The following is a 72,089-nucleotide window of genomic DNA, read 5'->3' as shown; positions in this document are numbered from 1 at the left end:
GGAGTTGGGCCTGACACTGGGGACCCAGTATAATGTCCTGCTCCTTCAAGTCCTCTACACCCTTGTGTACTTTCCTCTCAGTGGAAATCCAAAGGAGACTGGGGTGCCCCAGGAGCACATAGCTGGAAAGGCCTGTTCCGCTTAGGGACCCCTCCAGCACCCAGGCAAGGTGAGCGATTGAGCGTGGTACAAACCACAGCAGGACTGCAGAGGAGCAGGTTTGCCTGGCTGCAGCCTTTGCATGAAGGCTGTGGAGTTACTGGGGAGCAATGGAGCAGCTGTGCCCGGTGCCATGAGGCTGGTTTGTTCTGGCCAATGAGTCTCTCCAGTATGCCTGCTTCTCTGCTGTCTCCTGCACTGTTTCCATGCTCACAAACCTCCTTCAAAACAGAACTGACATTATCTTGGTTTTGAATATATAGTATTTATAGACTAGCAGGGAACCACATCGGTGCAGAAGATGCCCATGCAAACTTGCTCTGGAATCACAGGGCATGCTGCAAGAACGCCAGGCTTTCATACTTTGACCTCTGTCACTACAGCCACACTCAAGATACCATATGTTGTCTCATTAATAATAATCACCAGAGTTATCACATGGAAAGCACCTGTCACTTACACAGCATGTGAGGATTATAGCAGCTGCTCACTTTCTACTCTGTCACATTACAAGTCATACGAAGGTGTGTCACTCAGAGGCTACTGTTCTACTCATTTAGGTGATGAAATCTACCCTGCCTCCTGAAACAGCCACCATCACTGCTGCAACTGGCCTCCTTAGGCACCTTACTTCCACGAACCAATGGGCAGTGCACATCATTGGACGCTGCTGCTGAGAACAGATTCCACCACCCATATTTAGGCCAAACATTCAGAAAAACATAGGGCCCACTTCTTGACTCTGGTCTCTGCAGGGAAACATTTCATTAGACGTTCAGAAGATAAATAAAAATACATGCTTTCCCCTACACACATCCCAACCACAAAAGCCACCCTACAATACCTGATAAGCAACTTAAGACTCACTGCAAGAGACCAAACCCTTCAAAACTGCAATGTACTCTTGGAAGAGAACAAGAGATCTAAGTAACCACTGATGTCATCCATTGCCAGGGAATTTGTCAGGTGAAAGTTTCCCAGGTGATGCTAGAAAGTGAAATGAGAACTGGTGGAACATCCTAAACAAAACATAGGATGGGAGATGTTATCTTACCAAAGGGCAAGGAAGTATGTGTGCAATTCAGATATGGAAGAACCCAAAATGTTCCTGATAATTGGACATATGCCTTAGAATGGTGTGGGGAAGCAGGTGTCTGTTTTTGTCTTTGGAGGTATGAGGGAGAAAAACAAATGATTCCTTTAAGAATTTAACATATTATAATACAACAAGCAATCAAATTGCTTGACCCATGATCCACAATGATGCAGTGTTAAACCCAACAGATATGTTATACAACAAGTTGATATGATTAGTTTAAGCAATTGTGAGATGTATGGGAATAGAAAATGGCAATGTCCATAAACAGTATTAAAAGTGGGGCCCAATATTGACGTGCATTGGGATTTGGTTTTGGTTTAAATGTTGGTGGCTGAAATTATGGCAGGAGTGATACTTGTGCAGGAGTAAATCAGAATTTGTATTACAGACAGATGGGGGCAGTATTAAAGGTATAGGGTGTAGGAATAATGTAAGATGATGGGTGAAACTGGAACAAATAGAAATGGGATTGATGGACCTCTGACCCCTCCACTGAAAGAAGTAATATTCGGCATAGAAACAGGTCTGTTGGTTGAACTGGACTTAGGGTATTTCCAATGCAGTGATTCATTCTTACAGAGCACTGTTAAGGCAGGTGCCAAAAGAGCTGTCCAGACAAACGCAGCTTTTAACCAGACTGCCAGGGACAGGGCATGCTTGAATGGGACATAAGATCTCTTAATTGCATTTTAACCAGTGAAAGGGATCGCATTTGGATTTAGCAGGGTTTTTGCAAGTGCTTTTGAACCCAAAGGTATGAATTGTAGCAGAAGTTGGATGGTGCGTAATATTGATAAACATGATCCTGTGCTGAATCAGGAAGGTATAGCAGCAAACTGGACTTGCATATACAAAATTAGCACAAATTCATTGTGAAGATGCTGAAATCAGGTTATAATCTGGCTAATGGCCCAGGGATGGAAGATGGGGGAGTCTGCATGAACCCTCTTGGTAGCATGCCTGGAAAACAACAGCTGATAAGAGAGGGAGGTGAGTTTACACAGTGTGCGTGAACAAAATACCCAAAACTGTGCCTTCAGAGACAGTGGTTGCCCAAAATGGAAATGCTACAAGCAAAGTAGCAAGTTTACTTAAGATTACTTAAATTTACTTAAGATGACCATCAGCATGGGGTACAGGGACCTCACCTCGAGGTGCGCACATAGCTCTCAGGGTGTACTCTCAATGGTGTGTGGACTGCAGGAAGCGATGCAGGCACACGTAGAGCACCCACATCTGCCCCCAGAGGGGTGTGCAAGTGTGGGAACTCCTGCTCCTGGGGAGGGGATATGCATGTCACCCACATTACAACCACAGCTCCATGAACATGTGTGTGTGTGAGAGAGAGAGAGACAGACAGACAGACAGACAGATTAGAAGTTTTGGGGATTAGTCATAAAAGGTGTTCAGAAATTTGTTGGTGTTTATTCACACTTGGCGGAGTGGCTGGTATTGTGGTTTATCTGCTGTAATGCTGATACTGATTGCAACGTGTCCCCCACTCCAGCCCTTCCCCATGCTTTTCTGCACCATCGCATTCTCACATGCTGTCTTTGGCAAGAGCCAAAAGCCTTTTGTGGTCTCCAGAGCAAAAGTGGTGTTCCCTGCTGGGCTGCGAGCGAAAGAGCAGCCCCGGCAGCCCGCCCCATGGTGCCCCGAGGGCCCTGGCATCCTACGGCCTTGGCCAGTGCCCGCTGGTTTCATATGTGAAACCTGCGGCTCAGCTGCCGGCATCAGTGTATATCAGTGTATATCATGCCTCCAAACACTGCTCAGAAATGAGATTATTCAAGGCAGCAGCAGCAGCTCTACCAGCAGCAAGTTCCCATACACTTCCAGCCGTCAGCTGCCAGGTAGGTCCAGCCAGGCTGACTGGGCGCTTTTGCATGTCCCAAGCTATTTCCATAGCTTTCCAGGCGCACGGACTGTCACAGTGCGTTGACAGAGTCCAGCATTGCTCACACAGCACAGCTTGCCTTTCGTGACTTGCTGTGTGCACACAGATTGACACTGATTGGCAGAACACCCTGGCTGGGGGTGCATGGGCTGAGACATAGCACTGTGCTCGTCACGGCTCTGCTGCTCGCGCACGCTCTCGCTGGCCTAATGCTTTCCCTCGTCTTGTCCCTAAAATTAGTATTTGTCACAATGACACTGGCAGGGCCCTTTCACATCTCAGATGAGACCACACATCAGGATGCTATGTGCAGAATCCCATTACAAATAGGTTGTTGTTTTACAGGTCTCCCTGTTTTATCATTCAAGCAAAAATTAATGCACTCACAGCGTACATGACAGGAACATGTTAGAAGAATATTTTTCACTGCTTGTCTTTTGTACTTCCAGCATTGCTTCTCAGTGACATTTGATACAGCTGAAGGAAAAATGCAAGTGGGTGTAAATTCTGAAGCTGCCATCACATAAATACTGGTGGTGCTTGCATTTACTATTAAAAAGAAGTTAACTACTTCCTTTTTGTAAAATCTCATTTGCAAAGAAACAATAGGATGCCAACATATGAGGGGGTAAAAGAGCAGCTATGCAATTCTTTGACATGTTACTTGCCGTGATTTGAAGCATTGCTGAAGTCTGCTTTCCCGATTCACAGTGTCTGCAGCTGGACTGAGATCAGCAAACTTGGGAAGGCAGTGGGGAAGAAGTGAAGTATTTCCACTTCTCATTACTGTCGCCCCTCAGGCATTTTGATGGCAGGAGACAATGGGTGTCTTATGTTAGCAAAACTGACTTCTGGTTTCAAAAACTACATTTCTCCAGATGGAATACATGCCAGGGTGAAATACGCCTGATCCCATTCCTGGGATGTTTTCTGCTGTGCTTATGTATGTCAGCCTCATGAAACAAATAAAACAGTTGCCATCAACAAGCTAGAGAGACCTAATAATGCAGGCACAATATACCCGGCGGGATACCTAACTTCTGGGAACTTAGGCAAGTAATTTCATGTGTTAGCATTTTAATTTTCCTTCCTGACTTCTGCATGTCTTTTGCATTGCAAATTCTTCAAGCAGGGAGTTCCTTTCCCCTCTGTGTAGTCTCAGGCAAAATTTTTCTCAGGCACATTCTTGTTGCTGTAGTATAAATAGTAACAAAAGCAATACAATGAGAGAGTGGTTTCAGTAAAGTATGTTTTTCCAGCACACCACATAGAAGATGGAGCAGAGAGGCTTCTATGAAAGGCTCATCAACCGCCTGCTTTACTTCTCCAAAGAAACAGTGGACATTTCTGTCTAGCGGTGGTGGTGCTATCAAAACACCAGGAGGGATATTTGGGCTAGCCAAAATATGCCAAAATGAAGTACCTGTCTTTGAAGGTATGCCACTCTGTCAATGACACTAGATGCCATTATTTCTCTGAATAACCAGTGGTCACACTGGCTCTACAACCAGGAGCAGTCGGACCAATACAATGTTGTGCCTTTGTAACACTCTTTAGAGCAGCAGGGATAACCATTCAGGTGCGATGAACTAAAATCGCCATACAGCTCTTTAGGGACTTGAGCTGCTACCTTTGGATGGCCCCGCATGTCAAGCACCTGCCAGCACAGGCAGGTACCAGTTGAGGACTCTGCACTGTGCTCCATTATGTGATATAGGCATACCCTGGGTGTGAAAACTGAAGAAGAGCACTTTTTTTGGTGCAAGTCCATACATTTCTGTGGAGGTTTCATTAAATACCCCATACTGAGACTACCCACAGTTGAGAGGCTCAGCAAATACTACATTGGCCTTACCAGGGAGACTTATTGCAAAAATGGAGCAGGAGGTTACTGGCAACTTCTGTCACATCTGCTCTAGCTATGTTTATATAAATAATAAACCCTTTAGCTCTTTGAATCAATAGGCTTTTTTTTTCTTTTTGAATGGATGAGGCCTAGAGTCTCTTCAGGTCCCTGTCAGAAAGAGTTTGATGTCTGCATCATTTGAGATTATTTCTGAGAAGTGTCTTTGCTGTGGATCTGGTGGGGTTTGTGTAGTTCAGAGGTGATGGGAGAGGTGGAAAGAGAGTGAAAGGATGGGACACATGAAGGCAAAATGGCTATTTTGTCTGCTCATAATTTAATTTTCACCTTGTTCAAATTTTGGAAAACATTCCACTTTGTATAGTTTCATGAAGCAAAAATAGTGCATTTTCTCTTTTCAGTAACCATGGAGATGTAGAAACAACAATTATTGGAAATCACCCACACTTGCAAGAACAGGTTTGTGCTATCGCTGGATGACACTGAAAGTAAACCACACGTGCCTTCTAAGCAGCATTACCTGGCAAAGCTGTCATAGCCAACGAGGAATGAACTTCATCAAGGTCCTCTAACATCTGGAACAGCTGGAGCCTCTGCAGTTCTAGAAAGTGGATACTCTAGCCACTGTTGGTTCAAGCTATACTTGTGTTCAGCAGTGATTTTTTTTTTATTTTTATGAGTGATTAAACAGTGAAACCGTGACCATGTTTGAATAAGTGTTTTGTTGTCCAGAAGACTTAGCAGCCACCAGCAAATTGACTCATTTTGTGTCTCCTTGAAACTTCCCACCAAAAAAACAGCAAGGAATTCAGTGTCTCAAAAGCAGTCATCATCAACATTTATCTCTGTATAAAAGGCAGGGGAAGAGATCATCAATATTTTTTTTAAAGCTCTTTTTTAGTACATCTCTCATTAACAAGTTCCCCTGACTTTGTCTTTGTATGCTTTACAATTATCCAGACTTTTCAGATAAGTTACTGGTTTAAGACACAAATGTTGATTAAATCGTATTGATTTGTTTGATCTTTGTACATCCATTCTCTTCTTTACTTCTTAAACCTTCTGCATTTCTGCAAAGCTCTCTGTCAGCCTTTCACATTTCTTTAAGTAATCTGCCACCTTCCTGGCCAAGAATTTGGACTGGACCAGCTTTCTTCTGATTGCATCAGGCTAGGAGGGAAGGGCTCCTCAGTCTCATGAAGTAGACCTTAATTAAAAAAAAATAAAACCCTGACCAGCCTGGGCTTCATCCACATTATATATAGGCATTGGTTTCTATTCTGTTTTTCCTTCCCCTCCTTTTTCCCTTTCCTATTCTTTTTTTCCGTTTGGAGACAAACACGTCTGTGTGTGCAGACATGCATGAGGCTCATGATGGAAAGTCAATATGAATCAAAATGTAAGAAGAAAGCAGTCTTTCCTTCAGTTAATGTAAATGATTTTTCCAGTTAATAAAGATCATAGTAGGGTTATATAGATTAGTGACTCCTCAGGCGATGCATAAGTTCAACTGTTCAGTATGTTTCCTACTGACCCCTCCAAACAGGTTTTCCAAAAATGTAATAACCCATTCTATTAATGGATGTTACTAGTTCTTCCAGATGAATTATAGTAAAGTATGACTCTTTCATGAATAATTTTAAATATTGACTCAAGGTAATTGATTACATGAGCCAAGGGTTGCAAATTGAAGAGATAATTGACTTCTTCAATATGCAAATACAATACCAGGCAATAAACAGATACCAGTTATATCAGTATGAAATATAATTACAATTAATTTCAGCATCACAAATAAACTTTCCCGATTTTTTTCAATTCTTACATGCCTTTTTCTGCCATCAGTTATGCCTGTGTAACATAGAGTATGATATATCTCACACCAGTGAGAGCTGGTGTGGATTCATTCTCACAGGGCAGGGCAGATGGTACCTCAACACAAAGTTCACATCTTGATAGTTTTGTCTTCACACTCTGTCACTTTTCACGGTTTACACAGTTTGTTCATTCTCCTTTACCAATTCTTATTGGTAATCTCTTCTTATTCAGTGGCAGCATTTATCCAGCAATATTGAAAAAGTTTTGGAAAAGGCTGCCCAGGGAGGTTGTGCAGTCTCCACCCTTGGAGTTTTTCAGGACTTGACAGGATAAAGCCCTGAGCAACTTGGTTAGAACTGAGTGCTGACCCTACTTTGTGCAAGAGGTTGGACTAGAGACTCTTGGAGGTCCCATCCCATCTGAATTATCCTATGATCTTATGAAAGTGAAGGAGATGTAAGTAGAGAGGAAAGGAAGGCCCAGAACAGAAACTAAAGATAATTTTGAGGATGTTGAGAATCAGAGAGATTTAAATGGTAGAAAATGGGGAAAAGGTTTCTCTGGGAAAAAGAAAAGATTAAAAAAATGAGAAGTTGACAATTGAGCAAATAAGAATATACAGTTCCAACTAAAACTGCCCCTGCTAAAAGGAGGGAGCAAAATGTGGTCAGTACTGACTTTTTAGAAATAAATATTGCATTTATTGCAATATATATTGCATCTAGGGAGGAATAACCCCATGCACCAGTACTGGCTGGGGATTGACCCGCTGGGAAGCAGCTCTGTGGAGAAGGACCTGGGAGTGCTGGTGGACACCAGGTTAACCATGAGGCAGCAATGTGCCCTTGTGGCCAAGAAGGCCAATGGTCTCCTGGGGTGCATCAGGAAGAGTGTTGCCAGCAGGTCGAGGGAGGTGATCCTCCCCCTCTACTCAGCYSTGGTGAGGCCACATYTGGAGTACTGCGTCCAGTTCTGGGCTCCCCAGTACAAGAGGGATGTGGCACTACTGGAGCAAGTCCAGCGAAGGGCTACAAAGATGATTAGGGGACTGGAGCATCTCTCTTATGAGGAAAGGCTGAGAGAGCTTGGCCTGTTTAGCCTGGAGAAGAGAAGGCTGAGAGGGGATCTTATCAGTGTATACAAATATCTGAAGGGAGGGTGTCAAGAGGATGGAGCCAGACTCTTTTCAGTGGTGCCCAGCGACAGGACGCGAGGCAACGGGCACAAACTGAAACACAGACAATTCCATCTGAACATGAGGAAAAACTTCTTTCCTGTGAGGGTGACAGAGCCCTGGAACAGGCTGCCCAGAGAGGTTGTGGAGTCTCCTTCTCTGGAGATATTCAAAACCTGCCTGGACACGATCCTGTACAATGTGCTCTAGGTGACCCTGCTTGAGCAGGGGGGGTTGGACTTAGGCGATCTTTAGAGGTCCCTTCCAACCTCAACCATTCTGTGTCTCTGTGGTTTTTATTTTGAATATTATGGCTCTTCTCTGCTCATCTTTCTCATTTCCTTGGCAGTAGGTAGGAGTCCCAATATGGGCAGCCACAGCAGCAATGCTTGTCTGTCTGAAGAGAAGAAAGGAGCCTGATATTTTTTAAAATCCCCAACCCTGAAGCTATATTGGGCAGGACACACTGGGACTTTGTGCATGAGCAGACTAAGGTCCCTTTTACCCTAGGAACTGAACAGCTAGAGTTAAGGCAAAGTTGAGAAAAATATCTATTATGTTCATTTGGCCTATGTCTCCTTTGAATGTAGCAGAGAGCAGGGCAAGTTACTTGTAAGAGCAGAGACGTTGCTATGGTTGTTTGGAAGCTGCACAGTTATGCATCTTCTTGAACAAATATAACAATGAATCATAACAATAATCCTGCCTGCAAATATTTCTTTGTAAAACTCTATGGATGGACCCGGTTGGAAGGAAAAAAACCTTTTGCATCTAACACATAGTATTGCAATCAACCATTTTACACTAACTCTGTCCCTGGATTGTTAATGCCTTAGGAAAGGTACCTGTTGCTTCTTTGGCACAATCTCCTTGGCTGGGCAGAGCCTGTGTACAGATGGTACTTTATCAGTAACAGCAATTATGGGCCTTTGATGGATGATTTGTGTTTTAGACCACTAAAAGTAAAAATTGCTTGGAAAACAATAAAAATGGAGGAACCAAACAGACTTCAGGAAAAAAAAAAAAAGAGAAAAGAAAGAGAAGGAGAAATTCCATATGTAGAGAAGTGTTCCAGATGTCACAAAGCAGCGTAAGACCCAGATCTGTAACGTGCCTGCAGGAATCAGATAAGATGCTCTTCTGCAGATCCCAAATGCCAGACATCAAAGGAAAAGCGTGAGATTACAAGTAGCTTCATGGCCACGCTGCTGCTGTAACATACATGTCTGAAAAGATTTGATGCTACTAGAATCCTCTTTGCAAACCAGCTAGATTCATACTTTTCCTCTCGCCAATAAGGAGTTTCTGTGGAGGGTACCAGCCTCATGAGGTTTCTCCTTCATGTTTCTTCTCTGCTTCCCCTTCAGAAAACAAGTCCCTTCCCCCAAACAGTGAAAAGCTGCTGACATCTCCCATGCAGAGGAAGTGTTAGGAGGAAAATAAGATGGTGTGGAAACCTAGTCACTCAGAACAGCCACTCACCCAGAAGTCATCTGGAAGCTGAGAAGGGCTTATGAGCATTTGGGAACAGGGTCTTGCTGTTTCTGCTTAAATATGTGAAGGAGATGGAAAAGATTTCTAGTAATTCCCAGTCTCTCCATTTCTCCCCCAGTCTTCCTATGAAACAGGACTTCCATTTAAATTAATTTGCCTCTGAAATGCTCACATAACGGGTTCTTCATTAGCCCCCCAAAGCCATATCAAGGCTGTGGAACTCACAGAGGAAGCTTCATTCTTCTGCCTGTCCTTGGTTGTCCTATTTGTGTATTTGGCATCACCATGACACAACACATCAAGTTCAGGAAGCCCAGGTTCCCCACAGGACATTTTTGAGTGCACAGGGAAAGGAAGATGAACATCCCCTTTGTCATTTGAGACTTGCAGTGGAGGGCCAGCAGGGGGGCAGTATGATAAACATTTGGTAAGTCTGATGTGTGCACTGGCATCTCTATCGAGAAAAGGACTGCAACTGCTTGTTAACAAACACAGTTTAAAACTTTGCATGTCACCACCCATAATCCCAAGCACAGGGTCACTCCAACATCTGATAAAATATGTGGTTTGTCTATATGCTGCACTGGACAGCTGCAAGTGAATCAACTTTATGGTCTTATTCACAGTTTGGCCTATCTAATTTTTATGGTTCTTGCAATCTGCTCAAACAGAGTTACTTTTAAATGCAACCTAAAAAGCTGCAATGCTCTGCTTGCAGGACCTTAACTATCTTCAACTTTATGGCCTGAGATAAAAAGTTCTCTCCCGCTGAGCCTCTCCTAGGAGGTTGTTAAAATTAAGGATAGTGTGTTAAAAATCTGTTACAACTTTTAATAGTAAGCCATAACCTGTGCACTTGGGGGTAAATGAACTTGCCATTCTAGTATGTATCTGAATTCCTATCTTTCCAGTCTCTGAGAGGTGTCTGTTCTTTGGTTTCAGCTGGTTGTCATGATGGAAGCTATTCACGGGAGGAAAAACAAGAATTAAACATATATTGTAATACAGTGTGGTAGCTCAGAGTATGATGTTACTAGCTGCAGAGGAAAGAAACCTTTAAAACAGACCAGGTTTACTTTTGACATAAATTAAACCAAATTAATTTGGGGAAGCAAATAATGCAATTACATGTTCCTTTTTGGTTTTGTACTTTCTAGGCAATAGAAGTGGAGGCAGAGGAAATGAAGTAACCTGGAACACATTGACAGAGCAACAAGGAATAGAGAGAACAGTAGTGAATTGTCTGCTTCAGAGAACTGGCAGTTTCCCCAAGACAATCAACCAATTCCTAGGCTCCTAATACACATACACATCATATATAGTTAGATTTTAGATGTACGTATATGTTTTCATACACATGAAGATTATGTTTAAGGCACTTTCTACAAACATACTTACCTTCTATGTTCTCTGTGTTGTTTCCATCTCAGCAGAGGTAATTGTCGAGGATGCTACAGCAATTTATAGGCACCTGTGAGCTCATAAATCTTATGTGCTTAGCCCAGAGATGTCTCCTCTTTGTATGTTATTTAGAGAGTATCTATTATCCATCACTGTATGGTATAACTATGTTAAAGAAAAAGCTACTGTACCAAGTTCAATCTCTGACAAAGCAGACACAGGCCAGCCCTAGGGTGATGGTAATTGTTAAATGGCTTATTATAGAGAGCAGAACAGAGACTTGTGCAACATGTGTCCATGCACTCCTCAACTTCCACAGAAAAAGAAGAAAAAAAAAAAAAGACTAAAAAATTTGTGTGATAGTTAAGCTTTCAGAAAGAGCTCAACCATCCATATCAAAGTTATGGTGGATACTAAATTAGAGAGGTTTTTCAGGAGTGTTTTGAGTTAAGGAAACATTTGAGAATGTTAATGATAAACAACAGTTAAAAACTACGAGTGTGCTTGGGGAAGAATATTTCCAATAACTATTTTAGGTAATCAATTTCAGGCCCCTAACTTGGAGAAAGACAAGATGCTTCAGGAGAAGACTGAGGACAAATCTACATTAGTAACCTCTGTTAGATCAGCTCAGGAGTGCAGTTTTGATTGTGTTCACTTACTGCACTCTAGTTCAAATCGTATGTTCTCTGCACCCAAACCAGATTTGACTGAATCATACTCTAACCACTAACGGGCATTCAGTTTATAGGACTAGACTAGGGCTAGTGTGAAGTCAAACCATGAAAGGCACAAAGTGTGGTCTCTGGGTCCTCAGCACCAGCAACAAATCCATCCATACTGAGTAGCACTGCTTACTACTGTAGACATAAACATCTAAGTTAGGCACTGAATCACCTTTCGGCTATTCATATTTCAAGTCTCTGCCTACATTGGAAGGGGCTCAGGGTGAGACCAGCCTTCTCACTTAAGCTTCTCAAATTTGATACCTAAAGTAGACAGTGGAAACACTCCTTTCTTCTCCCATCTGTGTTTGTGTTTACATTTGAGACTCCCACACAACTAAGGAGTCCTTCCTCCTTTGTTTAAAGTGATGAGTTGACCATGGCGAGTGGCTATATTGAGTCTTTTGGCTTATTCTGAATTCACAATATAAGCAGGCTCTCTGCTTGGCCATTAAATTAAATACTCATGCAAAATCTAGGATTCCTTTTTTTTTTTCTCTCTTTAATGCAGGCTTGTGATGACCTTGTAATGACCTCAATGTGAGGTCACAATTATTTTAGCTGCAGATCAGTTGCTTAATGACAGTTTCCTCAGTCATGTAATCATGCAGGCAGTAAGGCTCAAATTTTCTGCCTACACATTAATAGATTTTCCACTCCCATGCACCAAAAAAAAAAAAAAAAAGGGGGCTGATGTGAGGTTTTCAATATTTGGGTTTAGAGTATCTAAAATACACAGAGAAGCATATACCTGCAAAATTAATTAGCTATATCTGTAACTACTTACCAAATGCTCTTACTTTTCTAAATCATTTTCTGTTTGAAAGTCAAGCATCAGTACAATCACATCCTATACAGTACAGGCAGGATCTCACAGTGTTTTACCAAAACTAATTAATAGTTTGGCTTTGAAAATATTTTAAGTCAATAGAACAAATTTATAGGCTGCACTAGGCAAAACCTAATCACAGCTTTATTTTTAGCTGTATATTTTTAATGGCTATGCATTTAGCCTGATAAAAAAGGGAACTTTTTCATCTGATGAAATATTAAATGTTCCATGAGCAAAATGTTTGATTTTGACATTACTATGATGCTATCAATCTTTTTTAGTGTCAGAAATATTTATAATTTTAAATAGGACAATGCATTGGTAAAGTGTTAAAAAAAATCCCCGAACTAACAGGATATGTTCCTGCTTTATAATAAAAAATTGCCGAATGATGTTTATTAAAATTGGTTCTCAAGTGACAGTTAATAAATGCATAGTTCTCTTATGCATGCTAAATTCAGCATTCTGAAAACTTAAAAGCAGATAGATCAAAACAACTGAGATGATAAAAAAGTCACAAAGACGAAATACAGCAATACCAGTAAATTACAGGGAAATAATTCAGACTTAAAAATGACTTATTATTTAGTAACTTGTAAAAACAATTTATAGAACTAAATTAGAGGCAAATCAGAGTCTTTGTGATATTTTAGACATGCAATTTCTTTACTGTATATAGTTTGATCATACAGCAGAGGAACTCATATTCCAATATCTCCTTCAAAGAAGCAGAAAAAAATGTTGCACTACATTCTTGCTTCCAGGTTACACTCATTCATGGTTAATGGATGAAGGAGGGAAAAAAAAGGATACAATACAATTCATTATTAATCTACTTTAATGAAAACCCCTGCACATTTCTTCAATCTTTGGAGAAATTAGACTGTCTACCTGTGTGGTGTGTTTCACACTAGCACGTATCCCCAGACCATATCTACACGTAACTGCACAAATACTGGATGTAACAGCCTCTGTGTCTATTATTGTAATCACTCCACTGGCCCTTTGATGCTGCATAGGTTTGGTGTGATGATGGAAAAAGTTGTTTCAACTATGCATTTTCACCTCTGTTTCTAAAAGGTGAAGGGCAGAATTTTTAATTAAGGAGTAGTTTAATTATGAAAAATATAATTAGGCATTATCACCTAATTGCAATTACTGATGGAGAAAGTCATATTTTCAAAAGTAGTGACCCATGCTGTATTATCACTCTACTGTTTACCACATAATGTATCTGTATGTGTGTTTGACAGCTAGCCAGCAAAAATTAAAAGGTAATCAACATGCTTCTCTGCAGTCCAGTCATCAAAGTCACTGACTCCATAGATGAGTAAACAATAAAGTCAAGTTGTGATGTCCTAACAGAAACCCTTCTTTAGGAATAACTACATCTGTCTCCTCTGTTAAGACATCAAATGATACTTGAAATAACCATATACAAAAAACTTCACAAAATAGTTTAGAAGAACTGTGCTATACATCTGGTGTTCAGTTAAAAAACAGTTTAATGTCTCAAGGCACCACCATGGTAGAATTTTATACCTGCAAGTAATCATCTAATACACTACTGTACAGTTAAGGTAATGTATTAATAAACAGCTTGTGCAATTTTGGGAAGCAATCTATACAGGAATGTTAGATATACAGTAGGCACATGTACTATAATACAAATAGAAAACAAAATCCCTAGAAAAAGCATGCTGAGCACCTTTGTGGTATAGGTTGAGTTTCTTATTCTAACCACTATGTAAATCTTAACTTACAAAAGGTAAAACTGAATTATTCTAATAACTGCTTACTTAAACTGATTTTCTTGGGTATTAGGCTCTAGGTCACAGGATTACTCTTAGGGACAGAGGACTCTGGTACTGGTTGTAAAGGGCTATCTTGTTCATTCAGTTGTGCGTTCAAGTTTTCAGAAGTTAGGAGAGAAGAATTAAAAACAATTTCACTTAAGTCTGATTTTATGGATACTAGATGTGGTTCTTGAAAACTCAATGGTTCTTCTACTAACACCTGTGTATTTTCTCGTGTCATTCCCATATCTGATGGTGACTTTCTTTTCATTCTTGTGTAAGATTTGTCTAAATTCTCCATGCCTTGATCGGTTTTCTGAAATCGCCCAAAGAACCAGATGAAGAAACCAAACAATGCAAAAGCCAGCAAACTTGGAATAAAAGCCAGGCATTTGACATCAAGGCTAGAGCCTGTGTATCTGCTGTGCAAGAACATGTCTCCTTCGGCATAGGTCCTGTTGGTCAATGGGTTAGTGTTATTGGATCTCCATTCCCAAGATAACTTAGTTCTGTTAAGATCTTTCAAGCTTTCTGAGTCCTTCACTGTGTAGATCTTCTGTCCAGGACCGATATATTGACCATATTCATGAGGTTTGTAAAATATTTGATTCTTCCACATATTTAGATCCAAGATTAAAACCAGAAAGATAATTCCATAGTTAAACCATTTGCCTGTATTGGAAAAAGAAGGTTCTGTCATCTGACATATCTGTTTCAGAAGCACAACAGATGTGGTAATATGTAAATACTACTCAGAGAAAAAAGTCCTTTTTTTCATTAATCTGTAAAAAAAAGTTATAATAAAATTTTCATCATAGTCAGATTTATGCTGAATATCCCTTAGTGTTTCACAATTATATTTGAGCACATAATAAAATAATTTAATGCAAAATGATTTTGTAATGCATAGCACTATATCAACTGAATTTACATTGCAGTATGTAGGTGACCTGTTGGTTAGACCATTAGGTGATGTGATCAATAAACTTAAAGGGTATTAATTTCAAGGCTTTAAAAATATTCAGGTGAAAATTCTTGAAAAGGCCATGTCTGATAGAAATGTTCATATGCCAGGAATGGCTGAGGTGAGATTTTTTGGGGGGTTGGTAATTATGTAAATTTTAAGAGTAGACACTTAAATTGTTTAATATACCACCCATGGTGCCCAGGCATAGGCAGGTGGAGACTACTGGATAAACTGTGATTTACAGATATTACTCTCTCAGAGCAAAAAGATCAGCAAGGGCTGATTTTAGTCTTGGGAGGCTAGTCAGCTTAGCTTTACCTATAGTCAGTGTGGTGAGAAACTTCTCCACAGAGTGACTCAGAGTATAATATTAGGCTCCTGCAATACTGGAGGAGGAAACCTTTCTTCTTTGATTACTGAAGAGGTGTAAATTTACTCTTTTGCATGCCTCCTCCAGGTATGCAAAATATATAAAAGATAACTCAGTGTAATTGCAAAGTTGGCCCAGCTTTGAGCAGGTTGTTGGAACAGATGACCTTCACCTGTCCCTTCTAAACTAAATTACTCTATGATTTCACAAAACAAATTATACAAAAACAAAACAAAACAAATTTCATAGTTTAAGCATTTCTTACATATGAGCTGAACATGTTAAGATCTTACCTGTGCAGGGACGACTGACACCAACCAAAACCCACCAAATCTACATGTCACCAAAGATGTGTTAGGATTGAGGATTTGTGACTGCAACCTATCACAGCATTGTGCAGAAGGACATTCAGTGAGGAATGTCCCTGCTGCTGAATAATGACATTGGTCTATGCTTTAATCATAATTAATTGTGTTTCAAGTGAAAAACTAAAATAATCGTATCAGAGCATCTATAGAATGAATTATGTCACAGGTTTGGTAAAGAATAAACAGATTCCAGATCCTGAAAGCCTGGGCATTGAAGTTGTACCATGGACCAGAATGCTCTAGTGTAACTCCTTGTATTTCAGCAATTGTTCTTTAATGGTCCTCTTCAGTCTAGGTTATTTTTACACTGAAAATGAGTAAGAATGTTAATTCTGCTGTGTTATTGTCACTATCCAGAAATCAAACTGCACTCTTCACATAATTCCTTAATAACTCTTCTAGCTTTATTCTGTGTTTTCATCAATATTATAACTGACCTGTTGAAGAAGTGAGTTTAGAAAAGTATGGTTTTAGATGATTATCATCACATTTCATAGTGTTTAACTTCCTTAAATCAACACCAAGACACTGGAAATGATGATAAAATATGAAATATAATAAAAATAATACTAGCTAGTGTAATGTCATCTCCTATGGATTTCTGCCATATATTTTCTGTGTTTCTCTCCATCACAATAACCCTAGCTTCTCCATCAAGCATGACCTTTCAACAAACAGAGACAGTAAATATGTTGCATTGAGTGTGTTGATGGGCTGGCTGGGACACACACATTCATTGATCAATTGGCTACTGTCAAACAGGATACATAATGGCTGATTTCTACCTGCTTTTCCTCAGCTGGGCACCAACTTAGATGATTCTCCTCTACTTAACCACCATGTCTCAGGAAACTATCGGAATGTAACTATCTTTCAGATTTCTACCCTCTGAGAAGTGTTTTTGAAATTGGCAGTGGTTCAAAAATTAGTTGAAGCTGATCAGCTGAGAGATGGATAAAGAGTGAGACAACCCATATAGAGAACTAAATCATACAATCCTCATTTCCCTAGGAAACCAGGCTAAAAACAAATGACAAAGAAACACAAGTATTAGAACTATTACCTATCCACAACCAGTTTGAATGAGAACACGATTTACTGCATTCAAAACTTCCTTCCTGCTTTATGGTTGTACATGCAGTGCACTTGGACATTTTGTGGAACAAAAACGTGTCATCAAATATTCCTCTGCGTTTCAATGAGAACGTAACACCCCTGGCAGCACCGCCCCAAAGTTAATTTCCGAAGCCACATTCCTTTCCCAGGAAAATGTATTATCAGCCTGTCTGGAGAAACTTCCTTCCACTTCTTTTGTTATTGGCTCCATCAAAAACATGTTTGTGGGACTTTGTGTTTCTGCAGAGCCAAGACAGGTGACTCTCCAGAGAGATCTGCTAGGTACGGGAGATAGTAGGAAGTTGGAAAATTCACGTAGGACCAATATTGCTCTTTCCTTTCAGATTGACAGGGCAAGAGTGAAGATGTGTAGGGAAAAGACAGGCAATTGGAAATAGCAAAACACTAAGCATAATGTAATGGGGACATTATTGAGATGGCCTTTATAAAGGCTAAAAGGGACTGTTATGGTTATCTTGATTGCAGGCTTCAGGTATGATTGACAAAGAGAACTTAGATTCAGTACTGAGCTATGCAGCACCTTATCTTTATGTATGATGGCACTTAGTGAATTTCACAGCAATCAGCTGGGTGACCAGGTTGTCCTTAATACTACATGTGTAGAGCAACCCACCAAAGGAGACTTCAGAAGGCAGCCTGCTGCTGGTGATGGAGTTGACTAAGAAGCTAGCAAAAAACACTGAAAATGTTGAATAGAGGTATTTAGGTGCCTGATGTTAGGCTTCACGTAGTATCTGTCCTACATTGTGGTTTCATAATTGTGAATCTATTCTAAGATGGATTCTAAGAGGGCACCACCCCTCTTATATCAAGAATTAGAGTACTTGTCTGATACAAAAGAGATGTTCTGCCTGTTTTATTCAAAGCATGAACTTGAAACTCGCTCACTCAGCTCCTAGATGAGGTTAGGCAGGCAGGACAACAGCCTTAAGCTCCACTGATTGTATCAGTTGGATCAGTGGGATTATAAAGGCAGTCTAGATAAATAGCTTAGATGCAGACACCCAGGTTAATTATGATGAATCTTACCCTGTATGTCTAAGTGGCAGCTAGCTGTCTGAGACCTGTCTATGTTCAGTGGTGGACCTACTCAAAACTCCTTAAGTTTCTCATTTCTAGAAAATTTTTACACACTTTGCATCATTGTCACACTCCTCTTTGAATTCTGATTTTTCCTTTTCTTTTGAAAAGTGTTGTCACCAGAAGAAACACTGCATTTCAGTAATAGTCTCACTGTAACCATATATGAACACAATGACATCTTCCTACGCCCACTCAGTATTCTCTGTAGCTAAGGCTGTGCTAAAATCCTTAGGCATAAAACTACTTACTGGGAGCTTGTGCTGTCTTGGTTACTTAGAAAAAGTATTTGCGTCCTTCTAGAATACAGTGTCTGCTGCTGTCTATCCCTGTTCCAAGACTTTGCGCAGCTGTACTAGAATGTGTGACAGCTGAGTAAGACCGGTTTATCAAGCAACCCAGATAGCTGTGTAGAAATGATGCAACCTCACCACTTGTTGCTATTCCAAAAATGTGTATGCTTCTGGAAACACTACTGAACCAAAAGGCCTGGAAGTCTCCACTGACAAACATATATTTGATGATAATTCTCCAGGACAATTGATTTTTGAGTTGTATTGTATTGACCTATCTTTAACATTATACACATGTATAATTTCTCTATGTATATAAAATGATTTTCTATCACAACTTAAATTTAACAAAATTTTTTTTTTTTTACAGCAAACTTTGTCTGTTCATGACAGCAAATCATCTTCATAGCTAAAGAAATACAGGTTGATCAGCACAGGAAATGGATTTGGTAAATCAGAAGTCTTAAATTTTGAAAGGCTACAGCCACTCCTGACTTCTCACCTTGCACATGGACCAGCTCAAGTCTCTAGTTCTGTAAAGAGTCAGAATATATACAATATATATAACATACAGCCACAGATATTCATCTTCTAAAAATAAAATAAGTTGTTTTTCAGTACTTCAAATTTCATTACAGAAGAAAAGTGGAAAGGGAAAATTGAGTCCCACACTATGAAGTCTTCATTTCATTTGTTTCCTAACCAATACTTTTCTGTAGGATCAGTACCAGTTTTGATCTAGGGTTGGTTCAACTCCAGTGAGGTCTGCATTGCCAAGAACATTGTCATACACCTAGCACTATTTAGCCCTTCTTGAAACAGGTGGCTTTTTCACAGACACTGCTTGAGAAGAAGAGTGTAGCAGTAAGATCAGCTCTCAAGACTGGAAGGCCGGTCAACATGGTTAATATACATTTCAGGAAACAGCAAAAAAATATACTCAGACTCCTCAATGGAAGTTCCATGCCGAAAATCAAGTGCTAAAATAGGCTGTGACTCTCAGCCCTAGGCACCTCTCCCTAGGCTTTGTAGTCTACACCCACTATTTGGGCATGAAAACTGCATCCCTATTTTCTGAGAAAACAGAGCTGTTGGGGTGCATTGTATCCTAATGGCTAGGGCACTCACAGGATGGGAAACCTTGGCACTGGGACTATTTCCACCTATGGCAGTTTGGGGACACATTATAGGAATATGCTCTGGACATTAATCTATAGGGGACTGTTGCTTAGAAAGGCAAGAAAGGCCCTCTCCCTACACGGCTCGCTGAAGCTGAGCAACTGTGCACTGTATGTGAATCCAGGGGCTTTCTCACAGTCAAAGAGTTATGGATTTTTCTTTTCCTTTTTCCAGAAAGGCACCTATACCTGCCAGAGCTGAACAAGATGTTTGGACAGCACTCATTTTTAAAGAGGCCAATAAGGTCTACAAGGGGTTAAACAACCAATCAGAAATGCAGCTGATTTGCTGGGCAATTGAGGCAGATCCTGCAGGTCCAAATATTTCAAAACAGCTTCTGATTCTGGAACATTTTTATTTTTGCACGTCCACTCAGTAAAAGAGTAGTCATGTCCTCAAAACACAGGCCTCATGTAGAAGCCAGTCCTCAGCATCCATCCTGAGGTCAAGAGGAAATGTGAATATCCCATTTATTACAGCTAGACTCAAGTGGCCTCATGATGTGCAACCACAGCCAGAGGGTAGCATAGAAAATGTTGACTTTCAACTCTTATCTCAATTGCAATTTGCATATAAAAACATTCAGACACCTCTGTAAAATATTCAGGTATCTTTGAAACATTCTTCATTTCTTCTGTCGTGTCAGTGTTATTAGCTAGATACATGCATACAGACCACTCAGATGAAATAAGCAGCAAACTCTCTGAACTAAGCAGCAAACCCTCTGAGATTTTTCCAAGTCTGTGTTCATGGACAGCTTTCTTTTCACCTCTAATCTTTCTATTTTTGCCCACAGGCCCCCTCAGGCATCTCTGCGTAGGCTGTGCTTGGCCTGGATCTAGACACACTTTCGGTTCAACTCCACAAGTCAGCCTTGCTAGGCACTTGATAGCCATGAAACCATGAAGGGAACAATCTCTCCTTTAGGTGGAAAGGCACTCTGGCTAGATCAGCACTCAGAAATGCATTTATAAATGGCCAAAAAAATCTCCCATCTGTTTTGATTCCTAAACCTTAACATTTCCTATCTGAAACTTATCCACATACTTGATAGCAGATGCTCTTGGATCTCCAGTGCTGCTGTTAAAGGGTGCCAGCCAGGCCTTTGAGTGCCTTTCAACAATGAAAGAATCTGAAGTAACAAAATTTACTTTTAAGTATCACAAATTTCCCTGGGTATTATAGAAACTAGGCTTGACTGTGTATTTTCATAAACAGCAGCCCAAGAAAGAAAACACACACACTGCAGTGAACCATCTGTCAAGGGAAATCCAGATAAGTTAAGCAGATGCCGGAATTCAAGTCATTTTTGATGTTCATAGATAAAAGCAACTATGAAAACAGGATAAAAATATTTAATACTGACTAGATGCTTGCTAGAAGTTCCTAGATGCAAAGAAATTTGAGCTAGATGAGGCACTCAGTTTCTAGTAAAAATAAGATATTCTTTTGATAGTAAATTTAAAATTACACTGAAGCATATCAGCTACAGGCTGAGGACATTAATTCAACATTACTGCCTATTTACAACATTCAGAAATCAAGAGTCAGGCCTAAGAAAGCATGTTATTAGTTTAAAGTAGTGAGATGGGCTAAAAATAACATACTTAGTAGTGCTATAGTTATCTGCTTTTTAGACAGTTATGCAGAAATAACATTTAATTTTTCTTCTGCAATCATGAGGTATATTTTAAAAAATATGAAAGCCAAAATTCTCACATAGTCACTGAATCCAGGAGCTGACACTTGAAGAAAAAAGCAAAAAAAGCAACTGTCTTAAGACTTGTGATAAAATCATGAGAGCTGGCAACACAGAACATGTAACTGTGAAATCCTTCATCTGTACTGAACTTACACAAAGCCTGTAAGCACACAGCAACAGAAAGATTGTTTAAAGTACTGTACCCCTCTGAACACCCCTCTGCTTAGAGCTGCCTCTTTGTGGTATCATTGCTCATTACAGCAGCCCAGCACCAAACAGGACTGCTCAGGGCAGTCCTTGAGCTGCTCTTATTTGTATCAAACAACAGTGACCAAAACAGATTGAAAAAGAACAAAGCTTATAAAGAATAAAATTTGCTAGGAAAAAGATGGCAAATGGGTGTTTCAGCCATGCTTTCTTTGTCCTTGTTATTTGGGAGTAAAGGGTGTTCAGTTTTGGAAATCAGGGCACAGGTCATAGATTTTGCAGCTTGATTTCATCCCTATAGTAAGTACTAACATAAATGATATTCAGGCCATAGTCTTTGCTTCCTCCTTGTTATTATTAAGAAGTAATATTCTTAAATTTAACATTATTGATCCCATGTATTAAACAAGGCTTAAAAAAGCAGTGGGCTTTACCTTCATGCCATTATCAATGTCCTGTCCTCATGTCATCTGGTGCAGTTGCATTCATATGCACCACTCTCTACTCTCATTAGATTGGATTACATTCACCTTGTCATGTATATTGAACCAGTTCTTTCCTTTATAAGCTCTTTGATTTGGATAGAAAATTACAAGTATCTACAGATCCACACAATAACTAGAGCTTGAAAATGATCCAAGATGATACCCTAATCTAAGACAAGAACTGATGGCAAGAACAGATGGTTCAAGCAAAACCTACCCAAAGGGAGGTTCTTGTGCCATGTGTTAGGGCTGTTTATTAGATCTCCTAAAGGGTGATGTAGCACTGAGATAAAACAGGCACTCAGTAGACAGAGTATGTGACATGCAGTCAAATGGATTGATTTGTCTAGTAAATCTAATAAATGGATTTTGTTAATGCTGAGCAGGGAAAAATATTCCTCAGCTCCTATTCATTAGCTCATCCTCATTAAAGAATGCCTTCTCGCCAAAAAATCAGAGAGGCCTCCAGTTCTCTCTGCAGAGGACTCTACAATGCATAAATATTGTTTTTTCTTAGTTGGTCTGTTTTCAAACAGCAGCACTGCTAGTAGTTGTAATTCCAATCCCTAATTTATGTTTTTTGCTGTTGCTTATTCTTTGCTCTTCTCTGATCATCATCAATATCCCCAACTCTTCTACAGTGCAAAAGGGTTCTTCTTTGCCCTTCAGTACATCTTATACTAGCCATTGGTTTTCATCTACTTTAATTATATCTGGACTTCCTATACCTGATGGCATAGCCCACTGTAGCATACCTCAGCTGCTGTTCATGCTACTCAGTTCATCCATTCACTGCAGGGCATCTGGGATGCTTGTGGGATTGAGCCCCTCCAAATTCATGCTTTAGTCTTGAGAAGCAGCAAAACAAATATTTTTCACTAGCCCTGACTCCTGTGCCTATAGTTCATGTCAAATATTTGATGCTTATAGTCTCTTTTTCTCTCCTTTCTCTTTTTGCTCAAGATTTTGTTCACTTTCAGAAAGAAAAATCTGCATTCTTCCATCACCTGCACATCCCAGCTCTCACTTTACATTTTCTAGTCACTGGCCATGAGATCATTTGCCTATTTCACTTCATCCTGTTCCATAAACCATCAGTGGCTCAAACTGTCTCACTCACACATACCCTCAAGTCCTTCTTTCTTATCGCTGGTTGTCTATTTTATCAGTAGTCCAATAGAGTTCCTACATCCAGCTTCGAAAAACTTTCTATCTTTCCATTTTTCCAACTGTACTCGCCACTGGCCCATTTGCCTTCTCTCATCCAATAACCAGCAGGTAACTTTTGCACCTGTTTTCCAGTTTTCAAACTGACCTCTCAGATTTCTAATCTTCTCTGCTAAAAATGCTGTCTCTAAGGTTTCACTCTCAGCCTATCTTGATTGAGTCCTGGGTTCATAATTCTTTCCTCCTTGGCACATTTTCTTCCCTTAGCTTTTGCAGCCTGGTGAACTTGTGGCTCCCCTACTAGTTCCTGGTACTAACTTTTTATCTTCTTTGAATGCTCCTTTTGTCCTTGCTCTGCAGGAATTTCATAGAGTGGTGTCTTTGGATGTTCTCAAATATCTTTTTCCTTTACAGTCTCATGTCCTATGATTGTTTCTATTAGCAGTTAAAGACCACTGTCAATTCATATCTGCATTTTTTTTGCTCTATCCAGTATCATTCATCTCTCTCTTATCAATATATCCTTCTGCACAGCTTGAAGCTAAAACCAAAACATTTACCCCTATTTAATCTTCTTCTCTTTTTCATTCACCGCTGTTACTAAAATAGTGTCTTATAGTATGCAAGGATTGGGTCCTTTATATCTATATTTACCATCCATTTGAATAACTACAATCCTATTTTATTTGAGGTTATTTAACTGTCTGTTTCTGGTTAGATGACTGATAGAAGTGTGGTTATGAGTGGCCTTTGCCAGATGAGAATGACTGAAGTTATGAAAAGATATTAGCATAAATCATAGTAAAAGCATCTGAAAGCATAAGAGATTTGAAAGTGAAATAAGCTGCTAATTCCCCTGGAGAGTAGTTTTAGATAAAAGATCCCTGAAGCTACAGTAGGTATTACTTAGTGTCACAAGAAGTTGCTGAAATCCATGAAGAACAGCAGGTCTCTTTGGTTTATATGATACAGATTCCTCACTTCCCTGAGATCTTTGTACACATACATGTATATGTATATGCATATGCATGTGTATTTGTATTTGTATTTGTATCTGTATATAGCTGGACAGACAGATAGATAGTAAGTGTGTGGGTGGGGACAAAAAAGGATGTGGTTAAGGACATGTTAACATATATTTACTAAACAGAAGCAGTTAACTGTGTGACTGTGCCACAGTACCACACAGTAATTGTAAGATTACGTACCGGTTATATGTATGTGATACTCTTCTTTGAAGATCTTTTGGAAGTAAGGTACTTTGAACTGCATATGTGCAGATGGCAAACCTGGGAGATTCACTTCAACATCACCCATAAAATGTGGAAATTCCCAGTCCTGTTAAAGAAAAAAATATAAGAGCTTAAACATAAGCTTTCACAATAGATTTTGCCCTTGAAAATGATTTAACTTAATAAAAGGGAAAGGATACTGGCATGCTTCTCTTTTTAAGTCTCCCATTATTAGATTTTTTTACTTTGACTGAACCACTTGAAATAGAATATCTTGTTTATATTAGATAATGCAATATAATTTTTACTTCAACTGCATATAATTATGTGTTTAAAAATTCACTTCAGAATGGCAATAATTTTGTATTATCAGCTAGTGCAGTAGGTTCTTTATCTAAATATATGAATACCTATATGTTGCTCTGCGAAAAAATGAGAACAGGTTTACTATGTACCTATTACAGCAATCTTGCAATACTAATTACAGCTTCTGTGAATAATTTGGCAAAAAATTTACATATAAGAAATCGGCAAAGAAGGCCTGACCCTTTAAATGTTTGCATTCTGCTTGCAGGGCATGTTCAGCATTAGGCCTTAATACAGCTAAATGAACACTGCTTGCAAGTGAAGGTCCTTCAACATAATCTGCCTGAATCAGTTCAAGTACTGTTTTCTCCACTGCTACATTTCAGCTGAGAAAGTAGCACTGGAAATGTGGAAGCTCTTACCTATTATTATGTGCATCTTGGTAGCATATAGAAACCCAGCTGAGAAGGCGTGGAATTTAATGGAACTTTTCATTTGGTTACCTGCACCTACCATTGGTCACTTCAAAATGGGTATTATAGCATGGTTCATTACAGCCAAAACTGAAAGTCTAGCAATACTGCTAGAAACATTATAATTACTGCCCGAGTGGCTACTCTGTGAGCTGCAGACTGTTGGAGATCTGCTGTGAAAAACATACTGGCCCTGTTCCCATGCATACACCTGGATTTCTAACCCACAAGCTAGTGCAATTTGCAGCAAGCATCTGAATTAGATAAAGGAATCTGAAATGCAAGGAGCCCTGTAAATGGTTTATGCTTCCTTTGCGTGAAAACCACCCCAGTGTAGTCATCTCTCTAAGAGAACCAATTTCAATTTTCTTCAGTTTTCTAAGGCTGGAAACCTTCCTACCCGGCCATGGCAATGAGAAAAAAAAAAAAAAAAAGAAACTAAGAATCATCTTTGAAAGATAAACCACTATACATGACTTAACCTTCAAGAACTGCTAAACAGCTCCAACATTTTCTACAGTGGAAGGGAAATGGAAGACTGAGTTTTACTAGCAAGGAGTATAACGTGTCCATAATACTAACAGCAGCTGATATGCACTAACAGATTGTGATATTGAGTTAAATGGATTAGTAAGAGTATAAGCAATGAGAAATCCTTTGTACCTGGTTCTCAGTGTTCCCAGGTATACTGGAAATACAGAAAGTGCTGATGTACAGAGATAGAAGATAAAAGAAATAAGGGTGCTCTCCTCTTCCCTTATCACTAATGCAGCACACGCACTCCTGGTCATGAGATATGGTAATGATTGCCCAGCTGCACAATCTCTTACTTACATCGCATCTGCAACCATCCTCTTATACTTGGTACACATTGAAAACTGCTCAAAGATTAATATTTTATGGGTGTGTGTTCTCAGTTCACAACATCACTTACCCAATATACACCTCTGGACTTGTGTCTTGTGTTAACTCATACATACCCTTACCCCAGCAGGAAGAAATACATTACATATCCTTGAAGAAAAACAAATGGAGAGCTGTGGACTCTGCATACTCATACGAGAAATAAGTAAACGTGATCATAAATTTGGCCTCCTGCTCTCACTTTTCCCACTGCTCCTACTGTTTTAACTGCCTTTCGCTGGCTTACCCATAAAATTTCACTGTACAGAATTTTGTATTAGACTGTGTCTTTGCATCAGACTTTTGTAAAAATGTTCAGTTTTTTTTCTGATCTATATGCATATTGATAACGAGTAAGCAGAACGTCAACTCTGTCAGATGTACAATTTACCTTATTATTTGTCTCAACAAACAGTTACTGAGACCGGAAAACATTTCATCAAAAAGAACCCAAAACAGAAAAATCCAATCCCAGTGCAGGGTGCTACTGTTTGCATTACACAAAACAGGTGAGCGAAGAACTCACCAGAAAATACATATTTGACACTCCAAACTACAGCAACTTTTCACATGTACATTGTTCCACATTTTCTACATATTTACCACACACTGTGTGAAGTTTGCCTGAATTGTACCATGACCTCTGTTACTCGGTAGCCCTCTAATATGGTATTGCCATTGCTAGCAAGAGACCACAGGCTTTGTACTGAGTTTGCAAGACCTCAAGACTCAGGCTTGCTGGGCTTGCTCTGTCTGGACTGTTCTTGACCTGCTTGCAGCTCTTTTTACTTGGTTTAAACATAACAGCAATTTTTCTAATTGACCAGATGGCTATGGCTAATTTGTTTTATTTTTGTTTTTCTTTGTATGGTACCGCCATGGTTGTACGACTCTAACATAATGATACAGTACAGAGAAATACCAGCCTGGCAGGATAACAGAGGCCTTGAGAAGGAGAGAGCCAGGATGTGGTGCAGAGGAGCACAGGCAAGGGATGATAAGAGACAGCGTGCAGGCCTGGCACTGGGGATCCCACCGTTACAAACAACTCACCAATGGTCAGTTAAAGAAATGCAGATCTGGAGCTGGACAAAGCAGGTTTTAGGAGTAACACAGAGAACAAAGAAACGGTATCTAACACATGTAAAAGGCACCATATTTCGTAAATTTGGATGTTACATGGAGCTTCAGACCGATGATGAAAGAGCAAGGTGCAAAACTGTTTAAGCAAACATAAAAAAGACCCAAATAGATCCTAGAATGAGGAAGGAGAAAACATCAACATCATGTTCCTCCAGGTGATGATGGCCTGTGGTAACACTCTCCCCCACCAGAACGAAACCACCATCCTCAGGACCCAGGGAGCAGGGCAGGGGTGAGCATAACATTGGTACAAGGATAGAAACCAAGAAGTGTGTGCCTAACAGTTCTAACTGTATTACTATTATCATTATTACCCAAACTTCTTCTGCACAGAAGTATTATTTCTTTTTATGTAATAATTAGATCTTAACTAATAATAATTCTTGGATTAGACTGTTAAGATTTCAGCTATGCTAACACTAAGTTCTTGACTTTAGCTATAAGGTGTGTTTTCTCTTTGCCCATAAACAAGATTTTCAGTGTAACATCTCTATCGGTCTGGTTATACAATCTGTTATTTAAGAACAGTCCCACTGGAAATAGAGAAATAATATAAAACAAAACAAAACAAAATAATATAAAATAAAAGCAAACATTTTGAAGGCAATATTAAAAAACAGGAAACCAAAATAATGAGTTAAACCTGTTGACTTCCGTGAAAGCACAGTCACAGCACTTAGGAAAACGAAGCTTCAATTTAGGTAATTTAATACCCTTTGGGGCTTCCCTTTAGTCATAGCTTTGATAAATGTGCATGTGTGCTGTCCAAGTATTGACACATCACCTGAGAACACATTGCTGTATTATTACTAACGTGTAGGAGAGGAGCAGATGACTATTAACTTTTCAGGCTAATGCCAGTATCAGGATGTCAAATTTAAGCCCAACAAAGTAGCCATTTTGCTATGCAGATTTTAAAAAAGCGTTGTCCCAAATGTTTTGACTGCGTTATCAATATTTTCCTTATTGACAAACAAAAGGCAATTTAATTTTAATGACATTCAGACAACCATTTTTCTAAGAAAGTCAAGGCGCCTAGTAGGAATAATCTGCATCATTTGTTAACAGGTACACTAATAGCTCCAGTGCACAACCTCATAAATCTAAATGCTTCCCTCTTTGAAATAGATCTCAGATCTGCAACATGCTTTCATGCACAGTATTTTCCCTCCATGGTCTCTGATCATCAGTTTGGGATAACTGCTCTTCTTTGGCGTATGAGTGACATACGCAACGTCCTTTAAGTTCTCAGCTGATAATTATACAAAATTCATTTGATCAGCTTTAGTACTCATTACCGAGGTGCCTGTACTCTGCAGTACCTATGGTCTCATTAGGAACAGGGCCCAAAATACTGTATTTGGATTGCATCTGCACTTGCACAGTTTGAAAAATAAATCTATACAGGCATACTGTTAGTTCGTATTTGTATCCCTCATACTGCATGAACAGATTGTTTCTTCTTTAAATTCATCAGCACCGATTTTCTAATATTCATCTAATTCAGCATTTTTCAGCCTGGGGGGGCTGTAGAATACTTCCAGGCAGTCTATGAAGAAGAAACCAACCCAGAACAAGGAGGCTTAAATTAGCTACACAGAAGTCTGCAACTTCATTGGTAAGTTTTGGGGGATGCCCAAATCAACTGTTACTGCCTGGTTTCACTCTGTAGTCATGGGTAAAGGGCAGCCAGAGGATGAATTTAAGATCACTGAGGGGTTCATCCTAGTGTTGCAGTGGGCAAAGAGAGCACCTCTGATTTCCAGCTGCTATCTCATTAAATATAGAAGCACAGAAGAAAAACCCTGACTACTGCAGAAGAGGAGATCATATTTTGATTTTCTCTCCCCAGCTTTTAGTTCCTCAAGCCAAACAAGCTTACATTGCATACACTGTCTGCTGCAAGGCCAGGGACTGGTTTAAGACCTTATGCTAGTGCTGGAAGCATCAGTTTGGTATCTCTTTACATAAAGATATTTTTGGCAATGGTAACTGAGCATCAAAGCCACGCTTCCTGATGTGATAGGGCCCTTCTCTGCCATCATCTGGGCAAAAGCAATGGCTGTTTGGGGAGGCTGTGTCCTGATGCAGAGGCAAACACAGCTGCCCCAGAGCTCCTCACTGGCTCCGGCCAGTGTGCGCAGGGCACACTAACAGTGCCCAGTACTCTGGCACGCTGCGGGATTACTTCTTGCTGCTTGGCACTTTTTATTGCAGACTCTGGGCCATGCCTCCCAGCCCCGGGGAGCTGGGACCAGGTGCCTGCCGGATTCAGGGGGGATATTACGCTCTCTGGGAGCCCAACTGCAGTCCTCAGGAGACAGCATCCTGCACTCCATCCACACAGCCCCCCACTTTGCTCAGCTGCCAGCCCCTTTCCACCCAGGGAAAACTGCCACAGAGAAGGTGGGCCTGGGGTTAAAAGCTGATAATGATTAATTATAAACAAATGTGCCATGCTTTCCTGTCTTTTCCTGTCTCTGTGTAGCTCATGGGGTGTTTGGTACACTGTAAATATGAAATAACACTAAAAATAATACAAGCACCTTTCAGATATAATCATGAAAAGGGACAAACACACACCAAACATTTCAGCTTTAAGTAGTGATGATATATGCTGAAGTTAAGGCTAGGAATAAGTTGGTACTTAATCCCCTTAGAGCAAGTAAGTAAATAAAAATACAGGGAAAGAACTGAGAAAATTCATAAATGAATGTGTATGTGTCTGTTTGTTCCAGAAACTGCCTAGAGGAATTTTTATTTAATTTATAAAAATCCTATTAAGCTATGAAGTAGAAGGGTGTGTTTTCAGGTATCTTTGGATCTCTCAAATAGCTTTGTTCACCTCTCAGAACGTGGCAGACAAGCAGAGAGATAGACAAGATCTGATGAGAGGCAATGGCTATATAATTTTGTAAGTGTTTGAAATAAGAAATGAACTGCTGGAATTCAGAGACAAAGGCCCAAGTCTTCTGTGGTTATCTCTAATTACACTGCAGTGGTGCAGCACGCACTGATCTCTGCAGCTGCGATCTCTGCAGCTGTGAGTAGCTAAAATGCAAATATCATTTTAATATTTCATACAAATACACATAAGAAAGGAAGTCACCAGCCATGACTAGAACTCACTTTTATACCTGTGAGATCAAACCTACAGCTCAGTTTGTAGCCTCCCATTCTTTGCCAACACCTTATTTAACTAGACTGAAAGCTCTGCAGACACTGTGGTTTTAGCTCTCACTAAACCAAAAACATTTATGTACTTTTAACCTTATCCACCTATAAACTTGGATGACTTTTGTGGCACTACTATAGTCCCCAAAGTGAAAGGCGGAGCATTATTTGTCATAAGGTTTTATGTCTGTACTATTAGTGCTAATCTATTCATAGTTTTCAAGGCCAGAAAGAGTTATTTGTTCATCTGTTTTGGCTCCATGTAAAACAACCATAAAACTCCACAAGGAATTTTGGCACAAAGTCCCTAACTGCAGATACAACTACATCCTATCTTTTAGTCTTGACTTAAAGACTTCAGATATGGAAAATCCACGATAATACTACAAACTGTTTCAGTGTTGAAACATCCTCTTGGAAAATGCATTGGAAAAATGCTTTATTTACATTCTGAATTTCTCTACTTTCTTCTTCGATCCATTGCAATACCATTATGCCTTTTACAGAGAGAAGTCTTTCCTGGGTCCTCTGCATATCAAGATCAGATCAGCTCTTATCCTTCTCCTTGTCAGACAACTGTAAAGCAGGGTAGAAATAGACAAGCTGACTCTTGGTACTCAGGTTACACAAGGTGCCTGAAACACTACTGCTGTGTCACCGCTGGACTTTCCCCCAGCCACTGCCAAGCTGGTGAGTTCCTGGCAGCTGGGACAGAGGACTGAAGGAAGCTTTCAGGTCCTGATGTCAGTATAAAAAGGTTATCCCTGCAATGCAAGGCATGGACGTACCCACAACCTTGCTGTTCTCCATTCTTTTTATGCTCCTGTCCTCCTCAGTCTTTGCTTAGGGAATTTTCCTCTGTCCTCATCAAGCTCCTGGCCTTTCTCTAGAACGACCACTGCAAGTCTTGCTCAGTCATCTTCTCACTTGAGAAAATCATAATGAGACAGCAATAGCTCCCTTCTTGAGAGTTAGAGCAGCAATATGGCCTCTTTTTATTTTTTCTGTTTGGCCTTGGATGACCCCTTCCATTAAAAGAACATTTCAGAGTCCTTTTGTCTGTTATCTATTCCTGCTTATTTAAAGGAAATCATTTCGAGGTCACCCAGGTCCCCAACAAGCCACTGGTCTCTGCACTTTGGATCTACATATTAATGCATTTTGAGCCTAGACAAAGCTGTCTATGCACAAGTCCTCAAAACGTGACTCTTGTTATTAGAATGTCAGAATTGGTCTTTAGCTTCTCCACAGCAAGCTCAAAGTAATCTCAAATTTTCGTATGGCCTAAAATAAGAAATGCCTGCATTTCACTGAAAGACCTGTATCCATGCCCATATTCACAAGCAGATGACTTTTTGTGACAGACAGCACTGCTTCTCTCTCTCCTCTGTGACTGTAATTCAGTATCATCTTCTGTTCACTCCTCACAGCCTGGTAATGCCTTGATACTACAGATCTTTCCTGCGTAACATATAACAGTTATGACTATTCCTATCAAACCCCACAGCTAAAATTCTTATCTAGGCTCTCATCATTTGCTGTTCAGCTACATCAGCATCTTTTCCTCTAGCCTTCACAACTGCAACTGTTCACTGATAGAGAAATGCTGCTGCAAAGACCATTTTCCTAGTTCGTTTCTTTGACCATTTCACTCCTTTCTTTGATCATATTAAATATAGGACACTTTCTTTCATACTCAGATCCCTTCAGACCTTTCACTAGCCTAGGTGCAGACTCTCTGCATGACAGCTGCTCAGCTGATTGAAAAATCAGCATATAAATTCAGGCTATGAATCTTCTAGATATTTAAAGCTTTCTCCCGTGCAGTTCCCTATCGGCTGCAGGGTTTTCTCCTCCTCCTCATTCTCCCTCACAACTCTCCTTTGCTGTCTATGAGAAAACTTGTGGCTGTCATGCATCAGGTACCTAGGATTACCTGTCACACTGACCAGTTAAATCCAAAGAAGTAACTATTGCTTACATCTACCTGTCTGACCAGAGACAACTCTTGACTGTTTTTGTTGACAATGAAATGCTGCAGGACCAGTGTAAATTTTTGCAGTTAATTCTTGAGTTGGATAAGCTGCTAAATAAAGTAGTAATATTACAATAAGGTGTGCATGCAAGAAACAAAGAAATCGGCTCCTGAAACGCAACTGTATCTTGTTCCCTACACGAAACTTCCCTAAACTACCAGCAAGCTAGTCATAATAGTTTTTCCTAATTACCTCAGCAACACACTTTATGGAAGCCATTTCTGTAGTGAATAGGAGAAATGAACATTCACTAACAATATGCAATATTTATGGATTTTCTGAAACTACAGTTTCCTGTCACCAGCCATGACTAGAACTCACTCTTCTGTACTTAATCATTTCTCATACGCCAAAAGACCAAATATCTGACTCTGATTCTGATGTGGAGAATAAAATTAAATTTTAAATACATTGCTACGTAATCATCTTCAACAATACGAGTACCCAAGCATTCATACACATACCCTTGCCGTGTGGAACATGTACCCGCATCTCAGTTGAACAGTAACATGAAATTTGGATCATTTCAGGATTTTCAAAGACTGTTAATGCCATTGTTATCTACTTGAAAATGGTAGGCTCTGTCTTGAGTTTTAGAGTCATTTCACACTAAGGGAACTGTCTCCAGGTAATTTCAGTTGCATTAAAAAGTATATTGTCCTTTTTCTTTTCAAACACCCACATAAATGGATTTCTTTGTTGCTTGATATGCAAGTCTTAAGGGTGTTTTTTAGTGTTGCCTAAACCCAAGAAGATAGATTTTCAATAAAATACCTGCGCAGATATTTCCCTTGCTATGAGCTTTGCAACATAATAAAAATGGTGTTATAGAAATGAAGAGTATCTGGGGCAAGGGGATTAATATATGTTGTTCACTGTATATGGAAGGTAAATCAGCTGTCTCAGCATTAGAAATGGATGACTGAGGAGCTGTTCCGTTCCAGAAAAAATTCCTTAAGATCATATATGCTCTGAAATGTTTTACCATTGTCTGTTCCGAGAAAATTTGAGGCCAATTACAAACAAAATGATAAACTTGCCCTTTGGTATTAACTACAATCAGGATCAAGCCTGAAGTGGTAGGCTTGGACCAACGGTCTCAGTCTGAAACTCTTGCCCAACTTGTTTTGGTTTATCTGTAACTGTAAATTGCATGGGTGTTTGTGCAGGGTTCAACTTGCTGTGATTAAAGTTGTGAAACAGTAATATTCATTTTCCATTGAAGAAAAAAAGAACTATATGCTGCATTTGACAGATATTGAGAAAACTAACAGTGCTTAAAAAGAAGACAGAAGTAAGACTTATAGAAAGACAGGATGCATCTGGAACTCATGGCAAAATGTGTCTCATAAACTTAAATGTTGGTTTTACACCAAAAAGCAGTGCAAATTCCCTTTCCTTTATAATCACTGATAAGTCTCTTCCAAAATTATTTTTCTCCTCATAACTTTTGGTAATTCAAAGTACCAGTTTTAATATGTAAGGAAAGGAAAAGAAAATTGCACACAGCTATTAAAAGAAAGCAGGCTTGTTTTGCAAAAACTAGTCATCTGCACTTTAGGTTTTTTTGTTAGGGACAACAGTAACATGGAATTTGGTTTTCCCAGCTTCCTCTCTTGTTTTTTAGTTGAAGCTGAAATAATTTTCTATGTCCTGAGTTTTTAGACTGCTAATAGGATTAGCAACAGCATACTGTGCTTGCTAATGTATTGAGCTGTATTTCCTGAATGCAACATATTGCATTCCTGAATTCCTTTCCCATATGCCCCCCAGCTTTATCTTCAACACCTATGGAGTGGCATTAGGCACATCTGTTCCAGAAGTAACAGAAACTAGTTTGGTATCAGTTGGGGTGCAGTACAAAGTGCATACATTATGTTTGCATGGCTGTTGTGTAAACACATCTGGGTAGTAAAAGAGGGTAGAGGAAACATATAAAGGTTAGCGGCACATAAAAACAAAATCAGCATCACTTGCATATCAGTATCTTTGGAAAATGTTTTCAAACAATCATCAACAGTCTAGAATACAAGTCAAAATGCCCATATATTATATAGATGTTTATTTTGTCCATTCTTATTTGCATTATACATGCTGCCAAATCAGTCCCCAATATTTGTTGACTGTATTGATTAGATTTCCATTCACCATGATGGGAACTAGCATATAGATAGCTCCCTTGTAGACACCTATGTTTAGGGGTCCTAAACTTCAAGCTGAATCACACTATTTGATATTTCAGCTGAGTCCCTCTCCAAAAGTCTGATGAGTCACTCTAGGCTTATCAGTACATGCTACAAAGGAGATGTCCTCTCTCACACTGAAGTCCTCTTTCAGAACACGTAAGTCCTTACTGTTTGGAAATGATGGCTGGTCTAGTGACCTCAGAATACCTTTTCAGTATTTGTAGTGATCTACCTATTTTTGTACATGGATCACAATGATTTTAATAATGATATGAGACAGTCTCTCTTGACCCTCTCACCAGATCAGAAAGATAAACAGCAAAATGCTCAATTAACTCCTCTGGTGAGGTGCACCCTCATCAAATGGGAGTATCTATCTTAGCCACCTCAAATTAAATCTCAGTACAACCCACAATTTCAGGAGTTTTTATATGGGAATGGCCAAGCCTTTGGATGCAAATGGCCTGGAAAATTTCCTGGGAAGTATAAATCCATGAAAACAAAAGGAAAGAGCCTTCTTAACTGCACCGGTGTGAAATACAGGCTCAACCCAGTGCATGAAATATAGATTACCAAATTCAGTAACAATGGACCCAAGAAACTATGTTTAACCATAGAACTAAAAATGCGTTCCATGCATCCTTTTACTGCATTGAAATGCAACTTCTGTTCTCCTCACTCACTGCATGACCAGTGCACCCACGCCAATTCCCAGCCGATGACAGACATTTCTGATGACATTCCTTGGTGTGAAGGGAAGTGAAGTGAAGAGGCAATGCCCTGTGGAGGTTGGACATGTCCTGCCCCCCATGGAAAGAAGCCTCTTGCAGCCTGAAAAGCGATGACTTGCTTGCCAACCTTCTTCCAAGTGTTTGGAAGAAATATCAGTACAGCCCTCAGGTGAAATTTGGCTTGAAGGGTCATATAAGTAGAAGGGGCCATGAAATCTAAAAGGGATGGGCACTGTTTCCCCAGGGTGTTTGGCCAGGAGGTTAACTGTAGAATTAAGCTGAATGCGGACTGGAATCCATCCTTTCACATCTGACAAATTGAGAGTCAGCTCAGAGAGCTCTGCAACTTGCAGTGCCAGAGGGCACTACCCTACAGACACTGAGATGCTGAACAGCAACTGGGTCTTAATAAACCATCTAGATAAGGAAAAAGAGATATCCAACACCAAGGTATCCCCAGTCTAACACAAGAGACTGTGAACAGATAAAATGACAAGTTCCCAGACTGGTAGTGATCCCCTCTCAGATGGTTTCTGGTGAGGAACCTACCTCAGCACTGGAGCAAGGTCTCAGAATGATGGGAAATATGTTTATATTATTATATTACATTCTAACTATATTATTCTATTATATTAAATAGTTTCACATTTTCTAAGAGAAGTCATTCTTTAACTACAAAACAGTCTACTAAATCAGACCCCAAACATACTCCTCCTCATCAACATGCAGAAGAAAAATTACAGGATAATCCAGTTGCTAAGAACCATTGTAAGATCTTTGTCATAAGATATCCTTATTTCATTTTATTGTACATCATTTGACTAAAGAGGCTTTGAGAAAAATAAGAAAACAACTGTCCCTTACATTAGTACAGGCTATACTAGCTTTACTATTTTCAGTAATAATAAGAGGCTATGTAAAACTAGTGCACTGTTTGGATTATTATACTGTATCATCCATACAGACTGCAATATTACATTAGTCATTCACTGCAGTTCAGTGACATGAAATATCCTCTTATCACAGAGAGTGTACGTGACTTAATAGTTGCAGAAATTGTTTACTTAAGGTCTCCCATGCAAACTGCCCTCCCATCTCCAAAAAGCCATTCATTTTCTTATCCCTTTGGGATATGCTGCTGGGAATCTCTGTATGTTATGCATACATAAATCACATGCCTTAAAGAATGAACAAAACCATAAAACCAAAAATATAGCCTCAAATGTGAATAAAAACTAGGGAAGATAACTCTCCTCTACAGCCTCCTCTCTGACCCCAATGCAAAAGCTCACTTCCTGAGTGCAAGAGAGAAAAAATGCAATTTCAGCTTTTTATACCAGAGCAATATATCTGCCTCTGCCAACTGCGTGCAGAAAACATGAACTTCATCCTAAAAGGTTTTCAATGTTTAGAAATCTCCTGGGAGAACTTGTCAAAAACACAGTGAACCAAGTTCTAATTGCATTAACTCACTGTGGTCTTGACAAACACAACAGTTTGGTTTGAATTTAAAAATTCTCATCAAAATCCTTGTGAGGAGAGAGAATGTTGTTAAGGTTTCTTTTTGAATCTTGAAGACATATCAGAGGTTGGTGGTGTGCTTTGAATGAATTAAAGTGTTCTCAGTGAGATTTGAACCTAAATATAGCAACTATTCTGATTACAAGGAAAGGCTGAATTTTAATTCTAAAAAATGACAGACAAGACAGGATGGACAAACCTCAAAAGGTTTGGAAATGCAGTGTAGACAAGGAACCATATTTACAGTGCTTGGCAGAAGCTTATCCAAACTAACAGACCCTTCTGAAGGATGCGCTCCTGCAACCTGCCTGCTAGCTCTTTACTTTTGATCTGCAAGAAATCCCTTCTCCAACTCACTGTCAATGCTACTTTTGGAAGATCACTTGCCAACTTCCTTTCACAGAGAATTTTCTTTAGGGTCAGTCGTACAGGCCCCATGCCCACCTCTTTTTGAAGGGGAAGATGGTCTCTTCCACTGTCTGTCATTTCAAAAATTTGGCTCTGTCTTTCACCTGCCCATATGACCTTACATCTCTGTAATCTTTCCCACTGACAACAGTACTTGTGTGCATGTCCCCTTACTGTATTTTCTTCCATAACTTCCTCCTTAACATCTACAAGTGGTAAACTTAAATCAATACTTCATATTTTTTAATTTTGGGAACTTTCCTAACAAAGGTGCCACAGAATGCACAAAGCCTCAAGAAATTACATGTTGCCTGCTCTTGCAGACACTTTTATGGGGGTAGTACCAGATGCAGTAGACTGTGTATGGATAAATGTATAGCTTCCAAACTTCCAAATATGACTCCAAAACTTTAATTACTGGCATCAATGAATCAAGGGAGCTACATTACAGCAGCTGAGTGATTATTCTCTCAGTATGATTAATAGATCAGGTGGGATTTTAAAGGATGGTTTCTGCATGTGTGTTTGCACGCAGAGGAGAGGTGGATCCATGTCTTTGTTGGGGAGTTTCAGTTTAAATAGCCAAATCCATATAATGCAGATAGTAACTGAAACTTTCTGGACAGGCAAACATAAAATTCAAGCTTTATTTTCAATTGTTTAAAGAAATGCTAAATCAATTTTCTCATCAGAGGAGCTGTTTTAGAGCAATTCACCAAGTCAAAATAATGAATGATCTGTTCTTTCACAGCATTCCTCAAGGAGGAATTATCCCAAATGATATGGTTACTTAATAGGAACATTTATAAAGGGACAGTCATTATGTGAATTATGTATTTTACATAATTTATTTCAACTTACAGTTTATAGCAGCACTTTTATCTTTTTTCATTCAGTGATAAAAAAGGCATCAATTATAATTCTCCTAGTGTGTCTGCAGAACAAATGTCTGTTAGTGAAGTTGTGGTGCTCATTCAAAACATATAATTACACATTGGAGGGTCCTGGGCAATTTACATTTGCCAAAATAATGAATAGATAAAAAATGCACACCCAAATGTAGCAATTCAGGTATGAGAAATGCATTACAAGACATATTTAGGAGGGTGTTGGTCTATAGCAGTGCTACCTAGCATTTGATAACTGTTGCCCAAAGCTTTTCTGTTGTTAAATATGTAAACTCACTTACAACCCAGAGAGCAATAAACCTGTTGTCAAGCATTTAGAAGAAAACACAAACTATTGCTTTCATGTTTCCTCAGACTCAATATATTTTTACTGAGGTTTATCCAGTTTGCATGTACAAAGCATGACTACAAAGCATGCAAATATGAAATAAAAGAAAACCGGAGTGTAACAAGTATCACTGCAATTTCTAAGAATCTATAATAGGAGGTGGAGAGGTTTCAACACAGGAAAGCAATTTAGAACCATACAGGTCATTACTATATCACTGTGTTATTTAGGGATTAAAGACTACTGGGCTATTGGTCTGCATCAGCAAGCCTAACAGCAGAGGTTGGCCAAATGTTCTCATCTGGCCGAAAAGCAATTCTACTGGCTTGGAGAAGCAAAAATCCAATATCTAAGTTATTAAAATAACACTTGCTAGCGTACTTTGGAGCAGAACCTGCTAGGAGACCTTGCAGAGGCTGAGCAGATCTGAGAGCTCCATCCTATAGAGTCTTTCCACATCAAACTACAGATATCCACAAAAGAAAGTTTCCAAAGGAAGTCTGAGATATGCTAGGGTTTTTTTGGGTGACACTTTTTCCAAATGATAAAATCCCCTGATTTTGGCTATAGGAACCACTAACCTGAAAAGAATTTTTGTTTAATAATGGCTCTCATAAGAAGTGTGGACAATTAGAAGCTCTGATGATAACACAGTGAGGGTAACTATGAGGCTTGGAGACAGAAAGCTCATTGTAATGTTTCCCTACCTCTTGTAGTCTTGATCAATATAAATTAAGTTTGATCAAGTCTGACAAAACTAGTACTTCTTAACAATGACTTAAAATGGCCAAACCTCTTAGAAGAGACTCAAAATAACAAATGCCACAAAAGGGGTAGGAATTACTGTCTCTTCCTAAAATGTTCATGATTTTTTCCCTACTCATTTTATCTGCATTTCACAATTTCATCTCTGAATTTTCCAGCAGTCAGCTGCCAATCTCCTTGCTTTGACTGCTGAGTCAAACTACAAAGAGTATCACTCATGACACTCTTGCAGATTTTGTAGCAACCACTTAAGAAGCTGGCAGTACTATTTCCTGTTTGGTAAACATATACAGTTCCACTATGTACTGTGTTACACCTAATTCTAGAAACCTAATTTTTTATTATGTATCCTAATTAGATCCCTGAAAATCTGGTTTCTCTTCCTTAGTCTAAATGCCTACTTAATAAAAGTAAGCAAAGCCCCAAGAAACAGTTTCTTTGACAGAATACTGAGTTATTCAAGGCTCTGCTACATAATTGGCTCTAATGACAAAATTCTATTCCCTTGAAAATAACACCAAAATCTTTCACTGATTTTACTGATGTAAACTCAATTACCAATCACATCTCTGATCTCTGAATCTCTACTTTTATGAGTATAATTCTGCACAAGCATTTCTACCAGAATGGGTTACATTTCGGAACTGGATCACTAAGGAAAACTGAGTTCATGTTCTTATCCCGAGTTTAACCTAATATTAATCTATAACTTCCCCATAAAATATATTAATTTTATATTTAGTTTTGTGATAGAACCTAGAGGCCCATCTATTCAGTATGCCAGTGTGATACAGTGTGAATATACAAAGATGGTTATCCCTTACCCAAGGGAATTTGTAGTTCAATTATTACCTTTTAAGACTCTCACTACTTTTCTGCATTTGTAATAACAACTGGTATCTTATAAATTAAACATACTGGCAATTGATACAGTAAGTAATTGCATTTGACAGATAATATTGTCCTGATAGGTAGTTCCCCTTAGCAATACACACTGAGGCATTCTGTACAGAACAAACGTAATTGCCTACATTTGTGTTGGGACACTTTGTGTAAATTTATGTAAACCAGCTCTGTATGGGGAATGAAAATGTGTTTTTTCAAATATTTTCAGTGTTCAAAGTTGCTTATACTTAAAAGTGCTGTGTAAAGGACAAGCAGTGTATTATTGCTGTAAAAATGTATGTGAAAATGAGGTTGAGAAATGATTACATGGAAGCAGCTACCTAATGATGTGGCTGAGACTCTGAGTGTCACCAGTATTAACTAAGCATCTTGCAGGCAAATTAACACAGTTGTGTCAAGCTGGATCCACTGCCTGAGAGTGGAGGCTAAAATTGAGCCAGGGTGTTATCTGGAGAGCTAGGAAGAGCTTCACCTCTGTCAATCTCCTGAAATGCAGCAGGTGAAGGGGGCACAGAGCCCTTCAAACACTGACTGTTCTTCTTTCTGAAACCCCCAACCACAGGAAGAAAGACCAAGAAAATTCTGTATGGGAAACCCTGGTGATTTTCTCCTCTCACAGTCCTTAGGTGCAACTTGTAAGTGCAAAAGGAAGAATGCAACAAATTATAGCAAGAGAGCCTTTTTGCTTTCTATTTTACTATGAAATGGCATTAGAGGAATAATTCATATAACCCATGTCACAGTGGCACCTGCTATCATTTTGACAGATGTCATATGGAACAGACAGAAATCATAGTGCTACTTACCATTAAGGTATGTCTGTGTATAAAATACAACTTTCATTTGCTTATAACTTTTCCAAATTTAAGCATGTGGGCTGAACTCAGTCCATGCCAGGTGTTTGCCTCAGGCTGTTTTTTTCTGTTTGGTTCTATGTTTCTGGTTTAGGTTTTTGAAATTTCAACTAGCACCATTCAGACACTTCTGAGCGTGAGACCAAGGAAAAATAAATTGCTTTGCCTACTGTAAAAAGCCTTATGCTTTGAAGTAAGTACATGCAGTTTAGCAAGGGAGTAACTTTGTGTCAGAGATGTGCCTTTTGCTTCCCTGTGAATATCTGCCCAAAACCGGAAGAGTTGTGAGGTGCCTTTGAAAAGTCTTAATTTTCACACTTGTGAGAGTTTACCTAAAGGTGCAAAACCAAATATTTTCACAAACTGTGTATCACTCAGTGTGCCTAAGTGTCTTTCAGCTCCTAGAGCTCATCAAATTATGAAAGTGTCACGCAGGAGAGCGAACAGCATCCTCCACTCCCCCTTTCCCTCCCACCCTCATTACTGCTTTTGACAGGACTCTGAGCTATTTCCAAAGAGGGACTGAGCCTGCACTGGTACAGAGGTTGAGGGGCTCAGAGACAGCCTTGCTATAATTACTAATCCCAACTACTCTGAGCTCAGATGGAGCTGGAAAACTGAGACTGAGTGCACAAGAGAAGATGAGGATGAGAAGACTTTGAACTCTAGGCCTGAATCTAGCAGGGAAACAGGGATCTAAGCCTGTTCCTCTTCCCTACCCATCAGCCCTCTCTGAGTCCAAGCTGGCAAGGTCTAAGGTCCAGCATATCCTTGTATAGTCACCCAGTTAAAGGAGGGATATGTCCACCTGGGCCAGCCTGTGAAGGGAAATAAGAGCAAGGAAAGACAGAATATAGGAAATGGGAAAATTAGAATAGGCTACACAAAGAGCCTGGGAGGAGTGGAGGAAATTGAATCAGGGCAAGAGCGTAGAGTCTTAGAAAGTATAGTGATGAGGAAGTAGTAAATTGAGAGTGGCTGGGTAAGAAAAATAGGACTGACTGGGGAGAGAGGGAAGGGAAAAAAGGAGAGATTGGGATTTGGACAGCGGGTCTAGAGCGGAGGATTAGGATTCTATGAGTGGAAAGACTTAGAAATGAGATGCTCAAAGACTCATATCTAGAATTGGATAAGAAGAATGGGACTGAACCAGGGATGAGGAAGACCGGAGCAGGAGCAGGGGCAGGGGCAGATGAGAGAAATACAGGCAGATAGTTTGGAAGTGTCAGGAAGGAAAAAGTCAAGTTTGGAGAAATGGGCAGAGTGAGTCTGTGTCTCTTTGCCTTTGGAGTACGGAGTGGCCATCCCGACTCCAGTTATCACCATCCTCTGCTGTTAACACAGATGTGAAGCCCACAGGCAAAGTATGTGTCTCCTCTTTCTTTTGAAGCAGCTCACAGGAAGAATAACCACATATTGGTATTAGCAGCTGGTTACCTCACATGCAAACATTTGTGCAGTGGAGCTACTGGTTCTAGTACGCTGATAGGCAGGACTTCCGGTTTCAAGGTTTCTATCTTTTTTTAAAACCTAAAGGAATTACACATACATAAAGGTCTGCATTAAAGGAACTGTCTTGAGGTTTCTAAGTTAAAGACTCATGAATTAGGAAATGACAAAGCTAAGGCTATCTGTACCATGTGCGTATGCATGATACAATTGTTATTTAGCTATATGATCACACACTGTTTGTTCCAGAGAACCCATCCCCTTTTCAGTGAACAGGACCTACCTGTTCTCATTATCATCAGCTGGAAACATAGTGAAAGAGACTCCTGTAGTTCTCCTACACTGCATCTATTACAGAAGCTGCAAGGTATATGGAAAGCAGGGCATAAGCCGAAGAGAAAAAAGCGGATGTGAAAACATTATCCCGCTGTTAAGGGAAGTCGCTGCTGTCAGGAAGGACTGAATTCTATCTACTCTGCTGTGACACTTCTCCGAGATACTAAGTGAATTATAAAACCAAACTGTTCACAGGCAGTTATAAATTGTGTGTTTGTCCTTTTTTTCTGGCACTGGTACATAGCACTACCTAGATAGGAGTGCCCTCTCTCCTTTGAGATCAGCTTAAAAAGCAATGAGTTATTTTTATGGAACCAAATATATGGCACAGTCATAGTCATCACTCAGAAACAAGCACATGGCAAAACATCAGTAGGAACATATCCATGGATCTCTGAGTCAGAGATTTCCCCAAAGACTGAAAGAGCAAATGCAGGAGTGAAGCATTGACTGCTGACTCTCTGGGGGAAAAATAAGCAACAGAGACACCCAGCCATCACAGAAAAGGACAAAGAAACACATGCACAATCAGAGAAGCCCTGCAAGTGAATGAAAAACTAGGCAAGGAAGTAAAGCAAAGAATAATTTTGGACTAAATTTTACATAAAGAAAGGCTTTAAACTATTAGCAAAGAAACTGCTTCCATAACCATTTGATTTCTACAAGGGAAATAGGGCTGTCATATAATAATAAATAAGATTACATCAAATAAATATGTGGCTCTGCTCCTAATGAAATAATATCCTCCCTCAATTAGCTAATTGCTCAGTTAAAAAATGAGTAATAATATAAATTTTCAAAATAATGTCCTCAGACATCTCAAACTAGGAATCCTTTGACTTTCATTTCTTTGTGCCTCAGTATAAAATGTGGACAATAATACTCCTGTTGTGAAGGCTATTGTGAAGATAAATACATTAATGCTGGAGAAGCCCTTAGGAACCACAGTGATGAGTGCCACAAAAAAAGCCCATGAGGAAATGAACAATTCCATCTTCATATTGAGGTTTCAATAGCGTGTGGTAAGTGAGCCCTAGGGCCACACACTGAACAAAAAGTATAAAACAAAATATTGAATAGCTGCTCATTAAGTGAGCGCCATTCATCCAGTGCAGCAAGTGAGACAGAGGTCCCGTGGAAAAATGGGATGTGAATAGATAATTAAAGATTGTATCATAATGCATATACATGATGCCAACGGGGGTGAAAAGTTTATACAAGTGACCTTAATTCTGTCATTTCTTAACTTCTGAATGTAAGAATCTGCAGCCTCAGTAGCGTTGTTTCATTTTAACACTATTTTTCTATGTGTAACTGTATTTGTGTTTGCTTAAATTTTCACGTGCTCATTTCTGATGTTAGCCTTGTTTGTGCGATGCTTTTCTTTGTCTCATCCCCTGGACTTGGAACACATTGTCTAGATATGCAAATCTTTGCAGCCTGACCTTGATGAATAGTAGGAATTTGTATAATTTAGATTAGTGCTGTAATTGTTTGGCCTAGATGCCAGAAACATCCCCAAGGGTATTTAACATTCATTCAGAAGACGTGGCTGTTGCTTCGCAACTTAAGGTCAGGACAAAGGTACCTTGTAGCCAAGAGAGATTCTGCTGATCTCGCCCAGGGAGCAGCAGCTGCAGGCGGCTGGTGCAGCATGAAACAGCCTGAGTTCAGAAACGCTACAGAGGTTGGGTGCATACAGCAGCCTTTTCCAACTGATAGTCTGTAGAACCGAACCAGATCGAACGAAAGTAATCAAAAAAGTACTCTTGTGGACTTAGATAGGACAAAACCACTCCCTATTACTGCCCCTAACACTGGCTGCCTGATAAAGCAGATCACTTCTTTTTTGTTCTGCCACCTAGTCCTACACAGATTACACGCTGTACAAGGTATCACTGTTGCTGTTGAGGATTGTTTGCTTCTCTGCTTTGGGCATCCAGTTCTGAGATGGAATGAAATTTAATTATAACCTTGATGTGTGCTGCGTATTGTATATTGTCAAGCACAAACACCACCTGAGAGAAACTAAAAGCAAAGAGCCATCCAAGAAGGATTGCAAGATTATATTCTTAAATCCATAGCAAGATACATTAGAAGAGATGCACACTTTTTTCTCATTTTCATCTACAGGCAGTGGAATGGGTTACCTAGCCACAAATTTCTATCTTTTAATTCCTCACGCAGTACCTGATGTGGGAAACAATATCATAACAGAACTCACTGAGAACTGATGCAGAGTGAGAGAGAAGCTGATTTTGTATGGCAGGAAGAGCTGGAATGTCTCTCCTAAAAGACTGTTTAAAATCACTGTCCAAAATGATCAGTACCAGTCAGAACGGCTCTAGTACAGTGTTCTGGATTTCCATCACATAATTAATGCTGATGGGGGTGCAATCCATAAACGCTGACGACATGACTCTGTAAGCTTCTAAGCTTGTTGAAGAAGAGATAGAAACTAAGTTGGCCAAGGCAGGATAAAGGCTTCTTGGAGGTGTATGCCAAATGGTGGCAGCAGAAAAGCAGCTCCACCAGGTTTGTGTCACTGAAACCAAGCGAGCACCTCTGGCCCAGGAATGGGGCTCTAGCACTAGGGTCTCTCCTCTGTGCTTGCCTTTCCCCTACCTCCATGCCACTGCTGAGCTATACTGTATTGCTGGCTGGAGGGAGAAAAATTCAGATATCAAGTCAGCCTCACATCCTTCCCCTGCTTCTGTGCTACTCTGTACTCCTGGAATGGCCAGCTGCTACCACGGCCTTTCCTCCGAGGCAGGGAAACGACTCAGCCACAGCTGCTTCACGCTGAAGGTGGCTGAACATGGAGCTGCAGCCAGGGCTGTGGGGCCTGGGTGCGTCTCCCCCTTACGGCCCCAGTTAGTGCTTCAAACCACATCCAGCAACCTGCAGCCCGAGGACATGGATTATCTTGCTTAGAGCCAGTCCTGAAAGTGGCTCTTTAACACTTACCCTATCTTTCTCCAGGGACAAGTAGCTGTTGATTCAGTCCCTGCTGCAGCCTAGTACAAAGGCCCTGACAGCTCCACGCTGCATTGGTTTATAATGGATAGCCCCCACCATGCTTGTGGCTGCACTCTCTGCTAGTGGCGCGGGAAAGGAAGGCATATGGAGCAAGCTATACACATTATATACTACCTGAGGCTTCGCTGCTTTGGCTTTAGAGGCAACAAAGCAAGGTCAGCATTACTAGCTACTGCACCAATCACACCACTGGGGAAGGGAGATGAAAAGTATAGCTCTTTCCCAGTTTGAATAACATCTTTTTTATCTCTGTTCATTCAATTTCAACAATAGTGATGATGTGTTAGTACACCTACAACACAGGTTGGCTCATGCAGGGCTCTAAGGAATCTTAATGAAAAAAACGATATTACGAATACTAAGTACTACTAGGAAGAGACAGAGAAGGGGTTAATTATTTGTGGATCAGCCAAGACTTAGCATAGTCCAAACACAGCTGCAGTCCGCTACTGAGACTATCTGGAAGACTCTATAGGCGTGTTGATTTAGTTGCTTCACTCCTCCAGTGGGAAAAACAGATTCACAGTGTGTCATGCAATGCTTGTCCCCAGTCTAACTGTCAGATCTCTAAGTGTTATACTGAGGAATCTGTTCTCCCTAACGAGCACTACAGGACAGCCAGGCAAACACGGTCCAATTCTAGAGGAGAGAAACTTTAAGCTCTTTTTTGCTTCTGACCTGTAGGAGACTAGAAGCCTTGCTGAATTAAGGATGCTATTGTACAACACCTGGGATCCATGGGGACATGTCTCCAAATGCAATACAGCTGAGTAACTAAATGTTAGTTTGAAGCCAGAAATCACTGCAACTATAACTTCAAATCACTATATAACACTAGGGAAAACTTTCCCTCCTCCATATGGTGTGAGAATGAATTACCTATTGATGGGCATGATACAGTCTGACTATAACAGGTGCAAAAATACCTAACGTAATCATTATCTCAAGACACTTAGTGATTAACTACATACATCCCCTTTGTAATACCAAAAAAAAGGACAACAGCTTTATTGTGCCTTAGAAGAACTCAAAGGCAACAAAAAAAAGCACGTCTTTTGCTTAATGTCTCATATAATGGCCTTCAAACTTTCTAAGGAAGTACAAACAACTGCCATTTAATCAGCTTAGCAGAAATGCACTCAGATCAGGAACATCAGGCATGTTCTTGTTGCTGTTCCACTCTAAGGTCTGATTAAAAGCAATCAAGTCATTTTTGCCCCTCCTCTTTACTTGCATTCAGTACTGTTGCTAAGTGGATCTGCATGCCCAGATAGTACCTGTCAGTAAGTCATCTAAATTCAGTGGTCCACATATCTAAATGTAAAATACGGACAGGCATGAAACTATCTTAAGGTAACACTCTATTTACAGATGACAAGCTGAGGTTTATCTTTCTGTTTTTATTTATGTGGGTTCACTAACAAATTGCATGCAGTTCTACCAGTTAAAAAACAGCTGAATCAGTTCAATCACATTTCAGATTTTTCACTTTGGCATAAAAACCTGTGTAACAACTGTCACTGCAAAGCAGATTTCTACAAGCAAATAATATATTCCTGAACATTGTTGTGGAGAGTTGAAATTATCTGAATGTCATCATTACTGTTATATCAACATATATCACTACAGTGGAATTTTAAACAAAGCAGTTATCATCTGACATAGATCCCACAGCAATGAAGCTTATCACATGCTGATGATAGTAGAATCTGTGGAAAGACTCTTTTTCAATCAGAGATGAAATGGTGCTGTGAAGTAGCTGCCAACAATATGTAACTTTTCTTGTTCCTAGAATTTCACTCTTCTGTGCATTTGGGCAATAACAGTGGTTTCAGAGGGGCAGGTTTGCGTTTGGAGAACTGCTCCACTATGTAAGGCAAATATCTGAACTGTAATAGAATGGCCTCAGCATCACATACATGGCACATACCCAGTGACAGGGTAAAAGGGAATGACTCTGACAAATGAGAAGCTTTTTGAGTTAATTCATTTTGTGTGTATTCATATCAGAGTAATACAAGACGTACCAGCTGGGACTGGTGCCTGATTATGCCAGAATCCACACCAAGTCAGACAGGATCCTTTTCTGAACACCTTAGGGGCTAAGCAGGCAAGTCAGACAACCAGTGAAAGAAAAGAATATTAGTTGTTCCTTTTTAGCAAATGGGGAATTGAATCACAAAGCTAAAAAAAAGGCCAAGCCTGGAACTGGTATAAATTTGTCACAGTACTATGCAGGTCAGCACAAATGTACCAAGTTACAGCAGCTGAAGTAGAGTCTGCAATTGAATCTGTAATGCCCAAGAGAAATACAATGCATTCAAGCAAGATTTAACCATCCTCAACTGGCGCAAAAGGAGGAAACGGTCTTAAAAACACTGTACTTTGCATGTCTTGTTTGACAAAATCCACAGCATAAAATGATGGTACTACTCATCAAACTAGACAAGCACAGATTGAAAACACTGCAATGTAAACCACACAGCTCATTAAAAAGGTAGGGTATATAATGTGCAATGAGGAACAAAATACACGCACCTTTTCCCAGAGGAAAATGATTTTGCTTATCGTTTTCTTAGTCCCAAAGAAAATGAAAGAGTTGAAGACGCAAACTGCACTTTATAATGGGGTCTGGGCAGGTGGAGAGGGAAAGTTTCAGGGATTTTCAAAAGGAATTTATACACCCACCTGATCGTCAAAAATATTCCATCATAAACTTTGGGGTTATAATTACACATATTAATGCAGTACCTTTGCCCCCTCTCTTCAACATCCATTTATATAAATAGAGAACACAACAATGTGAAGAAGCAGATGGGAAGAAGGTGTGGAGGGACCATGCACAGGTTACTCAGAGTTCACACAGGCAAACTCTCCTTTCCTTGCTTACCTGCTAGGAAAGGGTCAGTTTCACTCTATAGGACTCTGACTCGATTTTTAACTGCTCAAACCTGAGCTGTTAAATGGGCCATTTCTGGGACCACACTAACCCATCCCTCTCAGTACACGATAGCTAGGAAATAACCCACTCCTTTGATACCAGTCATAGACAGAAGTTACAGGAAAGCTGACAGAAGACAGATGTCTGATGGGATGAAGAAGGAACTCAGGAGAGCTACTGTTCTGGAAAGTTCAAAATAGCAAGGAGTAAGACTTGACCCAAAAAACCTCAGAGACTTAGGGAGATAAAATAAGCACTTTGAGACTAAGATATTTAATGCAGATATAAACGCAACAGTAGCAGCTGGGGAGGCACATGCAAGCAAAGCAGCAATTCTAGGATGCGCAAGAAAGGCCTGTGACTGAAGCAGTGGAAAGAAATGCCATGGTACCAATAATGCCATGAGAAACATTATCAACATGTTAAACAGTGTTTAGGAATGTATTCAAGCCTGTCACTTGAATTCATATTAGGTACAAACGAAGGGAAGCTGTAAATCAAGAGATGTTCCGTTCTAGTCTTTCTAATTTGCTTTTATTTTTCAGTATTATTTGTGCAATGTTTTACCTGAATGCTAATAAGGAACACTTCCATGCTCCGTAGAAAGATGGGGATGTAGGGCGGATGTATGAAGAGGGGAAACTCTTTCCTATATAGGAGACTTTGAAGGAAGGAAAATCTATTACCTTCTATAGAAAAGTTTCTCCCACTCACTCCTAGACTTACTCCCAAACTGAGTTACCTCACTTCAGCTTGTCCCCATTTCTTTCAGGGATCCTGCAGGCCACGAGAAGTCCAGTACCGCAGAGCCACCCTCACAATAGGGCTCTTCGGCAAACACTGCACAATTAACAGCCTGTCTGCAAAGTACGTACTCATTTTTGTACTGCTGTTTGGCAGGCATGTCTAAAATTTGCTCATGAAGAGCAATGTACACTAGGCTGGATAAAACATAGTTGTTTGAAACAAATGTTTTAGTATCCATAATTTCTGAAAAATATAGCCCAGAGTTTATGGTTCCTCACTGAAAAATTCTGCTGTATGGTAACGGCTAGGGACATCAGTAAGAGAACTGTCAATTTTTTTAAAGGTGCATTCCCATCTGTTTGATCCCTCTGAAAAAGCTGCCACCAGACACCTGCACTTACGTTTACATCCTCCTCTTGAAAGAGAATTAGTATATGAAAATAAAACGTAATAACCTCTCACATACAGAAGGCCTAAATGTCAGAGACGGTCCAAAAGTTGTTTACTAGCTTCACTAATACAGATGTTTCTTAGAGGTTATGGCTCATGTTTGCTCATTTTCTTGTGTTTTCAAATGTTACAAAATCCAATAAAGGCATGATGGAAAGTACCTGACATTCAAGTACTCACTCCTTCAAAAGTTTTCATGCTGAATGGGAGGTTTTTAGAAGGACATTTTCTGAAACCAGCTCCGAACAAACAAAATGCAGATTGGGAAAGAAGCATATTAAAGACAGACTGACAAAAAGGGTGATCTTTTTTCTGGGATCTTCATTCAAACTTTGGTAATTGTCTTGGAAAAAACTATACATTGGCACTTTTTGCTGTTGCTTGTTAGGAAACAGGGAAATACGTATACCATTCTTGAACCAAATGTACAACTGAGAGGACCTATTCTGAAACAAATGACAAATTATTTTGGTTTGTATTTCCTGCTTTGTCTAACAAAAAAAAAATCATCCCTTTCTTATCCGTTTCAAAGGAATGCTACTATACTTGTGTATTCTGCTTAAAGTGTAAATCAGGATTCTCTTCTCATTTATACAGGTGTAAATTTATAGGTGTAAATTAATTCTATCAAATTACTGAGTGTAAAGCCAGTTAAAAGTCACAGGCAGATTAGGTTTGCAAAGTTAAATAGATTTTCCAAAAAAAAAAGCCCTCTAAAAATCAAGTTCTTACCCACTTTGTGTGGACAGGACAATACTTCTATGCTATCTTCTACTTTAACTATCCAAGAAAATCAACATCTTCTTGTCTGCACTTGACATTGTCATTGGCGGTGTTTTTTTAATGTACTCACACATTGCACTAGATTTTAATTAAAGCAGCCTGTCCACCAGTGTAAAGCCAGAGTAACTCAAAATAAACTGTTCCTGCTTTAAGTAACAGTAGACAAGACAAGAGTCTGTTCCATTTTGCTGATAAAGGATCTGTCTTATTGCTTGATAATGACATACACAAAACTTAACATTATAAAGTAGCAACTTAAACTATTTTTCAGTGAAATATGAAGAATTAAAAGAAAAGAACATGGGAGAGTATAAGTACAGATTTTTTTTTCAACCTTCTAATTCTCTTTTAACACCCTACTGAAGCTAGAATATCAGATATACCGCAGAAAAAAGAAAGTGACAGGTTACTCATTAAAGATACTGATTATCAACTGCAGCAGCAAGAAGCAGTCTGCAAATGGTTACGTGTTACAGCCATTTACATATAAAATATTATGAAAAATACATTTGCAAAATGTATATTATTAAAATCTCTTAATCTACAGATATCCTATAACTATATAAACAGATTCATCACTAGTCATAAGGAATGTTGTTAATTATCTAACTCTGTTTGACTTTAATTATTTTCAAATTCTCTAGAGGGCAAAATGCTATTGTGCCTATTTACAACAGCATTTCCACTTGATATTAATGGGATTATTTTAGTAGTTCAGTTTTAGATTCATGAACTGCAGCTTTTTCAAAGGATCTTATAAATAAACACTCCCTGACTTATGTCTATTCCACTCAACTGCTTCAGAATTTATTTTGATTTATTATTTACTGAAGAATTTATTATTTTATAATACTGAAGAATTTATTATTTTACTGAAGAATAAATTCTCCTTTTGGAATCAAATAGCATTCTTAGGTAGCTTTTAAATCCTTAGACATTATATCTCTCTGTACCATCAGATTAAAAGTTGCAGTCAGTCATAAAAAGTGCAAGAATTTACACCATGGAATTTGCAAAGTGCTCAGCAAGGCAGCTACAGCATGTAACTCCACAGAGATGCTGAAAAACTCCACAGTCTTCCAGAAGTCTGTGGAAATCTGTAAATACTCACAAAAGACACAACAGGGATGAAACAATTCATCTCCTCTGGACACACATGATTTAATAATCCAGCCACTCCAGACTCCTACCCATTAGCAAACTCACTAAGAACATGACGCCAGGAAAAAAAGGAAGCAGTACATGGACTAATGCATGATCTACTGCCTACTTGCTCAACTAGAGGTCTTTGGAATCTGGAATTATAGACTTTTTCATACTTACTGCTTTAATTAACATCTTTTCCATTAACATCTTTGACAAACAGAACTGATAATGTGAAATTTTCATTACAATAATAAAAACGAAAGAAGTTAAACTACATGAAAATAGCATTGCTACATATCCAGCTTTAATTAATGTGTGGTCCTGCACTCAAACTGAAATTGAGACCAAAGATAGAATGATGCCCATGTAGAGCAGTGAATGCTATAGATACCTGGAGTGTACCTATGGGGGCATCTTGGCATCTCAATTATCAAGGCAGGCACAAATAAGCAGACTGTGAATATAACCAACTTCATCGCCTTCAGTGTATAGAGAAAAATAACACATTTGAAGGGCTATTTTTTTCTTATTATAAGCAAACAGATCTCCCTTAAAAGTAACTAATGTTTACTTGCAACAGACTGAATCCGGTCTTTTGGTTTTCTGAGGGAAAATATGAAACCTCTTTCTTTAAAAAAATCAGTGTTTATATTCACATTGGATAAAATGTCCTGGGAACTAGGACTGGAACCGAGGACACTGCCTTGCCTGTCAGACATCCTAACCTGTGTGTGTGTCATCTCTGATACATGGTCCTAGCCCCAGTGAAACTTGAATTCCTTTCACACAGTGGCCAGGCAGTAGTGGGAAGAGTGGAAAATGCCCTACTCACAAGTGTCAGACAGGCTCTGAAGAAGTCTCCTGGGTAAAACACTAGCAGTGAAATGCTGCTTTGGCTGTTTGCCCAGCTGTGGCAATAGCTTAGCAGGCTCCCTGCAGAGATGCTGTTCTGGACTCAAGCATCCATGTGCCACCCTTAACCTTTTTTTGGGGTCTAGCTTGAGGGATGGCTTCCTCTGAGCTAGCCATGTTGGCTCTGCTTATTCTCAATAGAGAGAAATGTGCACCTCTAGGGCATGTTGCATCTCATCCTACTGTAGATGTTTAGAACAGTGCTGATGAACGGCACCTCAGCCACACCTCTACCTCTTCATTGACTGTAAAGGCACAGTGATTAAAATCAGGTGGAGATGTCCACACAGCAGACATCTAAAATAGGTACTCAAGGTCTCTTTACCTTCTCTCCAAGGATGGTGAGCTGATCACCAACGGTGAGTGATGTGTCACAGTGAGATCGGCAGAAGAGGTAGGAACATAGCCTGATTCATAAGCCAGCCACACTGTCTGTGAGGTCCTACTTAAGTCCTGCAGCCTCCTCCATGATTTGTTTTCTTGGATTCTCTTAATATTTCTGTGGCTATGACTTTCACATTTATATTTCAGTCACTGGTCTTGTCTCTGACTCTCTCTCTGACTCGTCCCCTAAATACTCAGTTTACCACTCAGGCTGAAGGAGCCTTTGCACACTAAAAGGAGAATGTGGCTGAGAGGCAGCAGAGTTTCTTGCAGGATGGAAACCAAAGTAAAAATAGTGCATATACCCTTAAGCATCGCTCATGTATAACTATCTGTATAAGTTTCACCTGCCTGTGTTCTCTTCACAGGTCTGTCTGCCTTATGACTAATTGAAAAAAGGTAGCTCTTCAGGGCAGGGACTTCTCAGTCCTTTATTTGTTTTTTACACTCTACACAGGGCTTAGATAAATATTAAATTCTAGTAATACTAGGCAGGCAAAGCAGTCCTTTACAATTACGTAATTATTTTTCACAGCATTGAGAATGGCTTTCCAACTGAACTGTTTTTGTCTTCTTGCTATACACAGTCATTTTTGCAGTATTAATGCTACCACTTGAATGGACAGAAAATGTCTGTACTGCATTTAACTCAAAAATTAGATTAAATTTCATCCGTGCTCTTAGTTAACGTCAGTCTCAAACTGAAATTGTAGCACTTAATCCCAAAAGTCTTTTTTGCTAATTTTACCATTTTGTTGTTAAAGCTTGTTAAGTCTGGAAAAATTCTATGAAACAGGCAACGCTATTAAAAAGAATTCATACAAACATTTAATTCTAAAGTATACTTCTACTTCAGTCAAAAGATCATGATTCTGATAGAGGTTTTTATTTGCGATTTAATATGTTGCATTCTCAACTTGATTTTCAGTGGCAATGCAATGATGCTAGAACTACACTTTAAATAAAACATGCCAACTTAGTTGCACGTTCCAAATAAATAGCTTAAAATAAATAACTCCATCACATAAACATCCATCAAAAATGCAATTAAAAAGAGCCTCTCACTTTGTGTTGTAAAAATATGAAATAGTACTCAGGACAGGCTGTTTCAAATGAAATTCTTCCCTACATGCAGCAGCTCCAAGGTCAAAGTACTGTGACTGCATTTTTCAAAGTCGAAAGGATGATTTAATAATTATTTGGTATCAAGACAACTCTGTTTCTCTACCTGGTATACAATATAAAATTCAGCATAGCTTGATATATTGTGCATTTTCATTCACGCTTTCATTACAGCCCTTGAAGTACAATAATTTATTATACATTCTCTTGAATCTTTTTGAAACACCAAGAGAAATGTGAAATGCAAAGGGAGAGAAAAGAAAGCACCAGAAAGCTCATTAGAAATTGAAACTGAATTCTGTTTCCTAACCTCCTCCTAATCATGGACAGCAGTGAAGACTAAACAGTGGTGGCCACTGGAAAATCAAATGGAACTATAGGACTTTTTACTGCTTTAATGTCCTAGTACAGAGGTGATAAATTCTGAGTGCCATTACAGTTTCACCTCTATGACAATTACTCAAGCAGTAGATATCTCAGTAAAGAGAACAAGGTGTCTCTCAGAAATAGTCTTTGCTGGTAGACTTAGTTAATATTTGAGAGAGAAGGTCCCAGCAGTTCTTCTCAAATTCCTACTAAACTTCAATTTAACATTCTAACACTTCTAGGACTAATAGTAAAAATCACTCAGGCCTTTGACATTACTTTTACTTCTCTCAGCCCAAATGGCCTAATTCTTCACAGAGTAATAGGTGAGTTATTCACACAAAATTCAAACCACAGACAAATGCAAAGGATAGGGCACAGCATCATATGAAGGAAGTGTTTGGCCATATACTTGTGACCTAAACCCCTTACTTAACAGCTAGATTCAAAGGAGCAGACATCAGGCAGACTATATGGAATTATCTCCCTAGTTACCCTCCCTGGCAGAAGACATTACAGTAGACGGATCTGTCACAAACAAAGTAAAAAAAAATGTTTATGTGAAAGTAGAAAGTGGAATCTCAATAGCAAATATGAACTTTCATCTATTTAAATGCTTTCTTGTATTGTATGTATATCAAATATTGTAAATCTTTGAAATATGGGAAGTATTTGTCTTTGTTTTGCTGGATTTCTCTCATCTGCCTAACAGATGCTTTTAATTTACAAAACAACTAGCTTCTTTTTCTTTTTCCAATGTCACGTTTGCAGAAAATGCCTTCCAATTTGGAAAGTCATTAAGTTCTTACCTGATAGTCTAAGGAAAGAAATCAGAGATATTTTCACAAAGAAAGGCCAACTGGATTTTTGCAAAGTCCCTGACAATGGTGTTATAAAATTTTCTAATAATAGTGATTGCAAACGAAATATTTATTTACCTGTGTGAAGTTTTAGCTAAACAGTATTTGCTCTAGTGAAAACAGAATGACTAGGCAGCCTCAGCAGCTTGAATGAAACATTAGCACAGTGTACCTGCATGACAATGAGAAGGTCAAACACTAGGATGAAAGAAGCCAAGAAGGCTCTTGAGACCTCATCACTTGGCAGAAATCCACGATTCAACTTGTCCCAGCTGATCCAGTCAGTTGTGATGACAAGCACAACTACAGAGGTCAGAGTAAACAGAACCGTCCTGCAAGGGAAAAAAAAATAGTTCAGAGAGCATACTGTAGTAATGAAGATATATCATGCTATTTTATCTATCTTCTAATGGTCAGCTGGTGCTTTATCAGTACTTTTCAGCTGATGAAAGGAGATTGAAGAAAATTAAGCGTACAAATAAATCATTTAATTCAAAATAGGAAAGCAGTCAGCTGTATCCACAGTAAAAAGAAATTTACTGGCTATTACTAAGCATGTTGGGATATATTGCTCTTGTTCTTCATTCCATTTTTTTCATTTATGATGCAAACCTGTTAAGTAAAATAAAGGAGAATTAAGCTATAATAATATGACAAAGACTATGCCAAATTCAAATGAATAATTTGAGGGAACATTTTTTAAGGCACCAAAGGACATTAGGATCCAACTCTTTGGAAAAATCTTTTCTCAGCTGTAGGAGCTATGATACATTAACAGTGAAGGCTAATTTTTATATAAAAATACATGTCTGTATGAAAGAAATTTTCATTGTACTAAAATTAGTCTTTAGTATGTTTTGTGGGCTGTAGAAAGACTTTGCTTTGTGTCTCTTAACATGTCTTTTGTACGAGTTTTCAATACATCTTATGGAATTTCTGATAAGTCAGTGAACAGTGAATTAAAAAAGTAATAATGCCTACATATGAAGGCTAAGAATATTCCAGAAGACACATTTGGCTAATTCATATAATTTTGCCGTATGGTATTGAAATAAAAATCTTTCTGAGCTGTTATAAATAGTTCTGCATAATTTCCAGCAGCATTTTGGCAGTATCTTTCAGTTCCACAGAAGCAGGCAAATTTAGCTGGTGATTTGAGGGGGAGCAAGGCTTCTCCCAGTAGCCCTTGCTGTCAGCAAATACGTGTTATAATAGGGGCATATCAATGTCTGAATGCATACATACAACTGAATAATTGTGGTACTTTGGAGTTTGTTCTACAGCAATGAAGTCTCATTCTCTTCAGCTACAGAAGACTGTAAAACAATGTGAAGAATATTTCCTATGATACTTCCAAATAGGACAAATACTTAATCAGAGTAAAAGAAAAATCTGTACACCTGTAGTCACAGACTACCAGTCTGTAAGCATTTATTATTATATATCAATCTTGGCTGTGTCTGTGTGAAGGAAAAAGCACAAACATGCACATAAGCAGTAGTGTACACATTTGGACTCCTAAACTTCATTCTTCTGTGGCATGATGGACTGTTTTCTTCAAGGGACAGAAAAGGACTTGATTGCTACTACCTTTACCTTATTATCTAAATTGTACATTTATTTTTATTTTTAATAAATAAATTCAGTTATATTCAACACTGTGGTTGGCACCATAACACAGTATCCCTTGAATGCATTATCAACAACGGGGTCAGAAAAAAAATGAATGAGGCATATTAGGCTTAATTAGAGCTAAGCAGGATTCAAGCCTGCTTATCCCCAAAACATTTGCTTAGCTACCATCTAATCTGTCAGTACCTAAAGCGGACAAACCTTTTCAAAGGCTCCATTTTGGCACATACCCAGAATGGCTTACTTTGGAAAGACAAATCATTATGGTCCTTCTGTAATGCATATAGTCTCCTGAGACCCACAAAGGCAGCTTTTCCCCACTTATGTTGCCTTGATATATGAAATTCACATGGAGACAGATGCTCCCACTTTAGCTGAAAAGAAGGGACCTTTCTGCAGAAAGAACACTGTCCTCAGCACTTCTCTACTGACTGGTGTAGGCTGTTCTTGGTGCTGAGCTCACTGATTTCCTTAGCTCCCATTCTGAGGCACTCACGTCTCAGTGAGTGAGTTTAGAAATGTAATTCAAGGCTGCATAGTTTGCTATGGGAACCATGCACCCAGAAGTTATGCTCAACACTGCTCTGCTTCAGACTTCTTGAATTATGCATTTGTGTTTTGGGGCCAGAGTTCAAAGCATTTAAGGTCAGACTTTGGTATGTATGCATGCATAGGCTTACACATATTTTTATGCATGCTTCATCTGCAGACATGCAAAGACCAATGTCTATGCTAAGCTCTGATTTCCATAAGGAAATGCATATGCACTAAAAAACCTGTGCTTCTTTATTCATTCTTAAATGTCAAATAGGGAGGTAAGAAAGCAGTAAATGGACTGCTAATAGAATAAGCAGATGTGAGAGCAATGATAATAGTTAGAAATAGACATTCAAAATGTTTGCATTAAACAGCACAATTAGTGCTTAGTTGTATTTTTGACCTGTAATCTGGAACAGAGCAAAATATTCAATACATGCTTTTGTGGTTATTATAAACCAAATTTGTCTGGGTTACAGTTCAATGCATTTCTTGTGAAAGTAGAGTATTGCCCCAGTATCATGGGGATTAAGACAAGAAACTGAGGATTTAGTTTAACTTGACATAAATTGTATCAGATGACACCACTGTGAACTACCCTGCAATATCCTGGCCAGTGTAGTTTGCCCTTTATTCTGCAATGCACATTACTGAGAAAGAGCTACACCATTAAACTATTCGCAGCAGTGCTGGCAAGATCTCTCCAGCTTCTGCTTAAGAAAGGGCTATGAGGGGAAAGGCAAGAGAGGATTGACTCTTTTCTGTACCAGACATTAAGAAATGCAACTCCTTTCTGTACTTTACAGAGGAAATGCCCTTTCATATTTCACTTCCAATTCTAGTTTGCTGTATTGAATGATTATGTGCGTTGGGCACCTATTCAGCTGTGATAACACACGTTTTACAGCCTAGCCTATGCTCTTCAAGATACAAGGTTGCTATGAAGAATAAAAATAAACAATGCCTAAAAAAACATGGCCCAGGCCAATTGCACAGTGAGAAATAAAAATTATTAGGTAGGCCCAGAAAAGTCAATACGATGATTATCACCACCAGTGATGGTCTAAAACCCCCTGTTCTACACTGAACTAAGTGACCGCTTGGAGAGAGGGACTTTTTACTGCTAGGCACCTCTCAAGAACCAGATAGCTTTATCTCCATAATCTTTGGTAGCTAGGACTGAGTTTGGTCTTAAATATCTCAAACCAAGTCATCTATGCCAAAATGAATTCACACTGCTGGCCCTCGTTTGCCAGTAGTTCATTAATTCTGTCCTCACACACTGTGTAAGGGCCAAACTAGATGTCTTTACCTTCCCACAACAGCCCTTTCTTGAACCATAAGCCTTGATCACATCGACCAACCACTCAGTACCTATCACCCAGCACATTCTATGCTATGAGAGGTTGTGCACAACCAGAGCCAGAAGCTTAGGCAGGTCTTTGTCACTGGGGGTGCTGCAGACAATCTCTCATGGCAGACAGGGTCATAGTTTCTATCTTGCACTCTTTATTATGTAGGAAAGCCATTTCTGGAGAAGACAGGTCAGCATCCAGTGATGACACCACATCTTCCTCTACACTACAACATTTTCTTGTTGTATCCATTGCCAGAATCCTCCCCAGAAGATGTTTCTGCTCCCACTCTCCAGGCCTATTTCATGGGTGACATAACCCAATAGTGGCAGAAGTAAAGATGACTTTTCCCATTGCTTCCAGGAAGGCCTGGCTTGTTTCACCTTCCAAGTGGTAGGGACAGCTTGAAACACTCAACCTCCTGTGATATCAGGAGCAGGAGCTGCCTTCCAGCGTGCTGGATGCAACAACTGTGTTAACAAAACAAAATTCCCAAAGGAATTTCATAAGCTCAGTCTGGCAGTGAAGGCTCTCAAAATCCTGCAGATTCCCTTGTGATCTTGTTTTGCCAATGTCCATATCTCATTGCAGACATCATTTGCCCTGTCCTGGCTGACTGGTCCGTAACTCTTCTCCCTATGCCTTGCATCCACTCAATACCAAACTTACGAAATGCAAGTTCCTTACGAATGGGATGAGCCCAAATTTGTCTGTGGAGAAAAGAAAAAGCCATTAATTCCTAGGATCTGCAGTGCTGTCTTCTTTGTTCTCTAAATGCATAAGTGCATCTAGATACATCAATAACTCTCTAGATCCATAACTAGCAAGAAATAAAGACTCTGTTCCATCAGAAACCAGCAATTTAGGAACCCCTCCTCAAAGAGTGTGTCAGAGAACGTCAGAACTTAGCTTGGTAAGTGTGCAGACTGCCTGGCATACTGAGGATTGCAGTCTGACTACCCAAAAGGAAATCTCACCGCTGCCATCTGAAATGCCACCTGCCCCATCACATACCTTAGCCATCCTTGCCTTGAAAGAGAACCGTGTGCTAGAGCTGCAGATGCACTTCTCTGAAACACAAAGATGGGCTCTGGAGGAAGAGCTGTGGAAGACCGAGCCAGAAGTGAAGAACAGGGGAGTACCCATGCTTTTGCAATCTAATGAAACCAAAGTCAGTTGATGTAAATCCAAGACTTTCCAACTTTTTCTTGCGGGGAGGTAAGGATACATAATTTAGTTTGTTATAATTCCAGAATAACAGCACTGCCATCTGTCTTTCTGGTAAAAGGTATTATCTGTATCTGCTATATCTGTAAACTGCTCACATATGGTAGCAAGTGCACATATTTTAATTGCTCAATAGCATTATGGATCATGGCAAAGTTCAAACTGGAAGGCTGGCTTGCCTGTGCTGCTCTGGTAAATAAGTATGTCAAGCATGAGGTTACTAATGCTCTCAAAAGTCTTGGATGAGATAAGACACCATGTGCTGTGGAGATCTTAGGTCCTGTCTGCTTGGGGACACCCTCTTCTGGTGTTTTCCATGTCCTACATCCCACATCACAAATTTGCTATGCAGAGTCCATGAGACCTCCTGCTACCCAAATATAGCACCACAGAAATGTACTCCTAGGACATCTCCTCCAGATCTATGACAGAGGTACTTCCAACTCCATCTGACCATATCTTCAGGAATGGCAGCAAACTTCTTGTCTGTGTTATTTATCTGGACTGAGTAGAATATTGGACAAAACATAAGTTGTCCTTGGGAGAATAAAGACAACCTAAGAAACACATACAAGTTCACAAAACATGTAATGTTGGAAAAAAGAACTGTTTCTAGTCTCCTGTTTCTTACGTTCATGTCTAATTCAGCAGGGCAAAGTATACTGAAAACAAATTCTGGTCTGTGATGGGTCCTCATTTCTCATACTGGCACATAGTCAAAGTGAAGCTTTTCACTGCTTAAATTTCAGACATAATTCTTTGTCCAACCATACATAAGGGGAAGATAATATTACGATCAGTTTACCAGCAACTTCAAGCTGCTCATTGTTAAAGCTATTTAGAATTTTTTACTGTCTTGCATGACCCTCTGCAACATCCTTTATGAAGCTGCAGCTTTGATGATTAGAAAGCAAGAGTTCTGCTAAGATCAACTGAAGAGATGAAAGACAAATTTTGACCATTTTCTTCAACTTAATTTTGTCTTTTCCAAGACGCAAAAAAGTAGCATCTTGCCCTTTCACTAAACCTCTTCTAGAAAAAAATAGCTGTGCTTAGTCAAAAGTAGCTTTTAGATTTATATGACATATCGTTGTGAGAACTTTTCATCACAGCCCACTATCACACACAATTTCCAGAGCTAGATTACTTAAAAATTGTTAGTTAACAGGCATTTCAGATATTGCTTAATACTGTGTACACTTGGGACAGAAAGACACATATTAATAAAGAAATGAGATGTTAAATTCTGTATTGCTATTATTATTCATTAAGGAGATGAGCATATGTGCATAATAATATATATACACATATATAAATGTGAACTTACTAAATTAAGAAATTAGCTAGCATATACTCTGGGTGTATTTAAACTCTAAATAAAAACAACTAACAGTTAATCAGTGTTTATCAAAAACTTTCAGCTTTGTGAATGATGGTGCAGTGGGAAAGAAAAATACAATTCTAATCAGTGTTTTATAAATTACTGTTCCTGTTTTCAATTGCAGTGCTTTATAATGGCAATTTTTCATGAATTTGTCAAAATAGTTAAAAAATGCCCTGTGAAAGCAGATACAAAAAGAGAAGAACAAATTTTACTTCTCTTGATATTTAAAAATGCTTTCCAGGACTCAGGAAAAATGATCATCAGTCAAATTAAATATTCTCCTTCTATTTTAATCCTAGAATCAGCACTGGCCAAACATACCATCCCACAGTGTACAATAACTATAAAAAACAATGCTACTGCAGATGTTCACATGCAAATGCCAACACTTTTTTTTTCCACTTGTTTTAATTAGGAAGGGTTCCATTATCAAATCTGTCAAAAGTAGCAACTCTAAAACCATTTAAAATAAAATATGGAGCCTGCCTGTTGCTTGATGTCTGCATGACTTCTACAATTAAGCAAGTGCAAGGGACAGATGCTGGTGAAAACCAGATGCGTTGTCCAGAGCAGGATGGCCTCCAGACCCCAGATGGCCTCTGCTCTCTTGCCCTGGTGGGACAACAACTGGAAAGGGAGGAGGGCAGGGACTCCAGAGCTCTGTCTGTATAAGCAAGTGCTGCAGTGCCACAGAGTATTGCAGTGCTGCAAAGTGGAAGCACTTGGTGCTGCAGACCTGATATTCACACCGCAGGCATCTTGTGGGCTGCGAGCATCCATCAGCAGCTGGAGCCCATTAGTTGGGGTCCCAGGGGGCACCTTCCACTTCCGTTTCATCCCACAGGGATCCCCTCTGCACTCCCCAAGATCAACTCATGATGTGAAGCAATGTGCATTTGGAAAGATGCCTGGGAGATCCACCTCAGAAGCGTGCTCCTGAGCTGAACTGAACTGCTAACACAGACAAACCCTAGGAGAAGAAAGTCATGCATACTGAGCATCTAGGAATATTTGGAAATTTAATTATACTGGGTCTCTTTTATTAAAATACCGTATTTGTTTTCCTGATGAGGATATATGTGTGATTGATAGACATGAAATAATAACGCTACCAAATTTCAGTGAGCATGTTGACTGCCCACATGGCATGATCTGCAGGCATAAGTCAGTGGGAGAAAGCATATTAAAGTAGATTACCCTCAAAGAGACCTAATTAAGCAAAGTTAAATATCAATTAGAAGGAAATATTGTTTAATTCAAACTTTGTATTGCATTATTCTTTTTAAAAAAATTGCCATCACAACATGTATTTCTGATTTTCATCCTACAATAGAAAACAATGTGTATTGTAATTCAGTATTTTCCGGTAATTGTCACTTCTGAAACACCAGTTCTGAAATTGTTAGTTCTGAAATACTCTGTATTTAGAATAGGTAATAACAAACAGAACTCTGTGCTTGGACTGGCTTATAAATGCTTATTAATAGCAGCTACTGCACATCTTGGGATCCTTGCATTCACAGTTAGTCTTCTAGTTGGTACTTGTAATTGTTCTGCCTGGTGAGCTGAAGAAACCAGACAACACACAGCATAAAGAATGCTTTGAGTTTGGCCAAACTGGAATTGTTTATTCTGCATTTTTATACATTCAATATGCTCAGAAAAATAAAAAATGTTTTTGTGAATACAAGCAGTGCTAGTTTTCCAATTATATCAGTTTGTCAAAGAAGGGATATTGCTTCTCCTGCAAACCTTGCTTTGCTTATATCCTTAGACTGTCACAGTTGTAATTCTATTACAGTATATCAATATGATTCCAGAGCTATTTGGGATTTTTGCACAAAGATTTGTATAAAATCTAAAATTACATTTATGTTAATGTACAGAGGAAACATTTTACTGTGTTTCATGTAATAAAATGAATCAGATTAGGTAATGTAATCACATGGTGAATATTAGAATTCTAGAGAGCATCATTTTTTATTATAGGTAGAAGCATCTTTGAGTTTCCTTTTGCCACATCATTAATTTACTAAAATGAAAGTGTTATATCTATTTCAAACACCAGCTCATTTAAATTAAACTCATCAGCCATAAGCTTTAAGTTTCAAATACCATTTCCTATCTGTGACACAGAAAACGAAAAACAGTTTAAGAAAGTTCATGGTCTTGCTTGTAAAAAGCATTTTCAATCAACACATATCATATGCAAGGTAGTATAGGATTCACTTGAGTTATAGCCAGAGAATTCTGCTCCATGGTCAACTTCAGAAGTTAGAAGTTAATTGCCTAACTCCAGCAGAAAGTATTTTGAGAAAACAATTCTATAAATTGTAAAGGGAAGTAATTTCTCTGGTTTACTTTCTGATCGATACTTTTTTTTACTCAATGAACAGAACAGGGTCAGGGGTGGGGGAGAGACAGCTGGCTCAAGAAACAACAAAAAAAAGATTTTCAAAGATGTTTTCAGAGCACAGAATGTGCCTTAGGATAGAGCTGCCTGCCAGTGAAAATGTTTTACATGCAGACAATGGCAGTTCATCAATACGTGAATTTTTCCTGTGAAAGGACTGATTTCTGTAATGTGAGGGAAGAGGTATCAGAATTGGGCATGGTTCCTACACTTCACTGCAGCTTCACTGCAGCTCCTCAAGCCAGGAGTTAACAGCAAGTTAGATGCAAGAGATGAGGCAGACCGGGAACCAAATACCAGTTCTGCCTGATTCAGACTAGGAATCTGAATATCAGTCTTAAAGAGACCAGCTGAATGCCATAATCCCCAGGCTTTTGGACACTATATGGTACTATTCAGTCAGCTTCTCTAATTGGAGCCGTTCTACTTTGTGTAAACAAGTAAACGTTAGTTCAACTTCCTGGACACAGATTTCCAACATCCTAACTGAGTGCCTTAGTGACTAGTTATTAAGTTTTTTTTATCTTATTTTCAGTCCTTAGGCTTTCACCCCAGTAAGGGTGAACTCGAGGCTTACCATTCACCTTGGGGAGAAGAATGGGATCATATTTCAAAACATACAGAACAGAGATTTTGGTTTCCCATGTTTCCAGCATCCCAGGTAACTGCCACAAAAACTGGTTATGAGAAATAACTTTCTTGGACTCTTTTTCTCATTTATCATGATATATTCAGTAAAGTCTTCATTTCATTGCAATGTAAAATGGGAAAAAGCTTTTGAAATGGAAAAAACATATAACATTTTTTTCATTTAGAAGATGATTCCTATTTCAAATGCATTTAGACAGTAATGAAATGCTATTCTAAGAGCCTAAAATTAGGCAGTTTAGATCTATAACAAGAGCTAGAGATACATACCAATATCTTCTTGATTTTCCAAACTTTAAACATGACATTAAATTGCAATTTTAAAAACAGGCAAGACCATAAGTATGCATTTTATACTCTATTATTTTCAAGCTTACTAATGATCTGGGGTATTTGGACTTTTAGATAGTCCATTTAAGAAACACTGATTGATTTTCAAAAGGTGTTGAAAATCCAATTAAAAACATGTAATTTAGAAAAACAGTAAAATTCAATGAACTAATAAACCAATTCTTTAATGAATAAATAAATTGGCTTTAATGAAACTTTTGCCTTGATCAAAATTTTCCTACATAGTCAACATTCTGGATCTGAATGTTTTCTACGAGTACTTCAGGGAATTATAAACTCATATTTCTTTCCTGCATTTAAATTCCTCAAATTTTGTTCTAACTCATTGTGAAGCCTGCTGCAGTTTGGCTGGAGCCAAAATGTGAATATGTGAATAACTGATTATTCAGGCTCTTAACACTATGAGTATTTTTATGTTTTGTTTAGTTCAGCTACAATAAAACATTTTTAAAAGGATTCAGGTCCACAGTCAGACACTTAATCAGAGCTGTTTTTTGTAGACATCTACATGTGAGCTGGCATATCTAATCTGTTATTACCATCTATAGAGATGTTGTATGGGATTTTGTTGCCTGAACAAAGATGTTTAGTGTCATTTTGGACACTGTGGAGTATCTTGCTTGGCCTTCAGATGCTATGGTAGAAGGTTTCCTGTGAGTCCTATGTCAAGTCCGCTAGGCCTGTGCAGTTTTTGAATACCCTAAAGCATTTCAAATCGTGGTAGGTGGCTATGTTTTGGCACCTGAATGCCACCTTTATTCAATATAAGCAGTGGAGTCTAGAAAACGATGCAGATGACCAAATGCAAGTTTCTACTCAGGACGAGCTGAACTACCCTTATCTATGTTGGTAGAGCTCCACTGGCTGTAGTAGGAGCGGGCATGTTGACAGCCAAGACTCGTAAATCCCAGGCACCTGAATCTGGACATAAATCTCAAAATTGAAGTCAGTTTCCAATGTTTTAATTTCTTTTAGGAAAACAGTGAAAAGTCTGCTTGAATTGAAAAACAGATACATTTTATATAAGAACTGTCAAAACCCATCTTTGAGTAAAATATCATTGAAAAGTTTTATTTAGAAATCATCAAGTGAAAAATGACAGTACAAGGTTGGGGGATTTTTGATTTTTAAAACACATTTTAGAAAAACTGAAATGATTTTGCAAAGCATTTTGATATTGCAGAGCCTTAAAATTTTCCTTATAGGTTACAGGTGGGGAAAAATAAAAAAGGCTTTCAGCTGTATTTGGGATCATGAGTTACAAAACATCAAGGATAAAAACAGATTCTAATTTTCTCTATGCAGAACATATAGGAGAGGCTGCCCTTACCTAGTTGCTATCATGTTGCCACTCTTATACAAAACCTTTGATAAAAGCAGGTGAGAGCGCTATATAATACTATACTTATATTCTTACTGCTTTTCATAAAAAATATTATATCCACAATGAAATTTTAAATGTACAGTTCAAACTAAGAATAGACTAATCATAAGAGTTTAACAACTTTATACATTCTGGATTACATTAGCTGTATATTTTAGTCTTATAGTAGTTTAATGCAATAAGAAATTTCTTGTTATTTTAGATTTCACACAACATGATATCTACAATTTGTAACTTCTCTTTCATCAAGATGTGTTGTGTCTTTTACAATTACATTTGTGCAAACCTTATCAAAGTAAAATATAATTACAATTGTATTGAACTGCTCTTTAATGTTTTTTTTTCAAAGCACTCTGAATAAATGCAGGATCTTTCATCTAACAAGTTGATTATATTATGATTAAATGTATTTCTGAAATGAAATGACCCCAAAACAAAAACCAAAAAGCTTTAATCTCTCTTTCTGAGCAACGTGTTTTTATCTTTAAAATTTTCCAAAGAGTATATGCCTTACATTAGTAATAAAGGGGTCTTGGTGGACAGCAACCAGAACATGAGCCAGCAGTGTGCCTTGGCAGCAAAGAGTGCCAACAGCAACCTGGGCTATATTAACAGGACCACAGCTAGTAGGTTGAGGGAAGTGATTACTTCCATTTCTCAGCACTTGTTAGCCCACATCCAGAATATCACATACCGTTTTGGGCTCCTCAGTATAAGAAAGAATCAATAAGCTGATATGGAGGCCACCAAGCTGGTTGGGGGCTGGAGCAGTGCAATGTGAGCAGAGGCTGAGATACTGGGGCTTGTTCAGCCTGGAGAAGAAGTGGCTTTGGACAATCCTGACAGCAGCCCCCCAGCACCTATGGGGGGGGCTGAGGTTGCAAGAAGATAGAGCCAGCATCTTTACCGAGGTGCACGGCAACAGAACAAGCGAGAGCAGCCTGAAACAGGGGAGCCTCCAGCTGGATATAAGGAAAAACCTTTTCCCGTGAGGACAGTCAGGCAGTGGAGTAGGTTGTCCAGAAAGACTGTGCAGGCTCCATCCTTGCAGGTGGTCAAGACTCGACTGGATAAACATCCTGAGCAATCTGGTCTGACCTCAGAGGTGAAGCTGCTTTGAGCAGGAGACTAGAGACCTCCTGAGGCCCCTTCCAGCCTCAATTATCCTATGACACTATGATATTTTTCCTTGAATAAAAAAATCCTAGTAACCAAGCGGACTAGTTATACATCATTCACATTCATGAAAGAAACATGATCTATCATCCAACAATCAATCCTACATGTCTATGAATGAAAAAGTGAGCAGCAAAGGCCCTAGCTTCAAACCAAACAAAGTATTGCAGTTCCTACCAAAAAAATTCTATGTAATCAAAACAGAAGGGATTTTTTTTATTTTACAAAGTACTCCTGAATTTCAGTTGACAGTTGCTTCAGCTAAGACTTTACCAATGCAAGCACTCAAAACTTCATCTGACATTCACTGTAACTGTACCACATAATACTTTCTACAGATGATTCAAGAAGAACTGATACCAGTACAAAAGTGACTCAGGAAACAAAAATTAGTATGTGTGTTTTCCCACAGGTTGAGCAAGTTCCAGTATAAGACACAAGTTATTAGAAGACAAACAAAAATCACATCCAGTGATTACATTACAGTGATTTTGATTTCCTTTCTTTCCAAAATTTCCAAGAACAGAATAGGGTTAGAAAGAAGAATGACCAAAAAAAAGCTTATAATGCGACTCACCAAAATACATTCTGAATAGCAGTGCTACTCCAATAATTATATACCCAGTGCTGTAAAAATACGAATATTCCCCTATGTTTTCCACATATATACATGAGCAATTTTCAAGCAGCAAGGAGCATGAGTAACTTGAGAATTGATATGGTTGAATTCACTAAGATGCCCAGATACATTCTGGCTAAGCTTTGAGCTTGTCAGGAAATGGTTCTCTTCCTCACACAGAAACTTTTCAATATTTCAGAAAAAGCCCTGTGTTCTATCCTGAGACTAATCTGTGCACTTTTCCAGCTTGCTATAGTAAACAGAAAACTAACCAGTCCCATAAAAAACAATAATATTCAGGGAATTCAGCAAAGGTGCAGTAAACCCAGACTGACACACACACACACTCCCTTAATTATAAAGTGCAGGGGCTCAGATTAATATTCGTGCCCATGAATTTGATTGCCGTGCTGTTGGCTACTCTGAGGAGACTTGGTCTCTCACTGTTTTTGATCAGAAATTCTCTCCCATAGATGAGAAACATTTCTCAATGAAACTTTAATCAAAAGTGATGCATTTCTGTAAGCTTCAATTTCCTCAAAAAGAAAAATAATTTTTTTGGAAGAACTCCTAACAAACTGTAAGCAAAGTTCCCACTCCTCCTTTACTTTCTAGCCTCAGTCAGTCTCTTCAATGTCTAATGTCCTAACCAGTAAGACCCCGGTGTGAAGATGCTAAGAATTTGCCAGAATGAGCTAGAATGCATGCAAAATGCTAAGGCTGCCTTGCAGGACTTAGGGCAGGGGCACTGGCCAATGTCAGATGACACTGCAGAGTTCAGGCAGTGGTGATGACAGCAAGTGGAAAAAGGCTTTCCATTTTTTCCATTTTTTCTGGAGTACAAACAGTGGCCTTGAGGTATCAGGGTGTAGTGTATACTCAGGTGCTTTTCTACTGGTTTTCTGCTCTTGTATCTCTCCATTAGGGTTATGACCATCTTGCAGAAAGTATTAAGAAAAAAGTAGATGATATCGCACCTGTTTCACCTGTCCAACACAACTCCACAGTAGTTCTTTCATCAGAAGGCAAGGCTACAGGCTGGGGCCAGCCCTTTTCTCCTGCCTAAGCACTAGGTAAGCTGTCAGCAACAAGGCACCCATGAAGAATCAGGTTAGGAGTCCACTAGGAAACCATTCAGATCAAGTTAGGAATCCACCTACTCTACCCTCCAGAGACAGGGGCAACCAACCCACATACTACATCAACTTTTGCTCTGCCTCCATCATTATATAAAGTTCAAATTAGTCCAGGCAGCACTATAGAGACCCTGAGTTTAGTAGATATTTTACTGACCTAAATTTTGCTAAATATATATTCTATTAAACACTTTGCCCCAAATGGATTCAGTCTCCCTGAGTTTTGCAGCTACACAACCTTTTTTCTTCTTGCAAAATACTTCCACGTATGTGTTTGACAAGCATAAAAGCTTACAGGCTGCCTCCCCATCACTTGTATGATTGTTCAATCCATGTCCAGCAAGTACCTACAGGGAGCATCTAGAGGAATTCTTTTGGAAGGGCTATATTTTGCAGTGCCTCACCTTCCTTCAAAACATGGAACCTTTGTATTGTTGATGAGACTTTGACTGAAATCAGCATTTGGAATAGATGGAGGTTCTTGGCTCCTTTGATGTTTGGCAAGATTAGAATCAGATACGTTTTTGGACTTCGGCAGTGCAAGTAACTACATCCATTTCACAAAGGCTGTCAAACGGAGGACAGCTTTCAGAATTGGGTATAGCCTCTCGGAAAGCTTTGTTTAGTCTTTTTGATTAACTTTATTTGTACTGTCTCAGTGTTCCCCTAGATCATTCAGTCATTGTGCAGAGATGACATTAAATTTCTTTAAACCCAAAGTTAAACGTGATCAGTAAAATAGGCTGTTCAGAGAAAAACTCTGGTTGCACAGCCTATATGCAAAATTAGAGGAGTATGAATTTGGCCAGTTCTTCACTGAGATTTTTGGTTTTATGTTCTTCCTGGGAGCCTTAAAAAATAGCTGTCATTTCTAGCTAAGAGGCCTAGAAAGATGAATGTGACTTACAGTCATTCCTGAGCCTTTCCAACCATTATCAGCAATCTATCAAGGAGTTTTCTGGGATGATAAGTCCGTCAATGACTACTAAAAAAAGGAAATACATTTCATCTGAAGAAGTGGCTGCCTTCACTAAGTTAAAGCAGATTTTCACCTCTGTGGTGGTGTTAGTTTAACGCTGGATTTAGGGAGGAATGGACTTTATACTTGAGACGCCCAAAGTACTGTGAAATATTTTGTACATGAACCTTATAACAGCTGATCGCTCATATCTGCCTATGCTATTTAACATTTAAAGCTTGCTTCATTGATGGATTATTCAGAACCGGGGTAATCACCAGTTGTGGTATGAATAGGAATTGCAGAACACCATATCTCCTCTGCAGCCAGCTCCCCTCAAAGCAAAACATCCACAGCTGTATTTGGGGAGGGATCTACTACAGCCTACATGCTCTTGAGAAAATGCTGCATCATAGAAAAAATCTGAACAATGCTTCCACTGACTGTTTCCACTTTTCTACCAATCAAATCATAGCTTCCCACATCTGAATTTGCCTAAGTCTAAATGCTGGGACAAATTGTGTTGAATTCTACTTAAATTTCTGGAGTTACATTAGTATCTAATTGGTTTAAGAGACACATGGATCTGTAATGAATGACACTAGCAAAGGCTCTGTTGCTTTATTCAAACAGGAGAAGTTGAGCACATGAAGGTTTCTGGAGACAAGACAGAATTCAAAGAGGGTTTATATATCACGTGTTTCCTAAGAAAAAAAAACCACAGCTTTTCATTATCCAGTTTTTAATATCAAGACTATCTGCTAGCTGCACTGCTCATGTGGACAAACATCCTCACATCTCTTCTAGAAAGGAGATAACAGGACAGTTAATGATGTCTAGAAGTTTGGAATGGACTATTACCTTATCACTGAAGAAAGCTGTTTAAAAACTCAGCTGCTGCTCAATGCACCATGTGGCAAGGTTTGCCTACTGTGCTAACAGATTCTCCCACCTTGGACTACCATGCCACCAATTTCATTAAAAACAGCTCTGCTCTAGGAGCTCTTTAAAACAGAAATGTTTAAAAACATTTCCAAGAGCTTTCTACATATGTTCTTGCACTTTGTATCACAGAATAATGATTTTTAAGTCTGTTCTTTTTATAAACCAAGGCCTGTTAATGATTGTTTAGTTTTAATTCATACACTACTGAAAATTTTAATAAAATATAATACGTAGAAATGCTTCTTTATTTTTGTTTTTTTTTTTATAATATAGTAACATCTGTGGCCAACACAGAGTCTTATTAATGCTCATTCAGCTTGCTCATGTTGCAAAGAGAATGGTAAAATTGAGTTCCAATAGGCAGTGGATGTTCTAATGAGCTCAGATATTTCATAATGCCAAAGGTTCCTAAAATAATCCAAAACCCAGATCCGATATTGTATCATCTATATCATCTCCATACAATCAGAATTTGCAAATGGCATAATATCGTCCTTTTCTTTCTACTCATTTAGGGAGTTTTTAAGTTTTTTAGCTGCTCAAAGGAAAGAGTCTGCAGAAGGAATGGATGTTAAACTCCTTATGGGTAGCAGTAGAAGGACAACAAATCACATCTTGCACTGTAGCTATCAGCTCTGCAGGTGAAAACTATACAGGTACAGCCATTGTGCCAGGGCCTGTGGAGTTGAAGTAGCCTAGCC

General features: G+C 39.1%; 1 protein-coding gene across 1 annotated transcript; it reads right to left on the bottom strand.

The window, feature by feature from the left end:
• Positions 1 to 14,019: 14,019 nt before the first annotated feature.
• LOC112969283 (transmembrane protein 117-like) lies at positions 14,020 to 57,473 on the bottom strand. Its single transcript, XM_026072428.1, has 4 exons — positions 57,457 to 57,473; positions 55,796 to 55,955; positions 24,423 to 24,552; positions 14,020 to 14,931 (listed from the first exon to the last, which is right to left on the bottom strand). Exons 1-4 carry the CDS (start codon positions 57,471 to 57,473, stop codon positions 14,291 to 14,293), a joined length of 948 nt encoding a protein of 315 aa, XP_025928213.1. The 3' UTR covers positions 14,020 to 14,290.
• Positions 57,474 to 72,089: the final 14,616 nt, after the last annotated feature.

The sequence above is a fragment of the Apteryx rowi genome, unplaced genomic scaffold (genome assembly GCF_003343035.1).
Source record: "Apteryx rowi isolate R43461 unplaced genomic scaffold, aptRow1 scaffold_341, whole genome shotgun sequence".
In the NCBI taxonomy this organism is placed as follows: Eukaryota; Metazoa; Chordata; class Aves; order Apterygiformes; family Apterygidae; genus Apteryx; species Apteryx rowi.
This window is presented reverse-complemented; position numbering and strand designations above follow the sequence as displayed.

Coding starts and splice junctions, on each gene's coding strand:
- LOC112969283 (XM_026072428.1), bottom strand. Junction 24,553..55,795: donor ACCTTCTCATTGTCATGCAG/GTACACTGTGCT, acceptor TTTCTTTAACAG/GACTGGGAATTTCCACATTT. Junction 14,932..24,422: donor GTATCACATACATATAACCG/GTACGTAATCTT, acceptor TTTCCAATACAG/GCAAATGGTTTAACTATGGA.